The 69,428-nt window shown below is 33.0% G+C and overlaps 9 protein-coding genes and 1 pseudogene across 10 annotated transcripts; 1 reads left to right on the top strand and 9 right to left on the bottom strand.

Moving 5' to 3' along the window:
* Positions 1-5,207: 5,207 nt before the first annotated feature.
* On the bottom strand, positions 5,208-6,947 carry LOC105772354 (probable methyltransferase At1g29790; annotated as a pseudogene).
* Positions 6,948-7,581: 634 nt separating this feature from the next.
* On the bottom strand, positions 7,582-10,235 carry LOC105772356 (zinc finger CCCH domain-containing protein 6). Its single transcript, XM_012593640.2, has 4 exons — positions 9,824-10,235; positions 8,927-9,136; positions 8,636-8,760; positions 7,582-8,550 (listed from the first exon to the last, which is right to left on the bottom strand). Exons 1-4 carry the CDS (start codon positions 9,881-9,883, stop codon positions 7,806-7,808), a joined length of 1,140 nt encoding a protein of 379 aa, XP_012449094.1. The 5' UTR covers positions 9,884-10,235; the 3' UTR covers positions 7,582-7,805.
* A 591-nt stretch (positions 10,236-10,826) lies between these two features.
* Positions 10,827-14,357, bottom strand: LOC105772352 (protein IQ-DOMAIN 32). Its single transcript, XM_012593637.2, has 5 exons — positions 14,160-14,357; positions 13,030-13,395; positions 12,712-12,945; positions 11,325-12,612; positions 10,827-11,192 (listed from the first exon to the last, which is right to left on the bottom strand). The coding sequence occupies exons 1-5, from the start codon at positions 14,244-14,246 to the stop codon at positions 11,173-11,175; spliced, it is 1,995 nt and encodes a 664-aa protein (XP_012449091.1). The 5' UTR covers positions 14,247-14,357; the 3' UTR covers positions 10,827-11,172.
* Positions 14,358-16,986: 2,629 nt separating this feature from the next.
* Positions 16,987-21,892, bottom strand: LOC105772353 (uncharacterized). Its single transcript, XM_012593638.2, has 16 exons — positions 21,218-21,892; positions 21,043-21,104; positions 20,860-20,927; positions 20,656-20,777; positions 20,389-20,494; positions 20,244-20,295; positions 19,890-20,007; positions 19,729-19,759; positions 19,611-19,634; positions 19,342-19,466; positions 18,850-18,931; positions 18,322-18,444; positions 18,180-18,233; positions 18,013-18,082; positions 17,619-17,652; positions 16,987-17,507 (listed from the first exon to the last, which is right to left on the bottom strand). The coding sequence occupies exons 1-16, from the start codon at positions 21,405-21,407 to the stop codon at positions 17,173-17,175; spliced, it is 1,596 nt and encodes a 531-aa protein (XP_012449092.1). The 5' UTR covers positions 21,408-21,892; the 3' UTR covers positions 16,987-17,172.
* A 294-nt stretch (positions 21,893-22,186) lies between these two features.
* LOC105772355 (protein DECREASED SIZE EXCLUSION LIMIT 1) lies at positions 22,187-27,338 on the bottom strand. Its single transcript, XM_012593639.2, has 13 exons — positions 27,187-27,338; positions 27,031-27,093; positions 26,866-26,937; positions 26,724-26,780; positions 25,627-25,799; positions 24,978-25,060; positions 24,786-24,867; positions 24,208-24,274; positions 23,874-23,956; positions 23,671-23,762; positions 23,152-23,258; positions 22,882-22,945; positions 22,187-22,664 (listed from the first exon to the last, which is right to left on the bottom strand). Exons 1-13 carry the CDS (start codon positions 27,297-27,299, stop codon positions 22,566-22,568), a joined length of 1,155 nt encoding a protein of 384 aa, XP_012449093.1. The 5' UTR covers positions 27,300-27,338; the 3' UTR covers positions 22,187-22,565.
* A 1,034-nt stretch (positions 27,339-28,372) lies between these two features.
* On the top strand, positions 28,373-31,768 carry LOC105772357 (V-type proton ATPase subunit c2). The gene is made up of 3 exons (XM_052632512.1): positions 28,373-28,606; positions 28,689-28,974; positions 31,328-31,768. The coding sequence occupies exons 1-3, from the start codon at positions 28,528-28,530 to the stop codon at positions 31,458-31,460; spliced, it is 498 nt and encodes a 165-aa protein (XP_052488472.1). The 5' UTR covers positions 28,373-28,527; the 3' UTR covers positions 31,461-31,768.
* A 4,209-nt stretch (positions 31,769-35,977) lies between these two features.
* Positions 35,978-39,622, bottom strand: LOC105772351 (probable LRR receptor-like serine/threonine-protein kinase At4g36180). The gene has a single exon (XM_012593636.2). The coding sequence runs from the start codon at positions 39,455-39,457 to the stop codon at positions 36,101-36,103; it is 3,357 nt and encodes a 1,118-aa protein (XP_012449090.1). The 5' UTR covers positions 39,458-39,622; the 3' UTR covers positions 35,978-36,100.
* A 3,571-nt stretch (positions 39,623-43,193) lies between these two features.
* Positions 43,194-44,695, bottom strand: LOC105772358 (protein DECREASED SIZE EXCLUSION LIMIT 1). The gene is made up of 5 exons (XM_052632609.1): positions 44,670-44,695; positions 44,409-44,491; positions 44,206-44,297; positions 43,687-43,793; positions 43,194-43,479 (listed from the first exon to the last, which is right to left on the bottom strand). The coding sequence occupies exons 1-5, from the start codon at positions 44,693-44,695 to the stop codon at positions 43,410-43,412; spliced, it is 378 nt and encodes a 125-aa protein (XP_052488569.1). The 3' UTR covers positions 43,194-43,409.
* Positions 44,696-45,848: 1,153 nt separating this feature from the next.
* LOC105774764 (kinesin-like protein KIN-7F) lies at positions 45,849-51,915 on the bottom strand. The gene is made up of 14 exons (XM_012597342.2): positions 51,769-51,915; positions 51,483-51,573; positions 50,999-51,367; positions 50,772-50,861; positions 50,578-50,678; positions 50,383-50,496; positions 50,207-50,288; positions 50,043-50,110; positions 49,894-49,959; positions 49,680-49,804; positions 49,243-49,579; positions 47,918-49,135; positions 47,527-47,816; positions 45,849-46,460 (listed from the first exon to the last, which is right to left on the bottom strand). The coding sequence occupies exons 3-14, from the start codon at positions 51,171-51,173 to the stop codon at positions 46,139-46,141; spliced, it is 2,988 nt and encodes a 995-aa protein (XP_012452796.1). The 5' UTR covers positions 51,174-51,367; positions 51,483-51,573; positions 51,769-51,915; the 3' UTR covers positions 45,849-46,138.
* Positions 51,916-59,460: 7,545 nt separating this feature from the next.
* LOC105771644 (B-box zinc finger protein 21) lies at positions 59,461-61,146 on the bottom strand. 2 transcript variants are annotated; one of them, XM_052632210.1, is made up of 4 exons: positions 60,842-61,146; positions 60,644-60,761; positions 60,390-60,526; positions 59,461-59,775 (listed from the first exon to the last, which is right to left on the bottom strand). In XM_052632210.1, exons 1-4 carry the CDS (start codon positions 61,031-61,033, stop codon positions 59,587-59,589), a joined length of 636 nt encoding a protein of 211 aa, XP_052488170.1. In that variant the 5' UTR covers positions 61,034-61,146; the 3' UTR covers positions 59,461-59,586. The 2 variants fall into 2 exon arrangements, with proteins under 2 accessions (XP_052488170.1, XP_012448517.2); XM_012593063.2 differs by having other exon boundaries at positions 60,390-60,761; positions 60,842-61,142.
* Positions 61,147-69,428: the final 8,282 nt, after the last annotated feature.

Genomic DNA, 69,428 nt, shown 5'->3' on the forward strand with positions numbered 1-69,428 from the left:
GCAAGGCAAAGGGGCAAATAAGGGCCTTCGCTCTCACCAAAAGGTGAAATTATCATTTAATCCTTTCAAAATTTGTAAAAGTACAAGTTAGTAAAATGATAAAACTGCACTTTATCTCCCTACCCAGTACTCACCCCTACCCGCCCCAAATTTATAATTCAATGGTACCCCCTTTAAAACAATTTTCTAGCTTTGCCTTTGCTTATAATTTGATTCATGTGTTTTAAATATGCGATCCATATTGTATTTTGAGTTAAAATTTAAAGCCTGAGTTAATGACTAAGCTACAACAAAAGTAGCTTATTAATATGACACAAATACATTAAGGACTCAATTAAAACATTTTAAAGTTTGGGGGCCAGTTGATGGAATAAACCCTATAATATTTTTCAATTTTTTTTCAACCACTAAAGGAAGGATCTGTCTGGATATCAGTATTTGTTATCTTTGGAGCCGCCCAAAATATGTAATCCAGCTGCTGCAGTGCCAATCATACAAGTAGTACAATGGTGTGCCAAAGGGAATGTACTTTGGGTTTTTTTCAACCCTCAAAATCTGAAATCCACCATTAAAATGATTGACCAAACACAATACAGATGTCCTCCACTTCTTTCTCAATCAGCCTACGAAATAGATTTGGGTTAATATTACTTTTAGTCCCTAAATTTGACAATTAGGTCTACTTTGGTACCTATCCATTTTTTGCCCACTTTGACACTTAAACTTGGCAACTAAGTCCATTTTAGTCCTTGAGCTTGGATTACATCAAAATTTAACGATGTGACACTCTGAAAGTGGGTGATGACATGGTGTAATCTCACAGTACCATGTCATCGAACTTTTACATTTGCTAATTTTAGGGACCAAATTCGACTTGGTTGCTAAGTTTAGATACCAACACGGCTTTATTGTAAGGGAATAAAAATTGCATTAACCCTTTAGAATTTTACGTTAATCTGAAGTGCAAAGGTGCTAATTGGACTTGCTTGCCAACTTTAGGGGCTAAAATGAATTTAATTGTCAAGTTCAATGTAAAAATTATATTAACCCTTTAGATTTTTATTCAAATACGAAGTGCATCGCATAGGTGTACTCCATTAACAATGTGTGTCCGAGCTGGCTGGTCCTTTGCCCTAGAGTGGTGCAGCTCAAAATTTATTTAGGATCAAAGATGATTATATATATACCTCGGAGGTGTGTTTTTAAGCTTTAAGCAAAGCTATAAATGCCCAATTTTGCCCAGGCCCAACCAAAAAACCAAACAAAATAATAATAATAATAATAATAATAATAATAATAATAATAATAATAGTCCAAAGTCCAAATATTACAAGCCAATTTACAAGTTACAGCCCAAAACTAAAAAAATTCAAACCCAAATACAAGAGAGGCCCAGTGGGCAAAAACTTAAGTGCTTTCAGAAACCCTAGGGTTTCTATGCGCGCTGCACCCCCTCCCTCCTCGTGCCTCTGTAGTGCGCTCGGCACCCAAGGCCTGACACGTGTCTGCTGCGTTGCACCAAAATGGCGAAAGCCAGAGTCTCCATCATGCGTAGACCGAGCGTCACCTGCAAAAGAAAAGAGGAGGACAGAACAAGAAACAGAAACAAACAGCAAAAAACAATAGATAAACAGCGTAATGATTCGACTATAAAAGCCACAAATTCTATGTATTTTACACACGAAAATTGAATACAAAAAAACAGAGATTGAATATAATCGAAAGGTGATTCTTTTATGATTTTTATTTTTAATTTTTTAATATTTTTTTACTTGTAAAAGAAGATAGAATAAAAGAAAAGAAAAGAAAAAGAAACCTCACCTGACGCTCGGTCTTCCGCCCTTGTAGGCGAGGCCTCCGTCTCCAAGGGAGGGAAAACCGAGAGGTTTTCATTTCTTTTCTAAGGTTTCGGCTTTAGCTTTGGCATTTTTTACTCCAAAATCGGAGTTCCGCGTTGAAAACAAGTGAAAGAGGGTTTTTAGGTTTTTTCGGCAACCGTGGACGGCGGACTAAGAAAAGTTGAGGCAAATATTCATTATTTTGGAATAAGAAAAGTTGTGTTCGTAACTTATGGAATATGGCTTCTTTTTAAAACCGAGATAATCAAATATATTTTAAAAAATAAATTTTTTGGTGTTATTCTCGTTTTTGAGGATTTAATGCATTGTGTTCTAACTTACGGGACGTGATCTTTTTTCTCGAGTAACTTGAAATAAGCCCCTTTTCGTGAAAATTAATTTAGTCAAGTAATGTTTTGATAAAGGATCGTATTTTTAAAAGCTCTTCAAATTTTAAAATTTTGACATTAAGACATTAATTAATCAATTAGGTACCAATTTTGGACATTACGAGGGTGCTAATCTTTCCTCGTACGTAACCGACTCCCGAACCCGTTTATTGAATTTTGTAGACCAAAATCGTTGTTTTAGTAAATCAAACCGCTTATTAAAACGATTAAATTACGAGGTAATCCGATCACACCTCATAAAAAAGATTGGTGGCCACTTCCAATTTTTTATAAAAAAAATAAAAGTCAATTTAAAAAAAAAATAGTTTCGAGAAAAGCAATGTCGGATCCCCCATTGAAGTAGAGAGACCAATATCGTATGTTTGCAGGCTTTAGTTACAGCTTTCTCTTGACTCTGTCATTTTGGATGCTGACCCATGGCTCATTAATATGAATATATTTGACTAATACCATGTTTACGTTTCATATGATTCGTGAAAATAGCTTAAAATCTTTTCCATCTTTGAAGTTAAAGAAAAATTATTCATATTAATGAGCCTGTATGGCTGCATCTATACCGCTCTTGGGTTGAGCTAGTTTTGTATCTCAATATTTTGAGATTAAATCATTTTAGATTTGAGTCTTTTCAGTTTCGGATTGTTCATATTTCAATTATTTTGGTTGTGTCTATTCTAGTTATTTGTTCGGATTATTTTAGATCCTAATTGTTTCAAATTTGACACATTTTAGATTCAAGTCAAATAGGATTTTTCAATTGATTATTATTTGTTCAGTTCATTCTGAATTTAAATCATTTCACGTTCAAGTTGTTTCAAGTTTATATCAACTTAAGATTCAAATTAAATTGGATTCAAATATTTTAAGTTTGGATGGGTTTCAAATTCAAATTGAATAGACTCGCATTGTTAACTTGTTATGATTCAATAAGATTGCTCATGGTAAAGTTCAAAATTATCAAATCAAAATTTATCACTTGGTATATTCATTCTCGATAATTTTCATCGAAAATTAATAGGTAAATACTCTTTGTTTTACGGTATTTCCCGACCAGTTCTATGCATTGAAAAGAATTAAATAAGGTTAGATTTTAACAAAAAATTTCTTTTGTGGAATCATATAAATTTTAAAAATGACATGGGTTTTTTCATTTGTAATTCGATTCCAAATAAAAATTTCTTTTGCGAACTATATAAGCGTTAAAAATGTTAAACTCTGTAAAGTTGGACCAGTTTGATTCTATTCAATAACACATAGATTAAATTAATCTATTTAATTGTTGATACAGTGGTAAGGATTGACAATAAAAATTTTCAAAATTTTAAAATTAAATAGATTTTACTTTTTAAATATAACCATTCATATATGAGTTATATTTTTAAAAATAATGATTGTGGAAAAGTTGGACGAAGTTGGATTAAATAGTGCATGTGATGATACATTGTCAAAAGCTAGAGAATGGTTAGGATTACAAAGTAACCTTTTAAAGCTGAAAACATTAATTTCCTAAACCAAAATGTGGATAATTTTGTGTTGTCATATATATATAAATATAAAAGGGTAAACTATATTAATTGTCCTTAAATATTAATTAAAATTATATTTCAATCACCCAACTTTTAAAAGTTATGCAACTGCATAGCATCTTGATTAAAAAATTACAAGAAAAAAATTCAAAATTTTCTTTCCTAGTACAAGATGTTCTGGTCAAACAAACAAAAGAGAGAAGCTTTATAAAACAACATTCATCCCTTCATCTCCTGCCTTGTTCATCATCAAATTTCTCATTGTTCTTATACTCCCGCCCAAACCTCACAATCTAAAATAACATACCAAATTCATACTTAACTTTACCAGACCCAAGCTATATTATCACTTCGTCATCGAGCATTCACCATTAAACCCGCACTCAAAGTTTAATTTTTTTTTATATAGGCACACCCAATCTCAATTTTGCGTTTTCTTTTAATGAGAAAAAACTTATCAATGGAGTATCACTTAGCCTTATGCATTTGAATCCCTCAAAGCCTCTGCACTTTGCCACCGAAATGGAGCCAGAGATATTTCTATAAGTAAAGGCTTTCTGATTTGAATCCTTCAACCAACTAATTGATTATGGTGCTAGTTGAATTTGGTTGTGATTGAATCAAAGAATTAATTCAAATGACTCGTCTAGCTTGTGGGGTTTAAAAAGAAAAAGAAAAAGAAACAATGATTTAAAAAATTCAAGAGAAATTAAGAGTTAAATTTTGCTGAATCCCTAAAATTTTTTATTAAATTTCAAGAAATATTGATTTGGTTCCTCAATCAAATTCATATTTAAGCCTCTATGTAATTGATATATATTTAATACTTTACATTTTTATGTCATTTTATAATAAATTTTATATATTTTCAAGTTTTTTAAATCATAAAAATTTTGAATTTGGACTAAATTGACAAAATATATAAATATTGAGAGTTAAATTTGTTGAATTTTTAGAATTAGGAATAAACTCACAAAACGTGAAAGTGTTAAGAGCTAAATTTGTTATTATACCAATCAAAAGATTGCTATGTCAACATTTCATTTCGTGACCAATGCATTTTAATGGTGGAGTGACTAAAATTGACAATTAATCTAACGGGGTGACTAAATTAACAAATAAAAAATTTAGTTACCAAAATAGGAACACGTTAAAACTTGGGTGGCTATTCCCTTTAAATTTTTTAGAATTATTATTAAAAAAATTAAAAGTATCAAATTGATATTTTAATTATAATTCAAGGGCTAAATTAATTATTAACCCTTTAAATTAATGTTTCACGTCACCCTCTTAAAAGCAGTTAATGAATAAGTGACAAAATTATAACGTTTTGATAACATTAGCCACAATTATATAACTTTTAAAAGTTAAGTAATTAAAATATAATTTTAATCAAAAGTTAGGGATAATTGATGTAGTTTATCTTTTTTTAACTTTTCATCTCCAATCACTTCTAGGGATTAAGTCAATCCAATCATCCCAAAATATCTCAAGTTGTAGTTGTTTGAAGTTAGAGTTAATTTCAGTTTGACTAACTCAAGTTGATTGGATCGAGTTTTCGAGTTCAATTTAGAATCAAAAACTCTAAATAACATTCAAAAAAAGCCAAAATTCAAGTAAGAAAAATGAAAGCACCAAATCTCAAAAACCAACTTCTAGAATATACTATGAAGTATGAAACTCTCATTTCCTAATTCTTCTTTGTTCAAATAACCATCATCAAACTAAAATACAAAACTAGGAAAGTAAAGGGCACCAAAAAAAAAAAGGCTTTAGATTACATAAAAGGCAACAATTTCAGCCATTTTATTCCAATTTATAGAATAATTTTCATATATTTAAGACCAAAAAACAAAAAACCCCAAAAATTCTGTATGTGTATGTGTATGTATATATATATATTCTTACCTCTATTAGATTCTCACTGGCTTTTGTAAAACAGCAGAAAGATAAAGTTCATGTTTTCCAGACCCAACAGCACCATCCATTTTCTGTCCCACAACCCATTTCAGCTTCTTATACCCAAACTTTTCTATCAAACGAGTCAAAGTCCTCTTTTTTTCGTCATCACCACAATGAATATTGTCTAACCAAAACAACCCACCAACTCTCAAGATCCTGTCTGCATCAAACATCAAGAACTCCAGTTTCTCTGGTTTGGTTCCAACATCTAAACCACTTGTAACATGGACCAAATCAAACACATTGTCATAGAAAGGAAACCTATGGTCCAAACTCAAAAACAAAGGGAAAACACCTCTTGCAGCAATGAAATCACTATCTAGTGCATCAACATTGAGTGTATTGGTGATTATTGTCACATTTTTTTCAGCCATTAAAGCAGCAAAAGTGCCTGTTTTAGACCCTGTTCCAATATCAAAACCTATTCTAATCCCATTATTCCCCATAGCTAACACATCATCAATAAGGAAATCATTCTTGCTTGTAGCTTTAACATATTTTTGTCTATCAAAGGCAAAACCATTCGGTTTTTTATTCAAACAGTTGATGTTCTTACAACCAAAGCCAGACCAAGTTGAAAGGCCTACCTTTGAAACAGTCTTGGCAAAGCATCTTCTTCTTGGTAATGGTTCACACCCTCTTAAAATTAGCTTCTGTGCAAGACTCCAATCATCAGGACAAGGACCAGAAACCTTGTATGTCATGTATTGAGACAACAAACCAGCTGATTTCTCACATGAATGTCCTACTGAAGCCACCATTTCAGTTATCCCTGTCCTTGATTGAATCTTTCCCTAATGGAAGCTGGTGGTGTTGTAAGAACAATTTGAGTTCATTTGCAAGGTTGGGTCTTGAAACATTAAGTGTTTGGTAACCAAGGAGTTGGTTTTCAATTCGAGCAAGCTTTTTTTGAGATGAATCGATTTGTTTTATGATTAAAGAGACATGTTGGGAGATTAAAGTGATGTTCTTGTGGTGAAATGGGGTGATTGTGTGGTGTTTTGGTGAGTAAGTGAACGCGTATAAAGCGAAAAGATTGGTGGCGAGAACAGAAAAAAGCATGAGAATGTTGACAGCAGATGAACAGAGTGTTGAACGCTTGGATCTTGCTGTTCCATCTCCAAGTTTCAGTGAAACAGAACCCATGTTTGGTTTTGGCTTTGTTAGAGAGTGAAATTAGAAAGAAAGAGAATAAAAATTGGTGCTTTTTTGAGATTTAGATTTGTGAAGTGGAGCAAGTTGATATTTTCTTATTCTTTTGGGTTAAATTAACTCAAAGTCCCGTATTTTTTACGTTTTTAGAATTTAGTTTCTTTACTTTTATTTTCACGGACTTAATTTATCTACTTTGTAGATTTTTCAAAATTCAATTTCATTTTATTAACTCCAACTATTTTTTTTGGTTAAACTAGTCCTCTTTGGCACCTCTACCTTTTTTTATCCATTTTACCGTCTAAATTTGACAGTTAAACCCATTTTAATTCCTAAGATTCGCAAATGTAAAATTCATCAAATTTTAATGGAATCTAAGTTTGAAAACCAAAATGAATTGTCAAGTTCATGTAATAAAAAAAATACAAATACCAAAGTGGATAAAATTGCCAAATTTAGGACTAAAAGTTACATTAACCCAAAGTTATATACTTTAAGTGTGTGATTAATTAAATTAATTACTTTAGAGAAACAAAGAGCTTAAATTCACTTAAGAAGTACGCAAAAGTTTGTCGGTTGGGGTTATTCGAAAGAGGAAAGAGTTTTGACTTGTCACGGTTCCAAACATTTAAAGCTAGATCAACGGCTCCTATTTAAATCGTCCGTACACGTGGTAACATCAGAGTAGGCCCCATCTAGACTATCAATTCATCTCATTTTACCTCAAAACATGATATCAGGCAATAAGAACATTACAGATAGCGTTCTTACAGGACATCATTTTTCTTAATAAAATAAAATTAAAAATTTAAATACCATTTTTAAGAAAAAAACACAATAAAAGGTAATAAGGCTAAGCTTAGAAATAAAAGGTAAGCTTATTAATACATATAAATATATATATATATATATAATATTACCTAACTGCTTATCTCTCTATCCATTTTCATTCTCTTAGCATTCGGAGCATCCGAAACGTTATTCTGGGACAATGTATCATGTTGGAAAGCACAATTGACTCCATTCCTGCATCCTCTGGCAGTGTTGAAGTACAAACACGGCTTCATTATCCTTGTCTTCGAATCTCTCGATTTGGGGTTACTAGTTACTTCTAGGTTCGGTTTTAGCTGGTGATTGTATCGGCTATCGAAACTCTGTGTCGTTCCTGGTCTTTCTCCTCCATGCTGCTGAATTAAGTTCTTGTAATAGTTTTCATCTTTCTTCTGCGGAACTCCGACAGCAGGAATAGGACCTTGTTTATTTGAGGGTGCTACTCCGACCCCATTTGACCAAGCATAAAACGAACCATCAGAAGTAGCAGCGGAGGATGGGGTGGAAGATGGACCGGAAACGTTCACAGGTGGTGGCAGGTCAAAAGGAGGCCTGTAATCAGTAACTAATTTCTCTATCAATGTCGGGTTGCTGAGAATTTTGACGAGCAAGTTAGGATCAATCATGTTCCCACGTTCGTTGTTGTGGTCAATCGTTGGAAAGGCAGCAGATGCAGCAGCTGGTAAACCAGCTTGTGAACTAATGGGGGCACGGAATGGTGCTAAGACGCCCAACGGTGTTCCAATTGCTGCATCCTCGTCTTCGATAGGAGTGACAGGTATTTGAGGAGTTTGCTGTTCATCATAGTTACAGTCTTCTTCGTAAGTGGAAGGGCTGCAGAACGATAAGAAGATTTTAGGTTCATTGAAAAGTAAAATGTAAAGAGAATCAGCTTTTAGAAACATGAAGAGAATCAGACTTTGAGGGAATTGCAGATGGGCGCGGATAAACAGCTTCGAGCACTCTCACTTCTCTCTGATTTTGAATCTCGACCTCTTTACTTTCCTCTCCAGCAACTACTTGCCAATCCACGTCCAATACGAACTGTGACAACACAAATTCATCTTTCACAGCAATGCCAAGAACAATAGTTATAAATGAAGCTAAAAGTTGAAATATAACATTGACTAGACGTGCTGATAGCAAGAGCCTTGTGGTGCTGCGTACGACCTTTAAACTAAAATGGAAATGACCAGAAAGAAAATCTTACTCTCAGAGGAAACCTCCAACTAATGACGGGGACTTCCGACAAGTTAATCTGCAAATGATTTGTTGAAGAAGCTCCTTCAAAGCCAGGAGGCAGAAAGTCATCCACGGCTGCCCCATATAAATGGGATACCGAAAAGGTTTTTGCTTGGAGGTGATCTTGAGCACCCGACCCGACTTGTGAAGGTGATTCCTCTGATAAAAACAGCCTTATCTGTCGAAAAGCATTGCTCAATTAAAACAGAGTTGCAAAAGGCTCAATTATATATCATTTTCTCTTAAGAGTTATTACAAACTCTGACTTCTAAGAATCAGCTGAGACTAATAAAATTATCAAGGTGAATTTCAGATGCTTATCACGGTATTCGTCACCTAATACTGTTACGATTCTGCACCATCAAAGCTAGTATTAGTTACTAAACAAGGTTTAGTCCCTCCCAAATCCACCACAGCTCCGTCATTGGCATGCTCTGCCCTGACTTTCGCTCCGCCGAGGATATTAAAACTTGAATACCACTATACCTACATCGATGTTGGATGCATACATTATCGCGTTCGTTTCAAATCAGTTCAGCTTTCAGTTGATGATCTTAGGGTGACACAAAGAAGAACACTCTTTGGTACAGTGAAAACAGTTCCATAAAAGTAAAAACTAAATTACAAATGAACACCTTCAAAAGATTTCATATAACAATGCCATCAAGATAAACTGCACATCAAATGCAATTCGAAACACAGTGTAACAGAATAAAATTTTAAAAAAATTAAAAACATAGATTCATTTTCCAATGTTTTGGTACATTCAACTTAAAATTTTCCACTTTAAAATTTTTTTTTCTATCTCAGCTTGAAACGGAGCTCAAAATCTAGGGATTTCGAAAGTATAAATGCAACTTTTTACCTGAAAGAGGCTAAGATCCGGTGCCCAAGTAACTCTTTTGGATTTGCGTACGCCTCGCATATTTACGAATGGAATATATATATATAGATAGATAGATAGATATTAAGGTAAGTTTTTTTTTAAAGCCCCTCAGAAATGGTTCTTTGTCATATTCAATTCTCGGCAAAAACAAATGTTAGAGTTCGATCCCCCAAAAGAATCGAATTTAGGGTTCGATAGATTAAAACCCTCCATTGGGAAAACCCTAATTAAAAGATATTCCAGGCCCCTCCGCCCCCTCTCCGTAGGGTTATGTGATGCTGTTGAATGGAGGGCGCTGGCACATGCAGGTATTGACGCGTGGAGGTGAAGCGATGCGTTGTTTGGATTTGCAAATGCAAATGCGAAGGTACTGTAAATCAATTGTGTTTTGGGGTTGAAGATTTGACATTTGACACTGAGAGATATATATATTGACTACACTTTTTCTACTTTCTGTTTTCAATTTTGCTATTTTTAAAATCCAATCAATAGTTGTGTAGGTTAACGGTGGGTTTTAATGAGTCATTGGATACGATGCGGTATATTTAATTTACTTTTCCTCTTATCCTACATTACTGTTAACAGTTTTTAATTTCACTACCATCACTATTTTTACACTAACCACGGGTAAATACACCACATCACCCATTCAAACTCACCGCCACTAATAGTCAATTCAACTGGTCAAAATGTTTTAACTAAATAAATTATTAAAAAATCATTTTAATCTTATTTTTCAATTTTGAAAAATAAATCCTTTAAACATATTTCTTTTTTTGAAAATAATAAATGGAATTGTGATAAATAATATCATTTAATCTTTAAAAGAAATTTGTTTCTTTTCTTGTGAGGTTAATTTCACCCAAGTCCTCAAGTTTGAACCTAAATTCTAAATCAATCTCTAAATTTCAAAACCTTTTGATTAAATCTTCAAAATATTAATATTGTATCAATGAAGTCTTTTGTCAATCTACACATTAGCTTAAGTTAAATGCCAGCTAAAATCTTATTTGAAGTATATAAATCAAATTGTGAATACAAATATACTTACTGCATGAACGTTATTATAATAAAGACTTTATGACCAATACTCATAAAAGACATTCCAAAAACATGGTGCAGGAAAGCATAATATCACACAATACACTGTTGAACCAAACATACAAGCATACCATCCATGCAGAAAGTTTTACATGATAATATGTATATATATGTGTGTGTATATATATAAAACTAGATAGTAAAGACCAACAATCTGCACCGGTTTGTGATCCGAAATGTCGATTACCATGATAACATGTTAATAAGGTTGCTTCGCATAAAAGCCTTCACCTTTGCCATTTTCTATCTGAAAAGGAAAAGAAATTCTATCAACACCACCAGAACTGAAACCAAAAAAGGCTGGATCCGTTCTATCCTAATTGAAAATGTCATGATGGTATATCGGTTAACTATACAACAGTAAAGTTTCGAACCATACCATTTCCTTTTGCACCCGACGATGGTTGGATTCTTGGAGAATGCTGCTTCCCATTAGCACCGGGTAAGGAATGTCTCTTTTTGATATAAAGATCTCCATTTTGCACGTCGGGACTTGATCTCGGTGAGTTATTAGCATTAACTTTAGCTCTTGCAGATTCCGTGGCTTGCATGAAACGGGGAAGAGAATTGCTACTGTTACTATCTCTTGGTTCCTCATCGATGTTATCAGGTTTTGTTGAACCAAAAGAATTGTGTCTCTTCCCGCTTCTTTGATCTTTGGATGGTTGTTCCGTACTACTTTTTGCACCACTATTACGATCCGCAGTTGGAGAACCCTTAGCAGTAGAAAAAGACTTGCGCTTTTGACCACTCTTTTCAGTTTTCTTCTTTTTACTTTTTATAGATACTTGACTAGAGGGCGTTCCTTGGGATTCCGGAACCGTCATATGGCTCCTAGGAGAGGCTTCTGGGGATAATCTGCATGGTTCATGTTCTACTCGAGGGGAGTCAACAGCAACTAAATTCGCCAGTTCACCTTTAGTGTCATCAAGTTTATTGGGCTGGTTAGCAATGGATAGAGAAGAACCAGGCACCAGGATTGCAATTGTAGCATTTTCTTTGACATCCAAATCCTTGGCACCGTTAGAACTACAATTTTCTTGTTCGGAAACTTTGACTCCATTCTCATATTCTACGGTTCCAACTTCATATCTATCGGGTGAATCGAGGGTGGAAGTGACAGAAAGTTCGGTGCCACATTCCGAGCCATCGTGTTGACCCTTCCGATCATGTAGGACTGGATTTTCTGTGATGCTTGGCTCCTTTGACCTGCTTATTGTATCTGCCCCGGACAACACGGCATCCAAAGATTCAACTCCAACATCAAGACAATGAGCCTCTGTTTCAATTGTTTGATCCAGCGAGGTCTCTTTCAGGTCGGATGTACTCATGTTGTCAATCTGAGTTCGCTCCAAATCACCTGTTACTGAAGAAGTGGGCAGGCAAGCCTTGGACTTAGAGTCGGCAGCAACATATGTGATTAGATTCTCTTCACTCTCTGATGAAACCAATGTCTTGTTTACATCGTTCGACTCAGAAATAGCTTTAGATGGAACTGTAGCATCGAGTGGAGAGTCACGAGGTTGTTCGTTAGGTAACTCTGCCATTGATGTCTTTTCAGATGATGACGTGGACATCCACCTCTCCAGCCAGCTCCAACCCGGACTCGGTTTTGATGGATCACAATTGATGCGGATAGGTTTGGTCTTAGGCATTGAATCCAGCAGCTACAATCGAAGCAAATTCAAAGTAATGTTCGGGTAGACATGTTTGAGACACAGCTGTTAGAAAACAGTTAAAATGAACATGAAGCCATGTTCACATACCTGACGAGCAAACCTATTGCTAAGCAACTTCTCTATGGAAGTAGAAGCAGCATTCTTTTCGGAATAGGAACCTTCTTGAGACAAACGAGCATGACGGGCACGGACTAGCATTTGCATTTTGACAATGGCTTGAATGCACCGTAAGGTCCCCACAGCATGCCTTCGAACCAAGTGCCCCCGTAAAGCAGCTTGCAACTTTACTAAGTTCTTAAGCTTTCCTAGCTCTTTGCGTGCCTGCAAATGAAAAGCCGTAAGATTAAAACTATGAAAACCACCAAGTAGTAAAGTCTAAATTCGATTTACGAATGGAATTATCACCAAGAACCCTCTAATAGCAGTCTGGACGACTACAACAACGGATTCATCCACGTTAGAATCATCTTTAGCCTCATTCGTGGCAGCAACAACAGGTTCGGGCACTTTCAAATCCTCTTGGGTTGATAATTGAGATTTTTCTTCAACGTAATCTTTAGGTGCCACTGACTGAAGTTTCTCTTCGGTGTACTGAACGGTGGAGGTTTTCTCAGGAGCAACGGAGACATCAGACTGTTGAACATAACTAGCAGTTTCAGGACTTTCCTCCAGTCCAGTAGAAGCTTCTTGTACCACAGTGTTGCTAAGCACCCGATGCCGTTCAGATCTCTTCCGGAAACTCCATCCCTTTTTGTCACTCGATCTCTTGTCCTGCAATAAAATTTGAACAGCGTATAATTCAGCTTAAAGGGAGACAAATTCATTCGGCTTGTAGGCACCAAGTTGGAATATTCTTTTGTCTATGAGACAAAACATGGTTAACAGATTCTACACTGTTAAGTTTCCAAATTCAAAGATTGTCGGCCATTTCCGATCAATAACATCCGAATGAACTAAAAAATCTCGAATTTATATCACATTAAGATTTTCCATGTCTGAAAACTACAGTAGAACTTAGAACCAAAGTTAAAACCAGTCAAATTCTATAGAAGGTCCCTATACTATGCGGTTTAGACAGATTTAGTCCCTCTAATATAATTTGATTAAATTTCTAGTCCCTCTACTTTCCAGAATATGTATTTTCAATCCTAAATCCAACAAGACATAAACGTATGATATTCACTCAACTGTACAAAAAAATGTCAAACTATTCAACGAAATAGCCGAGAAATGATCAAATTATATTATAGGGACTAAATCCATAAAAATCACATAGTACAGAGACATTCTATACAATTTGACCTTAAAAAACTTGCTAGATTTGGAAACTGAAGCTGAAAATAAACAATTTCAATTCATAAACTGTGGAAGCAATCGGATCTCAAAATAATGAAAGATGTCAAGTTCTAAAGCATCGATTCCTCTGAAAACTTCAATTAAAGCAACTAAAAACATCAATTACAAAAAAAAAAAAAACATGAAATCTTAAATCCAACGAACAGCCGCCGTAAAGGCTAAAAGGATAACACATATACCTGAGGAACATCGATAACGTCGTCGTTTTTATCAGCTGAATCAGTGCCGCAAGTGATGATTTTGAAACAGGAAATGGATCTTCCCATGGTTTTTTTTTTGGTGCCTCTAGCTTTTACTATAACAGACTGAGAGACAAGACACGAGAGATAATATTTTTGTTGGAAATTGTAAAACAAAGAAAGAACAAAAGAGAAAGAAAAAACACAACACGGACTTCAAACTCACTCCTTAAATCTAGCTACTTATGAACGTTGGAATCCGCCAATTATAGACAAAAAAGAAAAATCAAAATTTGAAAATTTTTAATGGTAAAAACACCTCTTCCATCCCTCTTAATTATGATATTTGAGTAAATCGGTTCCTTTTGAAAAATTGGAGTAGTTTAATCTTTGTTAATTTCAAAGATGTGAAATTAATGATAATTATTCACGGAGTTAATGTTTTTCGTCAATTTTAAATAATTTGATTGGTATAATAATAAAATTAACCTTTGATGTTTATATATTTTGTATTAATTTTGACAAAATGTGTAAATTCTCTGAGCTAAATTTGTTAAATTATGACTAATTTGACAGAATGTGTAAATTTTTAAATCAATAACAATTTGATAGAATGTGTAAACTTTAAAGGCCAAATTTGTTATTATACTCATAAAAAGTGTACATTGACGAAAAACATTAATTCAAGGGCGAAAGCAGAAAGTTTTTTTAGGGGGTCGGAATTAAGTTGTATATTTTTACGATACTAAAAATACAATTTCATTATTTTAATGGTCTATATCTTTATGATTTTTAAATGATTAAATCAAATTTTTATAATTTTTGAGGGTCAAAGTGTAATTTTACCATTATTAATTTAAAGCTCTACCTATTTGCCCTTTGGCTCCACCATTGTCCGTAGTTGCTTACTTTCAAGATTGACAGAGTTAAAATTGATCTGTTTTTATGAGAATGACAAATTTATTCAATATCAAAATTAAGAAAGATCAAAAAGGTCTTCTTATCGTAATTTAATTTAATCTTCCAACTTCATCCCAAGTTTTTCGGGTTTTTTTTTTTTGTTGTTTTCTATACAATTATAATTGCAAATATGAACATAATACATGTCCAGATGTGTGAAAGATAAAATTTGTCAAATTAAAACAACGAAATTAAATTCCAGATTGTAATATAATAAAGGGGTTGAAATTGCAATTAGACCAAATAAGTAGATTAGGTGGGGACGTGGGTGACATACATGCTTGAAACTAATCATCATTTTCTCACGAAAATGATGGTATCGAATATGGTTCAAAATATTTGAATCCAAATTAATTAAATTTAGAATTAACAGAGAAATTAGATGAATGCTTACCGATGTGGGATCCCATTGCCCAACGATAGTCAAAGTGGAGAAGTGGGAACCCCACCAAGAAATATATGCTATTTTATGTACATGGTAAAAGTATTGTGGAGGTCTTTAAGAGTTAGATTATATTTTATTTTTTATTAAATAAATAAATAAATTAATCTTTATACGTTAGATTAAAGAGCAAACTGATTTTTCTAAAGGTATACGTGACACGTACAAATGGATGAAATTTTTAAAAAAAATGATAAATTTACTTTTTGATTTAACGTATATGAATTAATTTATTAAATTTTTTAAAAAAATTTAACTTTTCTTTTCCTAAACCAAGCTGTAAAAGTGTATATTCTTATATTTAGATGCTTTGCATTTGCACTTTTTAGATTTGTCTTTGTCTTCTATGTTTTCAATTGGAATGTTTCTTTGCATCCCATCATTATTTATACTAACAAAAATCCAATCCCAAATCATTGGTTGTGCTAAGAACCTAGGACCACATTGCCAAACAACTAAACAAATATCAGTTAATTGTGGTTTGAGTCCTTCTACTATACTAAAACTTGAAAATTAATTTCTCTACCTTTATTTGACATTATTTTCTTTTATTTTTATAATGTTATCAATAGATCTAAATTGATAACATTGTTAATTCTCTCCTTAAAGTGATAATATGGATTTTTTAAAACCAACAATTTTGTCCTTGGTTGACATATAAATTTATTATTGATTAAACATGATAAATTGAATTTCTACGGCCTTATGTGATAGAATAATAATAAAAAATAAACTTCACACTATCACTTGAACAACAATAACTAATTGTGGGAAAAATATCATGAGACAATTATACAAAGAATTGGATTGCATTTGCCTACCATATTCAAAATTTATGTAAAACTAAAAAGTCAATTGATCATTCTATCAATTATAGCAATTTTTATAGTAAAATGAACGAAATTTTAATAAAAAATTTACCTTTTGATTTAATATATAAAATTAATTTTCCTATTTTTTACCTATATTTTTAATAGAAAAGACGATATGCAATATAACACCTACTAAATTGATGGGCCTCTACAATATTTTTACATGTTATCAATTTGAACATACTAATATATAATAAAAATATAGAGACCAACTTATATCAAACTAAACCCGCAAATATCTCTCCCAAATAGGAACATTATTCACAAACAACCCAGCAAGCCAACAACCTTAAACCCACCAAACCCAAATTCAAAATGACTTAAATTGAAAATGACCCGAACAAATAACCCCAAAAGATTTAAACTCGAATGCCAAGCACCAATAACAAATCTTGAAATGCCCCAACCCAAAAAACCCAAATGGCCTGAACCCGGGCAATCCAAACCTGAAATGATTCAAACTCGAAAGAATCATAAAATTTTAAATCCAAATTAACTTGATTTAGATTGACCAACCTAAAACCAATGGACATAGTCTGGTGCAAGTTCATAGTAAAAGAAAACAATTGAAGTGCTACTTCATGTTTGTTTCATCAAGTATCATAGTTGGGATGAAAGGAACAAAATGAAAAACAAGTCTTGTTAAAAACTCCAAATACAGGGTGTCAATGTATGCAAGAAAAAAGTACACTTCTCTACAATGAGAGAACAAAATTTTCCCATACTGACCAGGAATATATCACACTTGCGACTTCCTTGGTCGTCCTCTCTTACCTGTTTTTCCTCCAGAGGACTGCGGAGTTTTGTTTGTAGAAGGACGACCTCGTCCAGTACCTTTTCCACCTGAAGTGGATTTCTTAGCACCCTTACCTCGGCCTTTGCCAGGAGCCTTACCATTTATGTATTCTCCACTGCTGTCACTCTCAACATCACTGTTCTCTTCTTCATCCTCTGAATCAGATGAATCTTTTGACTTCTTCCTCTTCGAGTTCTTCAAAGAATCGGAAGTATTCTTGGCACCCCTTTTGTTAGTTTGCTTGGGAAACGTAGCATTGGCATCAGGTACCTCAGTCCCTGCAGTAAGAGTAGTTGTGTCCGTGTTAGTTTGTAATGTAACAGCTGAAAAATGTGAAGAGAAGAGAAGAGAAGAGACGAGAAGAGAAGAGAAGAGACCGAGACACATACCTTCAGCAGTAGCTTTGCCGTCATAAACATCCAGCTGCGCAAAACATTAAACATTAGCCTTTGTATTTCAATATCTCTAACACTTAATAAAATCAGCAGCTAGTGCGTCACATTGAAACCAGATTGATGCCGTCAGCAGTGAGCAACAAAAAATCTAAAACCTCTCCATGGTTCAAACTTGAAATTGAAGGTTCAGTGAGATGAGCTACTAGTAGTCATCATCAAGAACTCAAAATACCCAATAATCTAATGAAGTTTATAAATTTGAAGCAGAGGGAAGAGGCGAAAAGTAGAGAAATTCCAAGACCGACACTAAAACCATACAGGGCCGAAAAAAGAGCATGATCTCTAATAAAAGGATAAGTGAAAAGCTTTTAGAAAATTATGAATTTACCTGATCAAGACGGTCGCCGACATTTTCTCTATCAACAATGACCATCGAGTGGCCCATACCACATGCAACACTATACAAAGATAAACAGAACTTGTGAATACATTCTTGTCCAGAGATAATTCAAAGTATTACTATTGGTGCATGAATTTACTGCAAGTTATATCCACCTGATAACATGCATGCCCTCCAAAATGTCTACTTTTTTCGGAACTGCTGAAGACCTAAAAAGAAGACCACACTATGAAGTAAATATATCATTGGAAGGACTTATAATGCTGTTATGATAGGTAACAACTATCAGACACGTACTTCTGTCCCATGGGACCATATCCCAACTCTCCGTACTGAGCTTGGCCCCAACTTATGCAAGAGGCATCTGCACCAACAAAATGGTGCATATTGCCTGAATCCATACAACGTAAGTTCCAGCCACTGGGAAAAAGGGGGTAATTAAACGTGTCTTAGACATGTCCACAAAAACTAGAGCGTGAAGTTTAGTACTCCAACCCCCTAAAAATATCATAAAACTTCACATAAAGCATATAAGCAAAATAAACAGAAAAACAATAGAACAGTCAAAAGATGTCAATAACATCAAATTAATGATTTCTTCCATTCTCTTGGAAATAACAAACCAAGGCGATGCAGCATGCTTAAAAAGCATAAAATGAAATGCAACAAGAGAACAGAAGCTTCCAAGCTAAGTTAAACAGTAGATTATATTAATAAAACTTCATGCAAAGCTTGATGATCATGAAAAGAGCAGTAACCGAGACAGAACAATGCTGATACTGAAACCATAAGCAAAATCAACCAATCATCATGGCACAGTCAAACCTTAAATCCATGAGTGGTTTAGGATACATCCAGTCATCACCAGCATTCTTTATTTTTCCCCACATATACAACTGCCCACCACCTGGACAACAAGCAAAACACAATAATGAAACTGAACGGTGACTGTAAAACAACTACCAAGAAGTACGGAAAGCATTTCTTAAAATCTTAAGAGGGTTGCAGCAGTTCAGGGGCAGAGTTGCAATTTTGAGTAATTGCACACCTTATAAACCTAATTAATTTTACATAGATCAAGGAGTTTCCATGAGACTAGCCTGATTCCTTCAAACCCAAGGTGGTCTACCTGGGTATTCATGCATACCTATGGGGTTATTGTGATTCCACTAGTTCTACCAAACTTTACTCACCTTGAAATCTAAAAACAGCGACCACCCTTTCATCTTTCTTTTCAACTATCATTTCACCCTTCATAATAGAGTTTTAGCTACCATTCTATTAACTTTGAGCCACAAACTACAGAACAAACAATACCTGCAGTACATGCTGAATTTACAGAACCAGCTGAAACAACCGCATTAGGAGGAAGAACATTGTGTTTTTGGAATACATCAACACGGCGAGGAGCCCACTCATCCTTCTGTTCTCTGTGCCCAAGCCTGTATATCAGTGATGAAGGAATTACATGCATGGTTTAAAAGAGGAAAAACAAACAAGTAGGAATAAAGGATTTAAGCCTTGTAGAAACACATCAAATACTGGAGTGATGAGAAGCCAAAAGTAGCGTGAATCTTGCTACAAACCTTCCATAGCCGCCAAAGCCCCACCTAGATATTCACACAAAAAATGTTAATTGTTCATGGACAAGGATAATAAAAGGGAAATAACAAACCTTTCCGCAATAATCAACAGTGAACTTACGTGTAAACATAGCCATTCTTATCGACAGCAACTGGATGCAAAAATAAAGATAAAAAATGAGGATCATGTTTAAGTAAAAGATGAAGAGGGGAGGAAGGGTTAGAGGGGGTAACACTCAATGAAAGAGCAGTAAACATCAAATAGAGAAGCATATCATGAACCTGTATGGTTTGTCCCACATGCAACTTTTACAATGGTTTCCCCAGAAAGAGTAGCTATAGCTCTAGGGCGTGGTTGGGGTTCATAAACAAGCTTCACTGAGCTATCCTTAGAATTGTACTGTAAGAAAGAAAATAAGTATCACATAAACATTCATGGAAAAAGGAAGTCAATATAAATATATCAGTTACAAAAGGCCATAGATAGATTCAAAACATGTAACATTAAAATATTATCTAAAAGCATTATCAGACGGGACCCTTGACTACAATTACTCAAGAATTTTCATCCAAAGTATAAATTCAACAAGAGTCTGGGTAAACATGCCAGAAAGACAAATTGCTTCTCCTACATACCTCATTGTCCGTTCCATGGCCAAGCTGACCATACTGTGGAAGCCCTGCTGTTCTGCAAACCAAAAAACAAGCATGCAAATCAGTAATGAAGTACAAAAACAGGCATGCAAGCGAAGAAACAACACTAACAGACCACAAACCATACAATATAGAACTTCCTTCAACCGATGACAACCACACAGTGAAGTCTGCTCCACAGGCAGTATGTGTAACTTGAGAAACAAGACAACGGACGGGAGATGACTCAATTTCTACAAAAAAAAAGGATAAACCAGCACATAAATAAAGCAGAAGTTCAGAGACGAATGCTGAAGCAGGCATACATGGCATTCTACGAGAACCAATAGTAAACCAAGAAAACTAAATACCTAGAGTAATAGTACTAGAAATAATCAAAATCATCGAAACCTACCATTTCGTGTAGAACCTGAACCAAGCTGTCCATGCTTATTCCAGCCAAAGGCCAAGGAATTACCATCTTCCGTAACTACGACGGTATGGTTCCTTCCCGATCCCGCTTTGATTATCTTATACCTTCAACAAAGATACAATATAATTAAAAAAAAAAAGGAACATAGTGGACTAATGTTAAGAACAAGATAAAATAAGTGCTTACTTCGAGAGTTCAGAAACTATAGTTGGCCTATCACGCTGGATTGTATCTCCGTGACCCAGTTGCCCTTTCTATACATAAAAAGCGAAAGCTCTATCAACAAATATTAACCAAATTAAAGCAACATTATCCACAAATATAGGTTTTTCCTAAAAATAAAAAATAAAAAAACTGAGCTTTCCATACCTCATTGCGACCCCAAGTGTAGCACCGCCCTTCAACATCCAATGCAACACAATGACACGATACTACAATAAAAAGGGAATGCTATGCTTTTTAAAAAAAAAGTTTTAAATTTAAATTAAATGAGCAAGTGTAAGATAAAAAAAAAAAAGCAAAATGAAAAAAAAATTGAACTCACAGCAACCGGAGGCAACGAACCGGATGTCAACACCGACTAAAGGACGGAGGCGAGTAGGTGAGACCAAGTTGCCTTCAACAGCACCTTTACGCCGACCAATGACATCCCAACACGTGGAACCACAAAACAACAGCTCTCCTCCTTTCTTCTCTTCCTCCTCCACCTTCTTCTCCATTTCAGTCCCCGACATTCCCGGGCAATACAAAGTCAAAGCTTTGACCGAGTGAGAGCAGATCTAATCTAACGGTTCGAATTCGAAAAAAGGGAAGAAATCAACGGCCCTAAAGAAAGGTCAAAGTTGGCGGGAAAGTGGGAACAACGGGTATTAAGCGGGGGATTAGGGGCGATTGGGGGTTTAAGCAAGAAGGTGAAAACGGAACCCTAATTCAAAGGAATTGAGAAGTGAATTTATGGTGTTTTTTTCAAGGAGGAAAAAAAGGGGATTTGATTGCTTGTCGAGGGTTCCCAAGAATAGGGATACCTTTTTCTAATTAAATTTAATAAAAGGGGAAATGAATTATGGAGAGAGAAAGAGTGTAATTGATTAGATTTTGTTTCTCTTTTCTTTTTTTTCAAGTTTTGAACTTTGAAAATGAGAGTGGTTGTCCTTAGGGTTTTTCTTTTTTTGCTTTACGAGGAATCAGAAGGGTTCCTATGACTGCAAGTGCAAATCTAACGTTCCATTTTATTATTTATTATCCTTTTTAATCAATTTTCCGCCAGCCGAGACCCACTGAAGGTGAGCCTGGATTGGGCGTCCCCAATTTAATTTTAATATGCTGCTGTCTGTTATTTACATTACCCAAAAGCTTTCTTCACTCTCTTCTACAATTTTCTTTTTCAATCTCCAATACTATCGATTGAATTGATTTGTATCTAAATCTGTTTTTCTACTCATTAATGGATGTCAATTCATCGTACTAATTGTTAAATCATTAGTTTGAGTTTGCTAGCAAACTTAAGAAAACCTTAATGAAAAATCCAACCGGATTTGCTCTAAAACTTGATTTAAGAGGGAAAAAAAACTGCTCTACAACAGGAGAAAACATCCGATCAGTTCGACTAGCTCGGTTATAGAAAAACCAGTATAATCAATCGATCCCATACATTAGCTGACCGACTTAAATCTTAATCAACCTAACGGAATTAACTTAACATTGGTTGGTTCAACACCAAGTTCAATTATCGCAGTAACTTCTCTTTAACATACCAAGACCCTGTGTCACAGGCCTAGACACCTTTGGATGGCTTTGCTCACAAGCATACCGTGACACCTGCACCTGCCTGAGACGGCACAAAACAATATGAACATATTGATATATATATATATATATCATCCAGTTCAGTTTCAAGTTTGAGGAGGATATAATTCCCATAGTGCAACAGTCGTGTCTTCCGATGTGGAGGCCATTAGCTTGCAGTTGGTCGAATACGACACAGAGTTACACTGCAAGGGTAGATAATTTCATTTTCGACTTTAGTACAACATGATACAATAACATGGAATAATTAATGCGAGTGAAGAATAGCATGATACATGCGGAGTTATAAATACGGGAGTTATAGCCCGTCAGATCATGAACACATTGAATGAGGTCACAGCAGATGGATTAAAAGAACAAATAAAATGTCCGAATTTTAGCCTCGTAAATCTTTCATCATACCGTAGCGTGGTGATATTTCAGAATTGCCAGAGGATTTCCTTTGCGATAATTGTATATTCGAACTCTGCAGCCATGAGTGAAGTTAAAAAAGCAACTTAATAGCAACCCTTGCAGATAATCTGAGATTGAACTACATGGTTTCCGCTAGAGCAACTAAAATTGCAAATTAAATCGAGTAATCGAGATTCACTTTGAGGATGAACGCCTGAAGAGCATCTGAAATATAGATGATTCAGGAATTTAAAAAGAGGATGCAAGGTGGATACAAACCTATGGTCCCAGCCAGCAGTTGCAGCAATTTTAGAATCAGGCCGAATTGCAGTGCTCGATATGCCTGGCCTTTCCAGACTAATTTCTTTCTTAACAAAGCAAGAACCCTACATGAAGAATAACATGATAAGACGCATAAGAGAAAATAGCGTGATTTATGCTTTATGCTCTGTGAAGCCAGAACTATGGTTAAGCAAAGGACTCTACCGGCCCTTTTATCGTATTAAAGGATTCAAAGGAATCCACTTTTTGTTTGCCTCTATCATGATGGAGACTAAGATTAATGCGAAAAAACATGCTCGCAAAGCTAGTACTATGGTTCATCCAATGTCACTCTTTGACATTACTGGTTCCGCAAAAGCATTCAAATGCAAATAATCGTAAATAAACACCATAGGATCAATTTGGCTAACGATTTTGAACAAAAATGCATTGGTCATAACTAAAAGAAGGCTGCTAGAGGGGTTGCGATATATCTTGTTAGCAACCAGTTCATAGGGGGGTTTCAACGAGAATTACCGTGGGATAATCTAAATTGTAAAGTACAATCTTGTCATCTGCTGCCCCGGAGATACCTCCATTGCATGATCCATCAATGCATAAACTTAGAACTGTGTAGAGAATAAGAATAAAACATATTTTATGAAGAAAAAGAAATTAGTGAAGGAAGAATAAGATGAAGCCTAATACATGAGGAGTCTCCCATATTCTGGGTGGCACACCTGGCTCTGAATGGAACTTCACAGAAGTTAGAGGAACCCCAGGGTACCGGATATCCCACCAAAGAATTGAACCATCTTCATAACTAGCAAATAAATCAAGTAAATCCCTAAGTGAGAATATCTTAGATAACTATTCCAAAAGTCGGCACCATATCAAAAGTCAAAACCTCTAACTCAACCCTTTTTTGGAACACTAATTCCACAATTTGAAGAGCATGAATCTAAAAACAATAATTCTTTTATTTTATTTTTTGAGAATGATCAGAGAAGAGAAACACGGAAATTGCTGGAAACAACTCCAGGGCAACAGATGGAAATAGCAGGAGACACCTACCCTGCCAAGACATTAAGAAAGCCCTCTGTTCCGGGTAGCAAAAATGATTGAACTGCCATGCACATTCCTGCCAAAAAACCAGTTATAGTTTTAATTTTAAACACCTCAAGGATCAACAACAAGCACAATGGTACCGATAAAAAAGGACATTGAAAAACACATAACTTCCCATAGACCATTGTTATCAAATACAGATACACCAATATGTGACTAAATAGAAAAGGGATAAAGCAACATTTAGTCCCTGCCCTTGGCAACTTTTCTCAGCTTAGCCCCTAAACATTTTTTTGGTCCACATTGGCCCTGGAAATTAACAAACTTTCCCAGTATTGGCTCATGCAGTGACATGGCACAACTTCAGAGTGCCACATCATCACATGGATTAAAACTGGGAAAGGTTGCCAAGTTCAAGGACTAAATGTCGCCTTATCCCAAGAAAAACAACCAGAACCAATTCCATCACAAGAAATTTCAATCAAGACAGTGAAAATTTAGCCAAATGTTTGGTATCCTAGAGCTAATTTATCAATGCAAAAATTACAACGTCTGGAGCCAAAAGTAATGTATCAGAAATCAACCTCTCTGCTTAATAGAACCAACAAAGTTGTCTTGAGGTAGCCGTACAGACCTTTCACCTGTATTGAGATCCCAAAGCTCAATCTTAACATATAAAGATATGGTAACCAATCAGTAATAGGATACCCCAAATAAGCAGAAAGAAAACAAGAGTAAATTGAATAGAAAAATAAATTCAAAGGAAGCATGTTGACCTCAGAAGATTGTTCGCCTGCCATAGCCACATACTTAAGTCCTTCAACAGATGTTTCTTCTATTAATCCACCTTGCAGATGATCTAGTAGGACATGCCAATGATTTTTTAGCAAAATTAACAAGCAATCAAGGATTCAAGATGCAAGTATGCTGGAAAACATAATGAAAAGAGCAGCGGCAAGAGAAATATAGTGTAGGATTTCGCCACTTAAAAACTACTAGGCCTGGACAATACTTCAAATGTAGGACGGTCTAGAACATACAAAGGTGTCTCTAGAACCAAACTTGCTATACCTTTAACAAAGAAAACCAAAAGAATTATCCCAGAATATGCTGTAGTAGAAGAAGTGGCTGCTTCAGAATTGCAAGTAGGATTGTTTGAACAACAATAAGAGAAATATTACTACAACCATTCCATTCCCCATTTCCATATCCACATATGAAGTTTCTAACATTTGTTTTCTACGTTCTAAGAGAGCACGTTCATTGTCATATAAGCTCAGTCCTGATTAAGTATTAGTTGATAAAAAGTTGTCGCTTGAGTCTATTTCTGAAACTAGAAACTCATCGAGAATCTAAAACTATAGAGAAAGGACTATCTTGTTACAACATTTATGTCTACAAGCAGCCTGAACCTCATAGACTAACCTTCAAAGGAGTTGGAACCCTCTTCTTGATTTTTTGCTATCTCTCCTCTACTATCATTGGAAAGTTCTATATCAATAGTTCCATCCCCTTGCTTTGAATTAGCAACAGGTTTCTTCACTAAAGAAAGCTTGCAAAAATGGTAAGAATTTGTCCTGATTGTAAGTGAAGGTGTCCTGTCAAGAACCAAAATAGTAGCAAGGTGAAATTCCAACTCATAAACAGATATTACTGGTGGATCGCATCAGAATCAAAATGATGAATCGTGAAGGATTTCTGTCAGATACTTTGCATGCACCGCAAAGCTCGGTTAACCAAAAAAAAATTGAAAACTTAATAACAAAATAGTGCCTCAAATTTGACAAAAGGTGTGTGGGGCAGCAGCTAGAAGGAGAACTTCTACTTGAAATAATATAATAGATAGGGAAATTTAATCACTTACAACACCAACAGAACAACAGATTGATTCCATTCTCTATATTTTCAACTGTCAACAATTATTTACAAACTAACAAAACATGATAAACTTTAAAAAGACTTTGGTCATTTAGTCTCTAAATTATTGTTGCCATTGTTAGAGAATACATGCAGAAATCCTTAAATAACATCATGGATAAAATTCATCGAATAGCATTAAAATTTAGGCCTTTTATCAATAAATGGTCGGTGAACCGTGTTTTTCTATAAAAGTACCATAGAATCCCCTATACTAGGAGTTAGATTGCATTTTGCCCCCTCTACTCAAAAAATGGGTAAGTTAAACAATGTCCATTAGATTAAGAGCAAATTGATCCTTTTGTTAAGACTTTCATCTATTTCTACTATTAAAAATTGATCTCTTTACGTCAAAGCGAGGTGCATGTGGCATGCAACGTGTCATTGTCTAGTTATTCCTTCAGACACACTAGTTTTTAACAGAAAGGATCAATTTCCTATTTGATCTAACATAAAAGGACTAATTTGCATATTCTTTTCGCATAAAGAGCAAAATGCAATCCAATTCCTAATACAAAGGCTTCCATGTGCTTTTAATTTTTTAATAGTCCACAAACCTTGGTACCATTTTCAATGAAAGAACAATTATAAAGCAAATTCATTACCTTGAGAGACCTCCTTCTTCTATATCCCAACACTTAACAGTTCCATCCCTACCCTGACTACACATATCAAAGAAAGCATTAAAAAAAAAGACCCATTTAGCTTATAATCCCGGAAACCCTTAAAAAAAGAAAAGAAAAACACCTGATAATTTTATTGGTCTCCAACAAAGAACTACAAGCAACAGCTATAATCCCATGAGCAGCACTATGCGCCCTATAAAGAAACAGCAACAGTCAAATTAATCGACCCAGCAAAAGAAAAAAAAATCGATTTTGTCGATAAAACAAAGAAGTAATAACAACAAACCATGAAGATGATACCGTCCGATGCTGAATTGTATCCCAAATCCGTAACTCACCATCTGATGAACTGAAAAAAAAAAAAAAAGAATAGTCCCCATTTTTTTTTGTGTGTGTTGATGAATAAAAAAATGAACTTAAAGAAGTGAATTTTGGGATTTACCCAGTGAATAAAATGGGTCTCGAAGGATGGAAACAAGCATCGGCGACGGAAGCACGGTGGCCTCGCAGCACAGCCACCGGGCCAGGCGGTGGTCTTTTGCTCTTAGAGCTCATTTGCTTGCTTGAGTTTCGAGTGTTTTAGTGGAGGACCAATTGTACTGCTATACAATTTATTTCAGTAAAAAAATAAAGGGATTAATACTCAATTTATCTCAAACTATAACCATTTTAGCATTTTAGTACTTTTCTTTGGTCCCCCAAACTAGGGTGGAAATGAGCTGAGCCAAGTCCGAATAATAGCAAATTTGCAATTTGACTCTTAATTCGAGCTCGATAGAATATTAATTTTTCTTGTGACTATCATGTTTTACATGGTTTAAGATAATGATTCGATTTAGAGAATAATTTGTGTTTTTTTATCATGTTTACATTATGTCTTACTTAGTGTTTTATTTTATATAGATTTTGATAATAAAAATATCATATAAGTCCTTATATCAGGTCTTAGATTGCATTTTATCTCCTCTATTCAAAGAATGAATAAATTAGTCCTTGTATGTTAGATCAACTAGCAAATTGATCCTTTTGTTAAAAATTTCATCAAATTCTGTTATTAAAAACTAGTATGGATGACAAAATAACCAAAAGTGACACGTGGTGTGCCACATGTACTTTATGATAACGTATAAGAATCAATTTTTAACAAAAGAACCAATTTACTCTTTCATCTAATAAAGAAGGACTAATTTGCTCTTTTTTTAATATATGGGGTAAAATGCAAACTGACTTCTAGTATAAGAGCCTTCATGATACTTTTAACTCAAGTAATTCTTTTGTATCATTTTCAATTTGTGATATTATTTTGGTGTTATATTTTTTCTTTTTTGTAATTTTAAAAAATTATATAAAATTTAAAAATACAAAAAGTATTTTAAAATTGATTTGGCATAACTTCAGTGTCACATATTATCACACTTTAACATAATCCAAATTTAGGGACTAAATTAGAAAAATCTGTCAAAATTTGAGACTAATGTTGACAAAAAAGTTTATGAACCAAAATTGAAAAATATTACCAAGTCCAGGGACTTAAATGTTATAAAGTTACCCAAATAGAGATGAGTTCAGCCCAATAGAAAAATGAGCCTTGTTAAAGGAAATGCTCTATGATCTCTCCACTTATTTCAGTGATTTGAGGTTGTCCTTGTTTCGCTACAATTTTTTTTTTTTATTTTCCACCTTCAATTATAGCTCTCTCCGGATTAGAATTTGTACAAAAAAAAAAAAAAGCTTAACATTTTCAGATCCAACTCATTACTCTCTTCAAAGGACCAAAAAGAAGATGGCTTCAACATTCAGCGGCGATGAAACTGCTCCTTTCTTCGGCTTCTTGGGTGCTGCTGCTGCCCTCGTTTTCTCTTGTAAGCAAAAAAAAAAAAAAAGAATAATCAAATGACCTTTCTATGATTTTGGGAGTTTGGGTTTTGATCCAATGTTTCACAGGTATGGGAGCAGCTTATGGTACAGCGAAAAGTGGTGTTGGTGTAGCATCAATGGGTGTAATGAGACCGGAGCTGGTGATGAAATCGATCGTCCCGGTGGTAATGGCTGGTGTGCTGGGTATTTATGGTTTAATCATCGCTGTTATAATCAGTACTGGGATTAACCCAAAGGCTAAATCGTATTACCTTTTCGATGGGTATGCTCATTTATCTTCTGGTTTAGCTTGTGGACTTGCTGGTCTTTCTGCTGGTATGGCTATTGGAATTGTAGGTGATGCTGGTGTTAGGTACTTGCTTTTTTTGAATCTTTGATTAAATGATTCAGTTTATGTTTTAGTTGGTTTATGGTTTATGGTCGTATCAGTTTTGTTGCATTATTTTTATGTAGAATGTTGGTATTATTATATCTAGGGCCTTGATGTTTTTGTGTGGATGATCATAAGTTGAGCTTTTTTGTATTTATATTACCTTCGTTAACCCCCTAAATTGAAGTAGGGTCTGGTTTAGGCCTTGAACTCAATTTATCCCCTTAAATTAGTGCTATATGTTTTTTTTAGGGAGAGGGGGGGGTTCAAATTATGGTTTTGGTCTCTCTACCATTCTCAAAGTTGTGATTTAGTCCTTGTATGTTAATTTTGGCATAACTTGATACCTCTATTTTTATAACGTCATTAGTTACTCAAAAAATTTATTTACCATGGATGATCACAAGTAGAGCTTTTTCTATTTATATTACCTTTGTTAACCCTGCAAATTAATTGGTTTTTGCTTAGATGCAGCTTTGGAGAAATTGAAGTGGGGTCTGGTTTAGGCCTTGAACTGAATTTATCCCCTTAAAACTAGTGCTGTGTTATTTTTTTTGGTCAAATTATGGTTTTGGTGCATCTACCATGCTCAAATTTGGGATTTATCCTTGTTGGTTAATTTTGGCATACCTTGATCCCTCTATTTTTATAATTAGTTAGTCAAAATTAAAAACAGTAACTATTTTCAATTAAAATATTGACTAGGTTTTTTCTCAAAAAGCCCTTTTCTAATTCATCATTTTGACACTATTTCTTTCATGTGTCAGCAATTTAATTATTTGGACTAAATAATGGCATTATAAAAGTAAAGAGACCAAATTATGTGAAATAAAGTACATGTGCTAAATCTGATATTTGAGTAGAGGGACCAAACCCATAATTTGATCCTTATTTTTCGTTTTGTTTAAGTTGAATTGATTAGTACCGTTGTTGATGATTTTTTTATTTTTTATTTTGCATTATTTTTGCAAGTATTATCACTCTTGAACTCTTGTCTTATTGTGTAATTTGTAAAGCTAATGCAGAAATTGAGATGCTGTAATGGTCCTTATGATTGTTGAGAAAGAAAAATGAAGCGTAATTTAATCATTATTCTCGTTATATATCCCTTAAGCTAGTGCTATATGTTATTTTTCATTTTGTTTAAGTTGATATTCATTAGTTCTGGTATTGAGGATTTGTTGCTTATTTTTGCAAGTAGTGTTACTTTGAAACTAATCTTTATGACTGTTGTTGATGATGATATTCGTTAAACTAGTGCTATATTTCATTTTGTTTCATATCCCTTAAACTAATCTATACTTTTGTTTTGTAATACCTTAAACTGGTGCTATATTTCATTTGTTTAAGATGATATTCATTATGACCGTTGTTGATTATTTGTTGCTTTATTGTTGCAAATAGTATAACTTTGAAACTCATCTTATCATGGAATTGGATTTTGTAGAGCTAATGCACAAATTGAGTTGCTGTTAGGGTACTTAAGAATTACTATTTGTTTAGGACTAAAAGATGAATGTATTTTAAGAATTATTATTGTTTTCTATCCCTTAAACTAGTACTATATCACTCTTGGGTTTGTATGCTAATAGTCATTTCGTTTAAGTTTATATTCATTACCACTATCGTTGCTTTACTTTTGTAATCGATATCATTTTGAAACTCCTATCTTATCGTGTAATTGGGTTTTGAAGAGCTAATGCACATTGAGTTGCTGTTAGGGTACTTATGAATTATGATTGTTCGAGAAGGAAAGATGAACGTATTATAAGAATTTTTATCTTATCTATCTGTTAAACAAGTGCTATAATTCATTTTGTTTAAGATGATATTCGTTATGACCGTTGTTGATGATTTGTTGCTTTACTGTTGCAAATAGTATAACTTTGAAACTCGTCCTATCGTGTAATTGGATTTTGTAGAGCTAATGCACAAATTGAAATGCTGTTAGGGTACTCGTGAATTATGATTGTTTGAGAAGGAGCAATGTGTAGTTTAAGAATTATTATTGCTTTCTATCCCTTAAACTAGTGCTATATCACTGTCGGGTTTGCATGCTAATAGTCATTTTCTTTAAGTCGATATTCATTACTACTATCGTTGCTTTACTTTTGCAATCTGTATTAACTTCGAAACTCCTATCATATTGTGTAATTGGATTTTTTTTGGAGAAGGAAAGATGAATTTATTTTAAAATTTATTATTGTTTCATATCCCTTAAACCAGTGCTATATCACCGTCGGGTTTGTATGCTACTATTCATATTGTTGTTTGTTAATTGTTACTACTACCATACTTTGAAACTCGTCTTATTATTTAAAATTGGATTTTGCAGAGCTAACGCACAACAGCCAAAGCTTTTTGTTGGGATGATCCTCATTCTTATCTTTGCCGAGGCATTGGCACTATATGGCTTGATCGTCGGCATTATTCTCTCATCCAGAGCTGGTCAGTCACGAGCCGAGTGATAGAGAAGGCCTAATTACTCAGTGTGACTCTCATATCACTGGCCGTGGTTTACCGAAAGAATTTGTTCCATATATTATTTTGTTTTGCTGGTTAGAAGTATATAATATAAGTTTTGCTCATAAAAGTATTTGTCTACAGCCTTTGAGATTTTCTGCAGATTGAAAAAATTCAAAGGGGCTGATGATTATAGATTAGAGATATATAAATTAGATGGTCCAATAAAAATTGTAGTTTTGTTTTTATTAAATTATGTACTTGGGGATCCAATTTGGAACCTTGTAGACTTGGTGCTTGCATTAGTTCTTCATTTGCTGGTGTTATCTTTTCATTGTTTCTTAGATGCTGGAGTTTGGATTGTATATTAAATCTTGGTTGGTAAAGTTGTTTATCTACTTAATTCTTAATCGGTTCATTTCAATTCGATTACTTGTCTAACTTGAGCTTTTAAACTAGTCGACTTAGATTTTTAAGAAATAACTTGGGGCTCCACTATGGTGTTGGGTTACTGTTTTGTGGTGACTCCGCCATAGTTGACTCCTCCGACAATGTGAAAGGGGGTGGTGGTTCGAACATTGAGAAGCCTCTCTATGCTGGTCGTTGGCTTCTTCTTGCCGGGCACCACTCTCTGTATATGCTTTTTATGCTTTTTATGTTTTTCTTTGGTTGTATATGCTTTTGGTATGGTCTTGAAGGGGCTGGTGGCTAAGTGCTGTTTTGGGATGAAGCCAGAATATTACTTTAGGGAGTTAAAAATTAATTATAAATTATTGGGAGGTCAATTTATATTAATACGTAATTTCATAAAAATTTAAAAGAATTAAATGACAAATCTACTATCTGGGGAAGCCCAAGTCCACTGATTGCTGACCCCTATGCCTTCGTCCCTGTGCTGTCAATGGCTTCTCATTGTTGGGGTTGATTGTGTTAGTACCCCTTTCGGCTTTTGGTATGCTACTTGAGTTGTTTTGGCGACCCTTCATGCTTTTGTCACAAGTTTCGGTTCCAATCTTCAAACAACAGCAAGGAAGGATCGACGTATTAAGGGGAACCATGTTCAAACTAATGGCTGACGCCCACTCGGGCTTTGATCTATCCCATGCTGTCATGGCTGAAACCGAAAGCCTGTTGACAAAAACCTCTTTCAGCCCTTGGGGCTACACTGTTTATGAACTCGTATTTCATTTAATAAGAAATTCGATATCCCTTAATCAAAATTTTGTTCCCAATTTAAGAATCCTGAGTATTACCACAAATCTGATTATATATAACACATAATCAAAACGGTTTCATTGTTAGAGAAGCCTCATTGGGTAAATACAACTGCCATTGCCTTTTCTAACTTTATTATCACATTGAATGTTGGGTAGTGGGTAAAAGGTAAAAAAGTGTGTACATGATATGTTATAGGGCCACCTTTTGACAGTGACAATTCAACCAAGAGAACAAGTAAAAATTAAAAAAGTGAGTAAAAAGTAAGTCACAGAGGTGCAGAGTACAGCAGGCTACACACTGCACATGCTAGTTAATAGCTTATCCTTCTTGTATTATTGATTGAGTTCTTGGGACTTGATTGAAGGGGACCTACTATCTTATTTACAACACCCATTTTCACTCTCTTGGTAATTTTATTTTGGTCAACTTCTGCTATAAATTTATGTATTTGTACTTTTGGTTTGATTATTTTTAGTTTTGTATGTTTTTATTTTAAAATTTTAGTGGTTAAATTCATGAATTAATCATTTTTAAATTTCAATTATTGAAAAATCTTATTAATTTAAATTTCAAATTAATCTAATTAGATTGTTAAAACAAACAGGTAAAAATATTATGAAAGGTTTTATTCTTAGAATGAGAATCAAATTTTATTATTTGTACATTATATTAAAAAGCTGTTAAAATTTTCATCCAATTTTATTATTAAAATGAGGTACACATTCTATCAACCAATTTAGTTTTTAACAGTAAAATTGATGGTTTAATGTATAAGAATTAATTTACTCATTTTTTGAGTAAAAAAAGACAATATGCAATTTGACTCTTAATACAAAAGCTTCCACGATACTTTTACTGCAATTTAAACTATCAAATTTAAACTTGAACTCGAAAATGATATGTTGATACTTTTTTTATGAGCCTAGATGCAAATAAATATAAATAGTTCAGATTAATGAGCAAGCTAGCCAAAATAAGAGAAATATATCGAAGGCTTAGTAACTTATACACATAATGGGATAAACCTCAAAAGTCTCGTAAGGGACTTTCGTATTTTCTCAAAGTTTTTACGAGTTTTTTTTTTCAGCTCAAGTAATTAATATAAAATGAATAAAGAATCCAACAACTCTAATTTTTCGAAGAGATGCTTATGCTCAAAAGTCAAAATTAAGTATATACCTAAATAACACCGAGTAAGAAACATAAAATTTTTTAATCTAACGTATAAAAATTTAAACTCAAATAAACAACTCGAAATAATATGAAGTTGAGGTAAAACTTAAATGATTCGAACAACTTGAGTGGATTAAAATTTTGAGAATGACTACTAAGGTAAGGTTAGAAGAAGGGAAAGTGTTAGAAGTGATGAGGGATTTGAATGGTGGGGTTAGTTTGGTACCATAACTCTCGAACTCCCAACCTGTAAGTCTATTACACAATTGTTCCCGTCGGGTTTTTTACCTAATTAGGATAGAAAAAGAAAATTTATTGAAATAGTATGTCAGAAAAAAAATTTACCAAAATAGGTTACTTTTTCATTGGAGTCTATTTGGTAGGCGTCAATGAATAAAATAATAATATTTTTTTTGATTAAAATATAATTTATACTTTTCCGGGTTAGTATATAACCCGTATAATACATAGTATTGGCGCATATCTGGAAGGCGCCAATGGTGGTGCCTATTTAGGAGGCGCCAATGGTGGTGCCTATTTGGGAGGCGCCAATGGTGAACAAAATATTGTGAATTTTTCCCAAATTACTAACAAATTAATTATAAAATAATTACAATATTCATACAAAAATTACAATATTACAATATATCCCACATTATAATATTCATACAAAATTACAATATTACAATATTCATACAAAAAATTGCAATATTCATACAAAATTATAATATTACAATATTCATACAACATTACAATATTCATAAAAAATTATAATATTCATACAAAATTACAATATTACAATATTCATACAAAAAATTACAATATTCATACAAAATTACAAAATTACAATATTCATACAAAATTATAATATTACAATATTCATTCAAAAAAATAATATTCATACAAAATTACAAAATTACAATATTCATACAAAAAATTGCAATATTCATACAAAACTATAATATTACAATATTCATACAAAAATTTATAATATTCATACAAAATTACAATATTCATACAAAAATTACTAATCCAAAACTATAAATACAAATTTAATTATAAAATAATTACAATATTCATACAACATTACAATATTTATAAAAAATTATAATATTCATACAAAAATTTAAAATATTCATACAAAATTCTAATCTAAACTATAAACACTAAATATAGATAATTTATAATTAATAATTAATAATTAATAAAAAATTCACAATATTTTCTAAAATATATCCTAAAAATTCACAAACTATAAACCTTTTAAATTATAAACAAAATTATTTATTAAAAAATACATTACCATTGGCGCTCTCCATCAGGCTCCTTCATTGGCGCCTACTTGAGAGGCGCCACCCGACCGACCCGTATTTTGACCGTATTTTTTCAAAAAATATTAAAAAATATAAAATTATATTTTATAAAAAAATTTTATTATTATTTTATTCATTGGCGCCTACCAAATAGACTCCAATGAAAAAGTAACCTATTTTGGTAATTTTTTTTCTGACATCCTATTTCAGTATTTTTTTTTTTCTATCCTATTTGGGTAAAAAACCCTGTTCCCGTCATTACAGTACAATTTACACTGTTCCGGTGGGACCCAATACGTCATCAGAAGTTGCCCACGTGCCAGTCAAACAGAACAATAAGAATCCGACGTGGCATTAAAAATCTAAAACTATTTTGAGCGAAATAATTTTGTCTGAAAAACGTCAAAATTCCGACAATTTCAGGCAACTTATTCTGTCCTGACGCCAACTTCGCCTTTTCCCAATAACTCATTTAACGGCTACTTTCTCCTCTCCTCTCCCATCCCTTTTTCTTTTTTCTTTGCCTTGCCACGTGGCCTTTTCAGGTTAGACGTTATATACTTTTGGCGGGAGGTTACCTGCTGGGTCCTCAAACGGCGCCGTTTCGTCACCTTTACTTAATTGCCAACTTATATTAAAAATGTGTATTCAATCGACAAAATAAACACATTATTTTCAAATAAATCGATTAAAATTTGTAACTTTAAATTACATTTGATGATCCGGGTCCAGGTATTTATTGTCTTAAATATGGTCCAAATTTAAGTTACACTAGTCTTGTTATTTTTAAAACTTTATTTTCTTGTAATTCACGAAAATTGAAAAAAAAGGGAAATTCAACTAATCTAACCAGAAATTCTCCAATTTAATACAACACAATGATGAAGAATGACTTTTTTTAGCCAAGTCATTCTATTGTTAAAAAGCTAAAAATAAAAATTTCAAGCTGGTGAGTGTAGAGAGGTCGGATCAGCTGAAGATGGAACTTCTGCTCCAACCCTACACCCTTCCAACATAAAAACAATATCAGCCATGGCTGGTCTATCAAGTGGTTCAGGTGCAGTACAAAGGAGTCCAACTTTAACGCCTAACAAGAACTCTTCCCACTCACTTGATTCAGGGTCCAACTCCAGCAACCCTGGCTCCAGCAACTCTGAGATTTGTCCTTTTTCCAATTGTTTTTTCACCCATTTCACAATATCTTCTTCATCTTGGCTAAACATCACTGGTTTTCTTCCCGTGAGTATTTCGAGCAATACGATCCCAAAGCTATAAACATCGGCTTCTTTAGATGGTCGTCCCGTTAGAGCTGCTTCCGGTGCTACGTAGCCTAAAGAACCAACCGCGGTTGATGATGTTGAAGCTTCCGTTGGGGTTGCCATTATGAGTTTCTCGAGTCCAAACTCGGATAAATGAGCTTCGAAATCGGCGTCAAAGAGGACGTTTTGCGGCTTAATGTCACCGTGAAGTATCGACAACGAGTGCAAAAACGATAGGCCACGAGCGATGCCGAGGGCAATAAGATGAAGCATTGGCCAATTCAACATATGTCCATCTTGGTGAGATGCTTCTTGGAGGAGTGTAGCTAAGTTTCCATTAGGCATGTAGTCATAAACAAGGAGTCGTAAATCAGGCGGTCCGGCATAGTATCCTCGGAGAACCGTTATGTTCCGATGCTTTACCTTACCTAACATTTCAGCTTCCTTTTTAAAATTAGCTTCATCGATCGTTCCATCAACAAGACGACGGATCGATAACACCATCCCGTCTTGAAACGTAGCCTTGAAAACAAGTCCGTATCGTCCCCTACTCAACACATTTTCCTCATCGAATTGCCTCGTCGCTTCTAACGTTTCCGCTAATGTTATCTTGTTATTGAACATAACTAGTTTCGGACCACCATTTTCACCACTTCCACGACTTCGATCTGCTCCCGAACTAGCACTACCCGTACTCCGCTTCTTCTCTCCGGTCATCCACCTCTTCCACCACCGTAGAAGACTGTAAATGTAACCGCAACAAAACATGACAAATAGCCCAATACCACCAACGACCATAGCAATCAACAAAATCAGCTTCCTCTGTTTCTTTTTTCTCACATTTTTACAGCCATTATTCAATGGCTTACCACATAAATTTTCATTCATTGAAAATATAGAACTATCATTGAATAAAGAACCTAATCCACTTGGAATCTCACCTTCAAGATTATTTCTAGATAAATTCAAGTACTTCAAATTAGACATGTTTGAAAATGAATCTGGTATGTTACCTGTAAGACGATTTCCATCTAAAAGTAAAGTAATCATCAAAGAACAATTGGATATTTCTTCTGGGATTTCACCATTTAACTTGTTAGAACCCAAATCAAGCTCTTTTAAACGAGACAACCGAGAGAAATCCGCCGTTACATTGCCGATCAATCGATTCGAACGAAGCTGAATCACTTGAAGCTGAGAACAATTACCAAGCTCCGACGGGACCAAACCGGAAATTCGATTATACGACAGTGAAAGCACCATTAATGAATGAAGAAATCCAAAAGTTTCTGGAATTTGACCTGTGAACACATTACAGCTGAGATTCAAGTATTGCAAACCAACCAAGCTGCTAAAACCTTCGGGGATATCACCGGATAATTTGTTTTCGTTTAAAGCAACGATCTGCAAATTTGGTAACCCGAAAAGCTCAATAGGTAATTCACCGGAAAGTTGCTGCTTACTTAAATCAAGGGATGTTAATTTCATTAAAGACCCAATATTCCCAGGAATTTTCCCGGAAAATCCACAAGCACTTAAGTTTAAAACCACCAAGCTTGATAAATCGGAAACCCCATTCGGAATTTGGCCAGAAAATTTGTTGTGACTAAGGTTTAAAATGGATAAATTACCCAACCGGAGTATATCTTCCGGTACAGTTCCGGTCAAGTTATTTCCACTCAAGTTCAACGTTCCGAGTCCTGAAATGTTACCAAACCCGACAGGAATTGAACCTGAGAACAAATTTCCGGCCAAAGATAGGCTTTTTAACGTCTTTATTTGGGTTAAAAAGACCGGTAAGTTGCCGGAGAACCGGTTTCCTTCAAAATCAACGACCTTTAACGAACGGCATTGTAGGAGTTGACTCGGAACTGAACCGCTTAGCGAGTTGTTGGCTACTCTAAGCTCTTGTAAGTTTAAAAGGTTGCCAATTTCGACCGGTAATGAACCGGTGAAGAAGTTTCCAGAAATATCTAATATTTTTAACGTGGTCAAACTGGTCAACCAAGATGGAAAACCGCCATGGATGTGATTCTCGTGAAGGTCCAAAACCTCCATAGCCGGCGCCGCAAAGCAACTTCCATTATTTCGTGGCTTAATGACTCCAGTGAACTCATTGAATCCAAGCTCCACGATCTTCAACGACACCGTTTTATTCCCCGACGGTTTACAGAAAACGGTTTCCGGTACCGGACCGGAAAGTCCGTTACGAGATAGAGCAAGCACTTGAAGATTCGGAACGGCGACGATGCTTCCCGGAAGTAGCCCTTTAAGCATATTGTCTTCAACGCTTAAATGTATCAACGAATAACAGTTCGCTATAGCCGACGGTAAAGTTCCGTACAACTGATTCGAGTCGAGCCAGAGGTATTGTAAATGTTGGAAGTTACCAATACTCGCCGGAACTTCACCGGAAAAGCGGTTGTATGAGAAGTTGATGAGTCGTAGTTGAGAATCAGCCGAGAAATTCGACGGCATTTCACCGGAGAAATCGTTTGAAGATAAATCGACGTAGCGGAGAGACGGTTGAATAACGGCGGCGATCTTACCGGAGAGATAATTATGAGCCACATTAAGGATTTGTAAATTCGTGAGGTTAAAAACAGAAGCGGGGAGGTTACCGGTGAACGAGTTGTACTGGAAGTAAACGGCGCGTAAAAGAGTGCACTGAGAGAGCGCGTCGGGGATAGAGCCGTTAAAGTTGTTAGAATGAAGACTGAGTTTCCTTAGCTCACGTAACTCGCATAACCGATCAGTAAGTCGACCACCGAGTTGAAGTCGAGGTAAGCGTAGCTCGAAGACACGGCGGTTGTAACAAACAACACCTCGCCAGTCACAGGGAGCCGACGGCGTGGACTCATCCCAACCATCGAGAACGCCGAAAGGGTCACTGAAAACGCTCCGTTTGAATGACGTCAGGGCTTGGATCTCTGATAAAGTGACGGTGCTGTGATGCTGAGCGGAACAAAATGGGATGACGAGGTTGAAGGTGAAGAGGGTAAGGAAGAAGAAGATGATTGCATTAGCCGTTATTTCCATAGAGAAACAAAAAAGAAAAAGAAACAGAGTTTGGGTATGGGATTATGGGGAAGTGGGAGAGCTTTAGAAAGGTGGGAATGGTGGAAGTACAGAGGGAGCGTGTGCTACCACTCAGTGACTGTAAAGATTGGAACTTGATGGAAACGACGCCATACGTTGCACAACAAAGGTGACTTCTTTCTTTTTATTTATTTTCCATTTTTCCACACTTTTTTAAAACCCACTGCTTACATCCATTTAATTATTATTTAATTTTATTTTTTATTATTAATTACCTACAGTAAAAAATTAAAGCACCCAAAATCGCACCAATGGTTAAACAAATCAAATTATCGTTTTTAATTTGATTGGTTGGTTGATTTAATTAAATAAAAGCATAAAAACTTAAAAATAAAAATAATCGATTTAACCGATTCAAGCAATTCATAAATCAATCAATCTAACCATTCACTTTAAATTAATATTTCGATTTATTCTCGATTTAACTAGTTCAATCCATCGCTTCAATTTAATTATAGACTTTTCTTTAAAGGCACTAATTTCTAATTCTTTATATTCCTAAAAGAGGAGGCAAAATGAAAAGGGCTTCTTTTAGCATTTAAAACACTTTTAATTGCTATAAACATAAATTATATACTTAGAAGAAAAAAAGTCAAAAGTTGATTTTAGTCCATATTGTACTGCATTTGAAGGTTTGGATTAAGGTATAATATTAGAAATAAATGAATAATAAAAGAGTAAATTATTTATAAATTTTATTTTGAATCACTTAATTATGAAATATTACAATATGATCACTTAACTATTTAACTATTTCTTTTTTTGGTCACCGATCGTTAAATTATTAATAAAAATTAACTGGGCAACTTTTTAAGTTGGTATAATAATAACTTTGACCCTTAACATTTATATATTGTGTCAATTGAGTCTTAGTTCTAAACAAAATTTAACCCTTAATATTTACACATTGTATAATTTGGTATTTTTGCAATCTTGTTTTTTTCTTTTGTGACGTTGAGGTTAATTTTAAAAATGGTAAAAGAATGAGAAAAACTAAGAATTATTATCTTGAATTTTGGGGTGTTTTCATTTTAGTATATTTTGATAAAATTTAGCCGATAAAATTGTTTTTTAGCTTTTTAGGTAAAAGGGTTACAAAGAAAATAAAGCGCAAAGAAGACCAAATCACACAATGTATAAATGTTGATGGTTAAAGTTGCTATTATATCAATTTCAAAGTTATCATTGTCATCAATCATTTAACAATTGGTGACAAAAAAATCAAAATCAAATAGTTGAGTGACCATTTTATAATTTTTATAGTTAAAAATCAAAAAATTACCAATAGTTGGGTAACTACCAATTTATCATAATAAAATTGTTCTCGATTATGGTACATAAAACTAAAATATCAAATTGAATATAGGTATGAAACAAAAACTACTACACGAACATTGAAACGTGCTAGATTTATATTTTCAAATATTTTTTATCGGTGATTTTCAATATCTGAAAGATATAATGATCTCAATTAAATATAAAGTCGAATTGGAGTAATACTTCATATAGAAAATAAACTCTTTCAATATTATTATTATTTTCATTGAAATCCCAAACTAATTAAAAAATCAAACTCCTCATCCCTCCACACAACAAAATTGATTTGTTTTAAAATTAATTTGCTTTTGGTCCCTGTTTTCAGGTCCCTGGGTCTTAAAATCTGCAAAAATCAAAGTTTGACAATGCAGAAAACACGCAGCCAATCATTATCATAAAGAATATTATTAATGCATGTTTTAAGATAAGATGCTTCCTTCATTCATTGTTAATTTATCAAAAAGAACCATTTAATTAAGGGTAAATTAAAAAAAATAGTCATACGTTTTAATCACTTACGTTATCGTTTTGTTACGAAGTGGTCACTCTATCGTTAAACTCCGTTACCTCCCTAACGGCAGTCCTACGTGGCGGTCTAAATCGGTTTTAAATGCCAACTTAGATGTCTAATTTGTTGGGATGAAAATATGTTTTTAATTAAATAAATATAAATTGGGCTGTCACGTAGGACATCCAAGTTGGCATTTAAAACCCATTTGGACTGCCACGTAAGACTGCCGTTAGGGAGGTAACGGAGTTTAACGATAGAGTGACCACTTCGTAACAAAACCATAACGTAAGTGGCTAAAATGTAATATTTCAAATATAAATGACTAAAATATAATCCGAGACAAACAAAAGTGACTATTTTTATAGTTTACCCTTTAATTAATAATTAGCTAACTTAAGTTGATTTCCGAACTTCAAAAATGTTTTAATCGTGTTCTTAAAGTGTCAATCAAGTTATTCCGCTTTTAGTAATTAATTTAGAAGTTAAATATTAACTCAAATCTAATATGGAGTATAAATATGTACTGACCGTAAGAATAGTTTAGATTTGACATATTAAAAAATAATTTTCTTAACACGTTAGATTCAAGTTATGCATATAATAAACACAAATGTTTCTAAAATTTGACCTATATTTGTAAAAAATAGCAAACACAAAGACACAAATTAAATATATGTATATATTATTTCTCAAAAAAAAGTACATATATTCAATAATGGCAGACTGCATTATTGGCCTGTGTTGTGAAAGAAATTGTGATAATTTGAATTGAGCCCAACTCTATCTTTTTAATTTATAATTTTTTATAAAATTAAACATTTTAAAATAATAAAAATACCTTAAAATTTTTATACATTTCTTTTTCAAAAATTAAAACACAAAATTAATGTACAAGATTTTGAAAATTTATAAAATAATGTAAAAAATTAAATTATCATATTTTAAAAAAAATCGAACCCAACCGAATTATGGGATAAATTGGGATGAAAAATGTGTGACTACCCATATGCTTTTTCCGAGGGCTTTCCGTTGGGAGATGACCCACTTCTTTGCTTCAAAGGTGCCCACCTTTCTTCCAAACGTGGCTCGGCCTGAGGGCCCATTTTTAGAATTTGTTTTTTTTCTTAAACCACCTTTTTCTTTTATATATTTCAGTAATATTTTAATCTCGAATCATTTTGAGTTTAGATTATTTTTGGCTTTTAAGATAGTCCGAGTATTTTTTTAGTGAAGAGAAATAAAAACAGTTTGATTACATTAAATCAAGCCAGACAAAAGCATTATCTATTTTATTAAAATATAAAACCGTTGAATTGGTTTGTATCTAAATCTATTTTTCTACTCGTTAATGGATGTCAATTCATCGTACTAATTGTTAAACCATTGGTTTGAGTTTGCTAGCGAACTCAAGAAAACCTTAATGAAAAATCCAACCTGATTTGCTCTAAAACTTGATTTAAGAGGGGAAAAAAACTGCTCTACAACAGGAGAAAACATCCGATCAGTTTGACTAGCTCGGTTATAAAAAAACCAGTATAATCAATCGACCCCATACATTAGCTGACCGATTGGTTGGTTCGACACCAAGTTCAATTATTGCAGTAACTTCTCTTTAACATACCAAGACCCTGTGTCACAGGCCTAGACACCTTTGGATGGCTTGCTCACAAGCATACCGTGACACCTGCACCTGCCTGAGACGGCATAAAACAATATGAACATATTGATACATATATATATCATCCAGTTCAGTTTCAAGTTTGAGGAGGATATAATTCCCATAGTGCAACAGTCGTGTCTTCCGATGTGGAGGCCATTAGCTTGCGGTTGGTCGAATACGACACAGAGTTACACAGCAAGGGTAGATAATTTCATTTTCGACTTTAGTACAACATGATACAATAACATGGAATAATTAATGCGAGTGAAGAATAGCATGATACATGCGGAGTTATAAATACGGGAGTTATAGCCCGTCAGATCATGAACACATTGAATGAGGTCACAGCAGATGGATTAAAAGAACAAATAAAATGTCCGAATTTTAGCCTCGTAAATCTTTCATCATACCCTAGCGTGGTGATATTTCAGAATTGCCAGAGGATTTCCTTTGCGATAATTGTATATTCGAACTCTGCAGCCATGAGTGAAGTTAAAAAAGCAAGTTAATAGCAACCCTTTGCAGATAATCTGAGATCGAACTACATGGTTTCCCCTAGAGCAACTAAAATTGCAAATTAAATCGAGTAATCGAGATTCACTTTGAGGATGAACGCCTGAAGAGCATCCGAAATATAGATGATTCAGGAATTTAAAAAGAGGATGCAAGGTGGATACAAACCTATGGTCCCAGCCAGCAGTTGCAGCAATTTTAGAATCAGGCCGAGTTGCAGTGCTCGATATGCCTGGCCTTTCCAGACTAATTTCTTTCTTAACAACGCAAGAACCCTACATGAAGAATAACATGATAAGACGCATAAGAGAAAATAGCGTGATTTATGCTTTATGCTCTGTGAAGCCAGAACTATGGTTAAGCAAAGGACTCTACCGGCCCTTTTATCGTATTAAAGGATTCAAAGGAATCCACTTTTTGTTTGCCTCTATCATGATGGAGACTAAGATTAATGCGAAAAAACATGCTCGCAAAGCTAGCACTATGGTTCATCCAATGTCACTCTTTGACATTACTGGATCCGCAAAAGCATTCAAATGCAAATAATCGTAAATAAACACCATAGGATCAATTTGGCTAACGATTTTGAACAAAAATGCATTGGTCATAACTAAAAGAAGGCTGCTAGAGGGGTTGCGATATATCTTGTTAGCAACCAGTTCATAGGGGGGTTTCAACGAGAATTACCGTGGGATAATCTAAATTGTAAAGTACAATCTTGTCATCTGCTGCCCCGGAGATACCTCCATTGCATGATCCATCAATGCATAAACTTAGAACTGTGTAGAGAATAAGAATAAAACATATTTTATGAAGAAAAAGAAATTAGTGAAGGAAGAATAAGATGAAGCCTAATACATGAGGAGTCTCCCATATTCTGGGTGGCACACCTGGCTCTGAATGGAACTTCACAGAAGTTAGAGGAACCCCAGGATACAGTATATCCCACCAAAGAATCGAACCATCTTCATAACTAGCAAATAAATCAAGTAAATCCCTAAGTGAGAATATCTTAGATAACTACTCCAAAAGTCGCCACCATATCAAAAGTCAAAACCTCTAACTCAACCCTTTTTTGGAACACTAATTCCACAATTTGAAGAGCATGAATCTAAAAACAATAATTCTTTTATTTTATTTAAAAAACTTACAAACATGTCTCTTTATCGGAAGTCATTTTAACTAGTCAATCAGCAAATTGATTGAAAATCCGAGATAAAACATAGGAGAAAACTTAGTGGAAAACATTTCCAATCAGTAGACCACCCAGTTAGGTGGGTAGTTTCATCTCCTAGTATAAATGGCTATCCTATCAATTAGTTTATTTTCATTTCTACTGATAAAAGAACAGGAAAGAAAATGACCTGGATTGAGAAAATTTCGAATAAAATCTCAGGCATCAACTATGGCACCATTTGAATCACGGCACACCATCACAATACCTGCCATGGGATTATCCCAGAGATGCATCACAATTAATTTTAATGATTCTCTCTTCGGCTCTTTTTGTCAACTATTAGCGTTGCTTATTCATCAACTACTCGGATTTAAATCATTCGTTGCTTTAGTAAGATTATTATCATTTGTGTTTAACACTCGGATTCATGTAGTTTTTAGTTCAATGATTTTTAATTACGTTTTATTTATGTTCAAGTTTGAAAAGTTCAAGTTAATGAATCATATAGAGTTGGATATAGGTTTAGATTAATCAAAGTAAAATTTTGAATTCGGATCAAAATTAATAGATGACCGAAATGACACAGTGATGGAGAATCAATATAATCATATAATAATATTCACCAACTCTTGATTTATATAATGTTTAATTCACTATCCAAATTTATTATTTTATTCATTACAATATAAAAAAGATAATTTAAGTACCAAAAGAAATTTAACTACGATTTTAAATAAGTCTTAGCAATCACTTGTAGAAATTTTCAAAAGAAATTTTGATTAAAGCACCGGTCTTTATATGAAAAAAAAAGAATTTATGAGATTATTTAATATTAAATTTTATTAGTAAAAATCGTATATCTTAATGAATTAAATTATAATAGATTTTTCACAACAATTGAATTTATAAAATGGAAGCGTCACATTGGCATAGATTATAATATCTCTTCCCCACACTGATTTCTATTTTAAGATTCAAACCCTGCCAATAGGATATGGTTGATAATTTTTTGGTACATGATCAAACGTCACGTACCTCTGTTCTAACTCAACATCAACACTAATTTATTAAGTAAATTCAACTATCTCAAGATTTTAAAATTACCTCAATAGAATTAAGCATGTTGTGATTAATCAAATAAAAACTCCATTCCATTATTACATTCTTTGGCAATTCACACATAAAATACAACAATAAGAATTTATAGTAAAAAATAAAATACAACAAATTGAATCTATTACTAAAAAGTCTGGTCAATGTGCAGCTCCCAATTTAGAAATTGAGATGATTTCATTTCACCACCACCCTGCAAAGTATATATATATATATCAATCTATATAGTGTATGTGTCACAATCCGCCCATGAGCAAGGTCTCGTTAAGCCTGCAGGTGACCGGAGCTAAAGTTTTATCCGTAATATGTTGTGCTGCTCTCTACCTTCTTCTATAACAGAGGAGGAATGACATTTTTCCAGCTGCTGGATCTTCGGGTTACGGATCGGGGCAAGATACTGAGTCCAACTACTTCCTTGGGTGCTTGACTTGGTTCCACAAGACCCAATAACTTGGCTACCAGAGCTGCACTTTCCTTCACATGTCCCATGTCTTGTGTGTTTGTCCATAAACGGCGGGCTAACTGTGAGCTCCTCTGCTTTGTGTTCAACCCAATTCCCCACTTCTTGTATAGTTCCTCTCTCTGTTTTTTCGAGAACTTCTTCTGTATTTGCTTGTATAACATTCTTCTCTCACGCATCAAATCCTTTGCACTGTCACCATTAAACCAATTACTTTATATTCAATCAGGTCTAAAAGGTTGTTTCCATATTTCAAGTCAGAATTTTTTTAGGAATTGAAATTAATTATATACTTTTACGAGAGCTAAAATGTAATTTTACCCTATATTGACTTATATCTTTATGGTTTTCAAAAGGACTAAATTAAAATTCTAGCATTTTTAGGAGAGAAAACTATAATTTTATCATAACTTAATATTTTATAAATTTAAGGGTTTAAAGAAGCAATTTCTCATTAGGGTGCCCCGGACCCTGCAGCACCCCTCCCTTGGCCCCTAGTGCATAATCTAGACATATGAATTGGGTATGGTTTGTTCTAAGTTAAAGTTGTTTTCGGTTGGAATTTGATGTTATTATTTTTAGTTAGGTAATTATAGGTTCTCTTTATTTTGAATTTGAGTTATTTAAGATATTTGTTTAAATTATTTTGAGCTTAGATATTATTTTAATATATTTTATGTCCATTTTATGGTCTAAGTTATGAAGTTTAGTTATCTGTTTTAACAATGTTGTTTTCAAGGTTTGACACGGTTTTATTTTTGGAGTGCAATATACATTATAATTGCAGCTAACACTTTTTGGTTAAGTTTGAATTAATTTGAATTTGAGCTGACTGATTCAAATCATTGAATTCAATTAAATCAAGTCGATCGAATTTGAATTTGAGTTAATAAAGACGAATTTCAGATTCATACAAGAGTTTGACAAGTTTAAATAAGGCTAAATGTGCATTGTTATGTTCAACTAAGAGAATCGTAAATTATAAATGTCAAGTTGACTTTTTAAAATTAGATAAATTTGAGTTCGTGTTGATTAGGATGAATTTTTAAGTTCGAACAAGTGTATGATAAATATGGCCAAATGTGCGGGGTTATGTTCAATTAAGGGAATCTTAAATCATAATTTATGATTCAACTAAACTAAATAGAATTTGAGTAGGAATTAATTCAATTGAATTTTTTGAGTTAGAGTTTTTGGTTTAAGTAGAGATAAATGTGCATTACACTACTTGTATGTAAGAGAATCTTAGAAATTTTACCTTGAAGCAGCTGTGTCAATTGGACTATCTTTCCAACCATTTCTTCCCAATGAAGACATTGAGTTCTTCAAAAAAGACAATCTTCTGAGCTCTACCTCCATATACACAGAATCAGAAGGATCACCTTTGAAAAGCAAGATGAAATAGGTTCTGTGGATTAATGGTACGTTGCATTTATCCCAAAGCTCGATTATCGTTCTCTGCAGATTCTCGAATTCTTCAGGCCAACTCGAGTGCAGTTTCGTAGAATGGTTAGTTTCCTGTGAGTTCTCAGTCTTGGTTTCAGGTACCTACCATCAAACATATGTTAGTAGCTAAACAACAAAGCATTGCAGCATGTATTCATTTTGAAGTAGAAAAAAATGGAGAAAAGGAAGGAAATATTCATCACCAAATTCTTATCAATTTGCTTTTCTTGACATGTTTTTGTGTCACTACCACCTTCGGAAAAATCAATGGAGAAGGAAGTTCTTCTCTTGGAACCACTAGCAAATGATTTCCATGGTCGAGGAGGAAAATTGACTTCACTACAGGTTTCTTCCACATCAATATCTTTTACACTTTGTTCTTCAGTGGAACCACTAGTAATAGAAGCTTGAGAGTTACATCTAGACATCTTTGCATTTCTGTTATCGTCTTTCGAGTTAGAAAGCTTTTGAGAAAGGGTTTTAGCTCTTTCGATGAAGTCCTTTTCAGCTTCTGTGAAAGTGGGTACGGTTTCATTCTGTTGTGATTTCTCGAACCTAGGTGAAGATGGCATTGTCGTGACGATCGCCTTACAGCTTCTGCTCCTACTCATGCTACTAGCGGAGCTAGCTGCATCTAATAAAGCAGGTGAATCCCCCATAATGTGATACCTAACAAGGAACTTAATGGTCTTTTGTAGTTCCTGTACTTTTTGTTTCAATGCCTCACAAGTTTCATCTTTATTAACATGACTTGATCGTAAATCTTCTACATTTTCCTTTGGATTACTGGACAAGTCATCACCTTCCTGCTTTTCGATACTCGGTTCTGTCTCGGTTAGGGATACTTTTCCTTGCTCTTCCTCAGGATCAGCTGATAAATTATCAGCTTCGATTTCCTTGATAACAGCATCCTTCGTGGCCGGTTTTCTATCTTCCACATGATCGGTCCATAACTCATTGGTTTCAACGGTTGGTTTCCCTTCATTGTTCTCAGGATTCAAAGAGGCAACTTTTTCTTTTTCATTCATCTCAATACTCGAATCTTCGAATTCAATGCATCGAACTTCCTTGCAGTTATCTTCGAACTTTTCATCTATTTTTTGAGCAACCTTGTCCCAACCCTTGCTTGGATCAGGCTCAACGAACTTCGTAGTGATGCCATCGAGATGACATTCCTCTTCAGAGTTCTCTGGATGCCCATCATATTGGTTGTTGTTGTTGGTTATAGGCACACTAGGTGTAACAATATCCTTATGATTGCTGTAATCAACCGTACATGGAACATTGGTCACTTCTGACGAATTCGATGAATATTCTCCACTCTTTAGCATTTGAACTTCTCTAACCGACAGAAGCAAATTCTCAACTCGAGATTGAGCTAGATCACGTTGTCGAGTCAATTCTTCAATCTCTTTGGCCATCTGTAGATTCTCAAACAGAGAAAAAGCAAGGTTTAACATGTGTAAATCGTGTATGTTATGACATGTTCTTATTTTCCTGCGTTGAACATACAAGTTCCTGCAATCACCTGCTCAATGAGTAGCTCTTTTTCTCTTAGCAAGCTAGCAGTATCACGTTTGACTGGAGCTGATCCCAAGCTCTTCATTTCATTCTCCAGTTTAGCCAATTCTCTTTGCAATTGCTTTACTAATGCCTTATCTGACATAACTAAATTGACCTGTGCATTAGTTGTTACCTCTTTAGCACAACTCGCAAATGAGAGAGTGTTTCTCGATTGCTCGACATGACTGCGGTCGGGACTCATAGTGCAAATGATGGCTGTTCTGGCATTGCCTCCTAAGGCATTCTGGAGTATGCGTGTTAGCTTAGAGTCTCTGTAAGGTACATGGCTATTTCTTCCCTTGCTGCAAAATATAGTGCCTTGTAAAATGGTCATAAACAATATTATGCTGTGTATATGAGTTAAAGATGCCAAAATTGAAGAAAAAAAGAAAGCTGTTCAACCTTAGTTTGCGAATCACAGTTCCGAGAGTTAATAAACTCCGATTTATGTGGCAGCCTTCTTTCAATCTTGTACCAGCAGATAAGGTCTGAGAGGCACGCTCACTTCCAGCTAAATCAACAAAGTTCTGTATAAGAAACCCCAAGTTAAATTTCATTACTTATTCAACTTACAACACAACTGCCTTAGTGTTTTAAGAAGGTAATTGTATTATACCACGGAAGCTGAAAGAATGCTTGAATTTTCGGCTCCGGCATATTCACGAGCTGAGCTTTCAATCGTCTGCAAATAACATCATTAAATGTAGCTGTAAGGCTAGCACAACATTGATAAAGAAGGTTTATAGTCAAGTACAGGATGCCTACCAGCCGTAAAATCTGATGCGATCTCGAGCTAGTTTCGTTCAAAGCGGTCTCTCCTATCTGCCTTTGAGCTGTGCAAACATGTATGCCAAAATGCATATAAAAATGCCATCCAGTGAAACAAAAGAAAATGAGACAAGATCAATGGTGTTTTAGAAACACTTCACCTTCACATATAGAAAGGAGCTCCTCAAGATGGTCCTTGTCTCTTAGAGTCTCCTCGGCTAGTCTCTCCACAACGGTTCCCCTCTGTGAATGGAAAAAAACGGTATCAGTATTGGTAAGGTAATGCTCATGCGGAAAGGCGACCGGAAAGGTTAAAGAAGGGAAAAAGAAATTTGACCTCTGGATCATCTAGGAGTCTGAGTGGGGTACTATCCAAGCTAAGGAGATCTCTCACAGCTTCATTATAAATCTCCATGGCAGAGAATTTCACCACAAATTCTCTTTCTTTATGCTAAGATATTGATCAGAACAAAAATGTTATTTTCCTACATTATAGTAAGAAAAAAAGTGATCCCAAAGTTTATCATTTTACCTTTTCAATGTAATCATATATATCTGCTACTGCATATTCAGTGATTCCCCTCATTGTATATGTCTTTCCACTACTTGTTTGCCCATATGCAAATATGCTTGCTGAAGGTAAAAAAAAGAAAAAACCCATCACTAAAAACATCCATTTTATTAAATAGTTATACATACCATGAAATAGAAACAAAGATTACTTACAATTGATGCCATTTAGTACTGAAAGTGCAATGTGTTTAGCTCCTTCATCATATACTTGTTTCGTAGGGCAGTCACAGTCATATACTCTGTCTATTCACAATAAAATTGAGAAGATTACCATGATTAGAAGACAATCTCAATTCCAAATATTGTTTCACAATGAAAAGACAAGCAAATTATGTTTACTATGTTAACAAAATGGATAAAAAAACAGGGGAAATGCGTACCAAATGTGTAAGCGGCAGGGAACATAGAGCGTTCAGGCAAGCTATTCTTGAAAATAATGGTGTCATTGTTAATGCATTCCCAATCAGATTTTCTCTCTTTATCGTTCAATGGCCTTATTCTAACAGAAACGAAAATTTTCTCTCCTGGCCCTTGAAATTCTGAATCTTCAATCATTGTTCCCAGTTTCTCTCTTATCCTAACCCTTTTTTTTTTGTTCTTTTTCACAAAAATATAATCAAATTTTCAATGCCATCTAAACCTGCCTAAAAAGATCCTTCAAACGCACTGTATCCTCGAAGCCTTTTTCGCTGTAGTTTAAAAAATGGAATCTCGAGACGAATTACAAATACTTGTATGTTCCATTCAACCTACCAAATTAAAAAAAAAAAAAAGAGAAAACGTAAGAATTAATGTTAAATGAGAAACAATTTCAAAATTCGAACATCAAAAAAGAAATTAATGCGATTTAAACAATCCTCTTACCTTGGAGCTTCTTCAATTCAAGCAACAAAAAGCGAGGAGAAATCACCCCAGAACCAGAATTCGCGTTGTTTCCTCTTCTTCTAAGCCTTTGCTGTACTTCAAAACATGAAATCTCGAGTCAAATTTCAAATACTTGTATGTTCCATTGATCTACGTAAGAATTATACATTTACGTTAATTCGAAATGAGAAACAATTTCAAAAATTCGAAACAAAATTAATGCGATTCAAACAATCCTCACACCTTCTAGCTTCTATTCAAGCATACAAAAGCAAAGAGAAATCACCTTAGAACCAGAAATCGCGTCGTTTCCTCTGCTTCGAAGCCTTCTTTTTCGGGCCTTCTAGCTTCTATTCAAGCATACAAAAGCAAAGAGAAATCATCTTAGAACCAGAAATCGCATCGTTTCCTCTGCTTCGAAGCCTTATTTTTCTCGGGGCTGCACTTCAGAAACATGAAATCTCGAGTCAAATTTTCAAATACTTGTATATTCCATTGGTCCTACCAATTTCCAAATCAAAACGTATAAATTATACATCTACATTAATGCCGAACGAGAAACAATATCAAAAGTTCAAATATAAAATAAATAAATAAAACGAAGAAATCAATGCAATTCAAACAAATCCTCTCAACTTCAAGCTTCAATTCAAACGAAGCGCTTCGAACTTTCAATTCATCAAACTGAAAAAATGAAAATAGAAATCACCTTAGAACAAGAAATCGCGTTGTTTCCTCTGCTTCGAAGCCTTCTTTTTCGCGGGGCTGCATTCCAGAAGCATGAAATCTCAAGTCAAAATTTCAATTACTTACATGTTCTCCATTGATGCTTCCAATTTCCAAATCAAAACGTAAGAACTATACATCTACATTAATGCTAAACGAGAAACCATTTCAAAAATTCAAACATAATCAAACAGATCCTCTCACCTTCGAGCTTCAATTCAAACGAAGCGCTTCGAGCTTTCAATTCAGAAAAATGAAAAAAACTGAAAAGAGAATGAGACTTCAATTAAAAAGAAGAAAACATTTGTAGTGAGTAAAAATGATCCAAGAAAACAAACGTAGCGAGAAACCGCTAAAAATGGATGAATCAAAAGCGAAAAAAAGAAACAAAATTAACTAAACTTTATCTCTATGTGACTCTAACAGTGCGTTACGAAGAAGAAGAGAAAGAGAGTTGAAGAAGAAGAAGAAGGCGGCAATGGCAAATGCCAAGGCAAATTTGCAATGGCCGTTGGTTTCTTCGCTTCGGCCTCTCTTTCTGACTTGGAACCGTACCGACCTTTCAAATATAACCGCTAAACTCTTAACTAAAATAGGAACATTGGCGAAATTACCTTTTTGACCCGCATAGTCTTTGTTTTGAACACTGTCGCCATCATCCCATTTTTATCTCATTGTCGATCTAATCCGTAGTTTTATTTAGGTAAAAGGAACCGTTATTTTTAGAACCGGAATAATGGTCGAATTGGTTAAATCACTGATTCGATAAAAAAAATATTAAAACTTTAATATTTTCTTTTTAAAATTTGATTTAACTGTTTTTTAAGTTGATTCAATTGGTGTATACTAGTTCATGATCCAACTAGTTCAATACTATCTCCAGCCAAGACGAGTATCCTAGCCGATTCTTGGTCTATCTAGTCGACCCAGTTCAAACATCATTGAAAAAAACCTCAATACTCTCTATTAATTTTGATATTGAGTAAATTGGTCTCTCTAAAAAAATTAGAGCAATTTAATCTCTTTTAATTTCAAAAATAAGTAACTAAGGATAATTAATTACAACCGTTAATGTTTTTTGTCAACTATACATATTTTTCATTGGCATAATAATAAATTTAGCTCTCCAACTCTATGTATTTTGTCAATTGGACTTGATTTAACAAATTTAATTTGCAACATTTACACATTCTGTCAGTTTTGTTCCGATTTACCAAATTTAGCCCACAAGTGAGGGTAAATTTATTATTATACCAATCAAAATTACATGCTATTGATGGAAAACATTGACGTGGTGGTTAATTGTCCTTATTTGCTCACTCTTGAAATTGATAGATATTTAATTGCTTCAAGTTTTTTTAGAGTGACCAGTTTGCTCGATATCGAAATTGAGAAGGACCAAAGAAGTGTTTTTACCTTTTATTTTTTTGTTAAAATATGTTTTAGGTCCCTGTACTCTTTGTACATTTGAAAATTCTACTTTTATTTTCAAGAATTTAATCCATTTACTTTTTAAATTTTAAAGTTTATTCTATTCAGGTTTGTTGTTGTAACATTTTGAAATTAAAATTTAGTAACCATGTAACAAAAAATAGCGTTCTTATGATCTTGAATTTAACGATTAACAATTGGGCTTACATTTTAAATTCAAAAGGTAGAGGACTAAATTCCTTGAAAAAAAGTAGGACTAAATTTCAAATGTAAAAAGAGTATTGGACTTAGAACATATTTTAACCTGTTATTTTTATTGGTTTAATTGTGATTTTCTTCTATTATTTTAAATTTTGATATTTTAATGATGTCTCTATTTTTATAATAACATTAGTGAGTTCACATTGATGACACTACTAATTTTTGTTATTAAAATAAAAATATATATTTTAAATGTTCTTAATCGTAAATTTAAATTTATTCTTTATTAAATGTAATCAATGTGATTTCTACAAAAACCTAAGTGCGTGATTGATTAATTTAACAGTAGCAACTAGCTGAATTTGCTAATAACAACTACAAAATCATTAAAAGGTAACTTAAGTTGTCCCATATCAACATTAATGGAGTTAGTATGTGATACATTAAGTAAATCATGACAAAAAAAAAAGTGAATGTTGTCCAAAAAAAAATGTTCACCTTATGACTTGGCTATTATAGATCATAATTTGAACTCAAAAACTTGAGTCTTTATTGAGAAGATAATTGTTGGATTATAAATTTGATAGAGCTTTTTAAGGGTTGTGATGATTGCAATCAGCAATTGAATCGATAATTGAAATATATTTACATAAGTTCAAACATAGAAAGATATTTTAAATCAAAACAAATTTAAAGACAACCTACACATGCTTGGGAGGAAGAAACTTGACTTTGAGTATTGGCAATGGAATATTAAGTTTTGAGTGAATTTAGACATAGTAATATTCTCTTCCAATGAATATTGTTTGTCAAAGCTGTAAAGATTAGAGTAGACCTTGAAAATCAAGTACAACTTTGGATGATTAAGGATGATGAAAGTTGTAATGGTTTATAGTTATTGTAAAGAGAAAGTTATAGAGAAAATTTAAGAATGTTTAAGTTACAATGAAAGGGGATTACAAAATAAGTAGGAGTGAACATACTGAAAGTAATAAGTAGTGGAAACGAGGGAAATTATGTAAACACGTTAGTGAATAATGGGGGGAGAGAGAGAAGATACAAAGATGGTGGACATGGTGGAGATTACTCGGAAGTTACACTCACCAAACATTTTGATAACTAGAGAGCTACTTGCACGGCATTGTTTGTTCAACCAAAAGGGTAAGCATTTGTGTGTTTCAAAAAAAATGTGAAGAAGCGGACTCCTTAACAATGTTTGAATTTGGATCTAGAAGTTATGCTCTTCAAGATATCCTTACTATTGAACAATAATAATCTTATCAACTTTCCAAGGTTATCTCTACAATCTTAAAGCGCTGATTTTTGGTGCAAAAACACTAATTAATAACTAAAAATGATAAGTTAATGACATGTCATAAAAAATTTATAACTAAATTTATTTTATTTTTAAAATTATAATTAACAATGGCATATAAAAGTTATGACAAAATGGTAAAAGAAAATTCTTTAGTTCCTCTCAATTTCAATATTGAATAAATTGGTTCCTTTAAAAAAATCAAAACAATTTAATCCTTATCAATTTGAAAGTTAGCAACTAAGAACAATTAATTACAGCATAGATGTTTGTCGTCAATTGTACACATTTTAATGGTATAATAACAAATTTAGCCCTAAAAGTTTACTCATTCTATCAATTTGATATTGATTTAACAAATTTAGCGAGCAACATTTATACATGAGGTCAACGTTGACGTAGAATATATAAACACCAAGGGATAAATTTATTATTATACCAATCGCAATTATATACAATTGAGAGAAAATATTAATGTCATGATTAATTGTCCTCAAATTTTCAATTTTAAAATTGATGGAAATTAAATTGCTCTAATTTTTTAATAGATCAATTTACTCGATATCAAAATTGAGACATCAAGTGTTTTTACCTAACAAAATATTAACTTGCAATATTTAGCACATGCAAAAACGATGACTACAATCATCTATTGGGCATGATAAGAGGGAAAATCAATATAACTCGAGCATTGCTATTGTTTCCTCTGAGGCTGACACGATACAAACTCTTAACTTCCACAAATTATATACATACGGGTTAAATTAATATTTAGGACCTACACTTGACAACTTTTTCTACATTAGGGCTTGAACTTTTTTATGATCTAAGTTAGACCCTAAACTTGATAATTGTTCCTACATTAAGGCTTGAACTAGGCAATTGTTCTCACATTAGGCGTGAACTTTTTTTTTATCCACTCTGAACTTGGCATTTGTTCCAATATTGGGGGAAAAACTTGGCAATTGTTCTCAAGTTGGAGTCTAAACTCTAGGTCTTTCAAGGACTAACTTGGACAAAAAAATTTCAAGCCCCAATATAGGAATAATTGTCAAGTTCAAGGCCTAACTTAAATAAAAAAAAGTTTAATCCCCAATGTGAAAACAATTATCAAGTTAAGGGCCTTTAAACAAAAAAAGCTCAGACCCTAATATGGGAAAATTTGTCAAATTTCGACCCTAAAAAGTGATTTAACCCTATACATGTATATACACATTACCATTGAAATGAAAAATATGACATACATTTTAAAAAGGATATTGAACTCTTATTAGATGAAATCAAAGGTTGCAATTCATAAGGGCCAAAGCAAGACATAAGATAAGCATGTCTAGGTTAAGTGAGAGGTCAGTGATGCATATCTTTATTGTGACAATGATGGTTATTATAATGACATCGATGATCACCATAATAGCAACTGATGAATCATCGCCATTGTCACCATCTTCATCAGCAACATCTATTTCCTTCAATGAGATCAAAAACAAGGAGTTGCAAGGGAAAGCAGGTGTAGAGGAATATGAAAAACCTAATTATTTTGTTGAGGATTATGGTGTTTGGAACCCTACACCTAGATCAGGTGGTGCATATGCATCTCCAGTTCCCCATGCTGCTTAATTTTCAGGTTTCTGCATCATATTTCTCCTTCATATATACAGATGTATTATTGTAATTCTTTATACGTCTACTGTCTTCCACAAATTGCATAATAATCAATGTCGTATATGTGATAAAAGGTTTTTTCTATGTGTATGCAACGTTTAATATGGATTGCCTTACCTTTATCTTGAATATATACGCACTTAAATGTTGGAATTTGTGTTGATAGAACTTGAATCACAAGTTCAAACTTTTCAAAAATGTTTGGAGCCCCAAATTCATAATTGTTTCTGCATTAGGATTTGAATTTTTTTTTGTTTTGTTTAAGTCAATCTTTGAATTTGGCAATTGTTCTTACAATAGGGCATTAATTAGACAATTATTCCTGCATTAGGACTCAACGCAGGAACGTAGGAACAACTGCTAAATTCATAGGCTAATTTAGGTAAAACAATAGTTTAAATCTTAATGTAGGAACAATTACTAAGTTCAAATCTCAAATAATGCATTAACACTTAAGTTTTTCACATCATTGAATGCTATTTTTTTTAATACATATGTCCAATATAGATATCAAATAATAATAAAATAGTATATTTATATTATTACTTTACTGATTGAATTGGTGTCACATTGTGATTTTCATAAAATCTATTAGATAATAAGAAATTATGAATGGATGAAAGAGTTCTAAAATTAAAACAAAAGAAAATAATTTCCTCTTAAATTTGTAATGGGTTAAATTATTTTTTGGACTTAAACTTGACAATTATTCTTATATTGAGGTCTGAATTTATTTTTGCTCTTAAGTTAGACTCTAAACTTGCCAATTGCTCCTACATTGGGGCTTGAACTATTTTTTTGGTATAAGTTAGGCCTTGAAATTAGCAACTGTTATCATATTGGAGCCTAATTTTTTCCAAGTTAGTCCTTGATATTCCCTTAAAACCCTAAAGTTTAGGCCTCAATGAAGGAATAATTGCCAAGTTCAGACCTCAATGTGAGAACAATTGCTAAGTTCAGGTCCCAATATAAGAACAATTACCAAGTTCAAATATTAACTTGGACAAAAAAGGAGTTCAAGCTCTAATGTGAGAACAATTATCGTATTCAATGGCTAATTTGAAAAAAAAAATTCAAGCCCCAATTAAGAATTGTTGTCAAATTCAGTCCTAAATAATGATTTAACCCATTCATAATTTAGTCCTTCAATAAAAGTTGTAATCCACAGAAAATAGAAGTGTAATGGTCCTCAATAAGTCCAAAACTAGCTTTGGCCCAATCCATCGTTAGACCTAACTATACAGCCTGCTGGGGTATGTGCAGAGCAGAGATGGTGGCACATATGACAGGGATCTGCTTTAAATTAGCTAAGGTAGGTTATGATGTGGGTGGTCGGCACAAAGATGAAACCTTTTGGCCCGATATTGACCAACAACAACAACTTTTGTCGTTTTACTAGCACGTTCAAAACGATGGAATCAAGAGGACTATAATTAATGTAAAGATGGACATAAACGTTGTGCCATGAAAAGCAAAGCACATATAACATCGAATTGATATAAGAAACGGTAAATTATATTAATGGTCACTTAATTATTATTATTTTTTTAGTCACTAAATTATGAAAAATTATAAAATGGTTATTTAATTTTTTAATTTTATCTTTTTAGTCATTAACAGGCTACCGGTGGTAGTTTTTAACCCTCAATATCAACACATTGTGAAATTTGATATTTTACTTTTGTTTTGTGATATTGAGGATTAATTTTAAAAGAATGAGAAAAGATAAAAATTATTATAGTGGATTTTGGGTGTTTCCAGTTTTTGGAAATTTTCAATCAAATATAATTGATTTTTTAGCTTTTTAGGTAAAAGGTCACCAAAAAAAGTAAAATTGCAAAAAGACCAAATTACAAGATAAATTTAACAAAGTAAATTTAACAGTGTTAATAGTTGGACCTAAATTTTCAAATATGAAAAGCAAAACGATTAAATTCCTAAAAATAAAAGCACATTGACTAAATTCCAAATTTGTGAGGCGTATAAAGACTTATAGCATATTTTAACCTATATATTCATAGGTTAATCATAAAAGTTTCGTTTAATTCATCTATTAAAAGATTTCAAGTTGATTAATATTAATAACAAAAACAAGGTAAAAGCATCATAAAGGTACTTATACTAAGAGTTAAATTGCATTTTACCGTTTTTACTAAAAAAAATGACAAATTAGTTTCTATAAGTTAGATAAAAAAATGGTCATTTGTTAAAACTCTATCCATTTTTTTGTTAAAAGTTGGTTCCTATACGTAAGCATAAGGCACACATGGCACGCTACGTGTAATTGTTTAGTTATTGAGTCAGCCAGGCCAATTCTTAGTTGTAGAAATTAATAAAGAGACAAATGTAATATAACTTCTAATACAGCGACTTCTAATCCATTTTTTTAGTCTTTAGGGGGTATGCTTGTACCCACCATGACCCTGCAATTTGGTTCAAGACAAAAAACCAGACCATCCCTTTTTGTATACCCCTCCTTTCTTTATCTTGATCACAATCATGGTCACCTTTCCTCTTCTTTTGTTGTACCCTCTTACAAAGGTTAGTCTCTCCCGACCAAAAGGGCTTTTGATTGATTGTTCCTTTGATTGTCCTGTTGGCACTTCAACAGTTTTTCAGACAATGATAAATCATCAACTAAGATTAAGCAAAAACAAAACAAAAGGAGAATTTTTTTCATTGATATTTACAAAGTAGTGAGAAGAATACAAAATGAAAAACATCAAAGCAAGGAAAATTACAAGCAAAAATAAGAACTTGAAGTTCCTTTTAAAAAGGCCTAGATCTCTTAGTTACAACGGTAGGAGGAGGATTGATTTGTGGGACTGTAAAAGCATCATTTGTCCATCTCTTGTTACCTTTCATGGTTGTTTCTTTTAACCCAATTGGTCCTTCCATTTGAGGAAGATGATAAAGAGATTGTGAAGGATCAGAAAATGGCAACATTCCATCATCATTCTATCAAAAAGAACGAAAGAAAAATAGTAAAGTAACCCAAGTCATAAACTATCAATAAGTTACGTTTCGATAACTTAATTTCAAAAAGTTACAAAATAATTATTAAATTATTCAAAATATTTCAGCTAAATCATGCTGAATTGTTAAAATTGCTACTATATAACCTTTTCTATTTCACCACTTGTATCAATCGGAAGCTCCCCTTCCTTTTTTCTTTTACAATTTGTTTTTTTATAAAATAATTTTCAACGTAATGACTTTATGAATTAAAATATAAACAACTTTCTTCTTTAATCTCGACATTGCTATCAGATCAACTTAAATTTAAGATATATTCTTTTACTCATCGATAAATGTTAATTTACCGGACAAATCGTTAAATCATCGCTTGTAGCTTGTTAGTCAAATTATTGACAACCCAGTAACATAAAATTCTTTTTTTAATTTTTTAATAATTATTTTATAACTTTTAAAATTAAATCACCAAAAATTTAACTGAATAAAAATTAATCACTTTGTGGTGTAGTTTACACCAAAGAAAATAAACCCATTGTTCAGATCCCAATAAAAATAAATCAATCAAAAAGATCAAACGGTGGAGAATGAATGCAAACCTTACAGAAACCAATGGGAGATAGAGATGGAGATGAATCAAGTAAATCTTCAACATGCCAACCAGGGAGCATCTCAATTAAGTACTCAGATATACTACTTGTTGAACCATCAACTTCATTTGACGATGGATTGAAATCTGGTGGTGAAATGGAGGAGATGGGGTTGTTAACTTTGAATTCAGGGACTGAATCACCACCGTTGGATGATGATGATGTTGTATTATAAGTAGCTGATCTTGATGAAAGTTTAACACCTGTAAGAAGGAACCTGTTATGTCTTTGTGTATGTTCATTAGCTGAGTGAATAGGGACATCGCAATCCCTACATAAGATCGCCCTGTCTTGTTGACAAAACAAGAAAGCTCGTTTCTCCTAAAAAAAAACCCAACAATAGAAACATTAAATTCTAACACGAAATTTTCAAGACAGTGATGAAATTGTTTAAAAATCACCTGACAGATATCACAAAGAGGGACTTGTTTAGAAGAAGAACAAGGATGGAGAAGGGTAAAACGTTGGTGTTTAGAAGCAAGCTTGTTGGCATGGTGGACACGATGGTCACAGGCGTCACAAAGGGCGGCTTCGTCGGCGGTGCAGAAGACAGTGGCCTCCTCTTTGTAACACACGTCGCACTGAATCTTCATTTTTTTGGGGTGCTGATACAAGAGGGGGTTATAAGGTTACATATTCAGAGAGTACTTAAAAATGGGGTGACTTTGATATAGTTGGTTTGGGGGGGGGGGGTATTTGGGAATTGGGGTTCGATGTTCGGATTGAGAGAGACACGGAAATATGGGTAGGTTTGCCTTCATCTTGAATGGTGATTTTCGTTTTGTTTTTTTAATTTTTGGGTTAATTGCATTAAAGGTCTCCGAAACTCAAATTTTAAAGGGTAACTATACCTAAGGTCACTAGACGATTAGTAAGTTTATTTTTTGGTCATCGAACTTCAAAAAGTTACACAATGGTCATTAAATTATTTGAAAGTTTTCATATAAGTCATTGAACTATTTGTTTTTAATAAAATGTCCAACTAGTGAGCTCCAAACGACAATTCAATGATCGATATGGTGGATTAGTACTTATCGACGAGTAGAAGAACATACCTTAGATCCAATGCGATTTGACAGTTAGTGTCAGAGATTAGGAGAAAAAAACTATTAGGATTTTAGTTCGTAAATTCGTGGCATTTAAAGTTATTTCATGAAAAAAAACTGAACTGTAAAAAAAAAAGATGAATGAGAGCTTTTGATTAATGCAAGCGGTATGAACAGAGAATACCATACAACAACGATTTTAACAGCCTAGAGACTTAATGAAAACTTACAAGTAGTTCATTGACCATGTTTTAACGTTTTAAAGTTCAATAACTAAAACGTTAACTTACTGATAGTTTAGTGATCTTGGGTGTAATTTATGCAATTTTAAATTTGTCTCTAAACTTCAAACGTTTTAATTGAATCATCAAAAGATTAGTATCAATTTGGTTCTTCCGTCAGTCTAGTCGTTAATTTAGGAGTTAAATGCAATATTGTTGGAACTAGACTAGATTGGCCAGTTGCACTAAGAACCGATTGGTTAGATTGGTCTAGACAAAGAGATTACACTTACCTTCGAACAACTTGCTAAGAACCTTTAAAAAAAAAATTGGAACAAAAAATTGATAGTTGAACTAGTTTATAATTTTTTTTTTTTAAAAATTTTTATTTGTTTATTTGATTATGGTTAGGTTGACGGTCAAACCGGTTAAACCAATAATTTGTGGCATTATAAGTTCAACCCATGCTAATTTAGAACTAACATGGAGCACATCTAAAATGCATGGATTAAATTGTAAACACTTGTATACTTATTATATATACATCTTGGAATAAATGTGTTAAAAAGAACTAACAATGTCAACAAACTTTATAAAGGCTTTTTCTTTTCTTTTTTCATGTCGTAGTTAAACTATCCATATGGTGGATATGTGTGTACTTATAATTTAATTCACGCATGCTCAACACTAAATCTGAGTTGACATTTAACACCCAAACTAATGATTAACTTGATAGACGAACTTAATTGCCTAAATTCCATAATGTATGAATAACAGTCCGTTCAATTCAACGAATGGAGTTGATTTTTTCGTTTTTCCTTTACTAAAAAAGACTGCAGCAATAGAATTAGACAGTATGTAATGATTATCTTATGGGATCTCATCAGCAATTTTAATAGGGAACAACACAGGTTCTAAGCGGAAATTCTTTCATTAGACCCGTCAAAATGTGGGGAGAAAAATTCGCTTTTCTTAAAATCTGTTTAATGATCATTCGCCATTTCAATCCTAATATTTTGGATATGGTTCATTCTAATTTTAAATTTATTTTTCATTTCAATTTAGGGTGAAATTAGATTAGATCATTTTAAATTATTTCATCGTATCATTTTGAGTACAAATAATTTTGAATCATGGCAATTTCGAGTTTAGTGTATGTATATGCAAGTTTAAATGAATTCGGATAGTTGAGTTTTATAATTAAATCAATTTGAATTTAAATTAATCTCATTGAATTTTCAAATTCAAATAAAATTAACAACTCTAATGGTCCAAGATAAAATAAATCTATTTCTAATGGTAAAAAATTACTATGAATTCTCATCAAATCTTACACTACATTATATTCTTAGAGAAAATTCGAGCTCCAATTTGAGGCAGGGGCAAATATAAAGGATGCTCTAGCCTCCTAAAAATAGATAATTGCAGTTTTACTCCCTTATAAATTATTAAATTATAAATTTATGAACCTTTAAAAAATGAAAAAAATTGTTTAGTCCTTTTAAAAATGTTGGATGAAACCATATTTGAACTTTTAAAAAATTCATAATTCAATTTTCATCCTCTTAAATTTTTTCTAAACTTACTTTTATTTAAAGATAATATTATTAAGAATACTAAAAAAAATAATTTTGATTGCAGAAAATAGACGAAAGAAGAGTCTGGATTGTTCATGTGATCAGTTGGCCTCCTCATGAAGAAATTGTCAGCTAATGGGCTGCCACTCCACTCCAGCGAGTAGTTGCTCTTTGCAATTTTTTTAATCAATACACAATTATATTGTTTGTATATTAAATATAATAACAATCGATAATTTATTTTTTATTTTAATATATAAAATATATCAGTTAGAAATTATTATTATTATTATTATTATTATTATTATTATTATGACTTTAAAGGGTAAATATTGGAGTATTCATCAAGAATATCTTTTATTACTTTGCATAAATTATAAGTTTAGTCAGAATATCTTTTTAGTTTTAAAATTTTAGCGATGACTCAAATTGCAACAATTAAATTCATTTGGTAAAATCCTGCAATTAGTTGTGTACTATGCATAAAATTGTAAATTTAGCCTATGTTTTTAATATAATCATTCTTAGTCTTTATATTTTTGAATTCGACACAAAGCGATAACTAAATCCATTAATTGACTTTTCAATAAGTAGTATGTAGAAATAACAAGTCGATACGACATTACACTTATGATAATATATTTCTTTGCATAAGATTTTGAAAATAATGGAACTTAATGAATTTAATAATCAACACTTAATCGAACTAAAATTTCAAAATTGAAAAAAATACATAAATTAAAATGATCAAATTAAAGTATAAAAATTAAATCTATAATTTACGAAAAATAAAATAAAATCTAACCATTTATTTACATTAGAGAAGATATTTTCTCTACCTCTCTCTTTGAAAAAGGGATAAATAAGCAAACCTCCCACGTGCCTCCATTATTGGAAATGGTTTCAACTTTTCACATTCTCATTAATTTTATTATTTTGAAAGACCAAAATCGTTATAAAAATATTTTAAATTACATTTTGTTTCCTGTATTAAAATGGATAAAATAATATATGTACATTAAATTAAAGAGCAATTTAGTTATTTTTATAAAAAAATTATTCATTTCCACTATTAAAATTTGATATGACTGGCAGAATAACTAAATAATGACACGTGACGTACCACACGTGTCACATTTTGACTTACAAAGACCCATTTTTAGTTGTAAAATATTTTTAACAGAACAATCAATTTACTCTTTAATCTAATATATAAAAATTAATTTATTCATTTTTTAAATCGAAGAGACAAAACACAATTAAACTCTTAATGTTTTTATCACCAAAAATCATTGTCTACTTCTAACATCAATCTCAAATTCAATATCCAAAACTACTATTTAGATTGAATGTTGGAGATTCTGAAATTATACTATATTTCTTAAATTAATTTTGCTATAGGTAGAGGGAGGATAGGTACAAAACTTTCAAAAATAAGGTATATGGGGGTTGATGATGCCATGCCTCAAACATGCTCAAATTTTAAAGTCATATTTATCAAAAGCTTAAACAAGTTTTAGTATTAAGGATATAAGGGTTGAGTTGTAGCATGTAGGATAACATGCAATATATATGTATATCAATAAATAATTATGAGCTTGACAATTCAACATAAATAATTATGCATGATTTTTGTAATGGTATAAGTTATATGGTATTTTATTGGTTTAAATTTTTTCTATAACTCATTTTTATATGTAGGGATGAAGCTAAATTTTCTTTTTAAATTTTATTATTCTTTGTTTAAAAAATATTATATATTCTTTTCAATTATATATTATTCTTTAAAGTATTATTAGATGAAGTAATTTTTTTATATGTTTATTTTATGATTCATGTTCAAAGTTTATATTTATTCCTCTCAATAATATCATCTCAGGTTTGAACATATATTCTCTTTTTAGGATCGTGTAATGTGTCTTATCATTACACTCAACCACTTGTTGGTAGATGAAGTAAAAGTGTTCGTCGAGAGACCCCAAAATAATCAGTCTTATAAGATATTTATCTAAGCATATTTGGGTCAAGTTCGAGTTTTGGAATCATCATTGTTGGAAAGGTTTTACTTAAATATCATTTTCAGTTCGAAGAGGACTAATCTCAGATCGTAAAATGAATGAAAACACTCATGATTATACTAAAAAAAGGAAGAATATTCTAAAAATTAGTTAAATAAAATAATGGGATAGGAGTGTGCATATGTATGGGGAACAAAGGATCTTTGGTAGCAGTAAAGACTCACAGGTGTGTGATCCTCAATTATTTGTTTCAAGGTTAATAATGAACATACTAATACATAGGATGCGTTAGATAAGGGATTTACTACCCATTTGCCCCCCATAAATGATGGGTTTTCTACCGATAATGGGGTTCCCCACTACACACCCATTTGTGTCTTCCAAGAGCTTTTTTGGTTATAAATTAGCAAAATAGCAAGTTTAGTCCATAATATTTACTTATTTTGTTAATTTAGTCCTAATTTTTTGAATTCACTTTGGTTTTCAGCTTTCAAATTTTAAACAAATTGCTTTGTTTTGGATGGGCTGTTAAAATTTTAATAGTACTGACTTAGCAGTCCGTGTGATATTTTATATGTACTTTATTATTGGCATGAATAATTTTATTATTATTATTTTAATTTTATGAAGAAAATATGGATTGCTATATAAGTTTCGTGTTAATGCCATTAAAAGTTTCATAGTCCAATCAAAATTTTCATTTAAAAAAACCGACTTATATTTTGAAGGTTGAGGATCAAAGTGATAAAAAATTAGGATCAAACTAGCAAAAGATTAAATATTTGAGGCTAAATTTATCATTATGTCTCGTAAATTTAACATCTTTAAGTGCAATCGTTCCTTTTTTCAATAGAAATATAATTAAATTTCTCAATTCTTCTATATACATAATCAACATTAATTTTAAGAATCAATAACAATCGGGAGCAATGATGGTAGGTATATTACGTTTTCACGGAGAGGATTAAAATTCAAACTTTAAAATTGACATTATTGAGAAGTTTAACCACGAGCCCCAAATTAAATAATTTTCATTAAACTCCATTTTTTTAAAAAATTTCATCAAATCCCCTCAAAACTTAATATCACACTCTGCGACAGTGAAAAAACTTAAAGAAAACAAAGACTGAATTAAATAATTGAGCAGCTAAAATGTCTAAATTACATCTTTAAAAGACATTGCCAACATTCTTGTTGCATCTAATGTAGAATCACAATAAAGCTTTGGAAAAGTCCAAATCTCTAAGCCAGAAGTGTGTAAATATGGGTTAGGTAAGCTTTTATTGCATCGATGAAGCTAAGCTTGAGGGTGTTTTAAGTTGGCACAGTGAGTAGAGATCCCACGCCAGATCTAAGCCAAACCCACTTTTTGATGATGATGGTGAAGTGTTGGACCACTCACACAACCTTCAAAAAAGTTTAACCATAAATGATGATTGTGACTGAAAAAAGATTTGGAAAAGAATGTTATATGTATTCTAAATCGTAAATTCTAAACTTTAAAAGCACGTATATATATGAGAATGATATGATTTAGTCAACTACCTCTTTCCTTCAAGCAAATGCTTGAAGATGACAATTTTCGAGGGATGTTGATCCACTATTTGAAATGGTTTCATAGTGTGGGATAGGGGTTGACATATTTTTTTATTAGAGGCTTTCAAAGGGTATAGGGCAGATGGAGTTGGTTTTGAATTGGATTAATATGGTTCAGAATTTCTTTTAGGGTAAATTACATTTAAGGTCATCAAATTATCAGTAAGTTTACGTTGGAGATACTTAACTTCAAAAAATTACAAAATAGTTATTGAACTATTCGAAAATTTTCATTTAAGTCACTGAATTATTTGAAATTTTTTATTTAAATCATTGGGTTGTTAATTTTTTTAACAAAAAGCCTAACTAGTGAGTTTCAAGCAATGATGTAGTTGATCAATACTATTGACGAGTAGAATAATGTATCTTAGATCCAAGTCGATTTGATGGTCAATATCGGATATCAGAGAAGAAAGTTGTTTAGATTTTGGTTTGTAGATTCATGACCCACAAAGTTGTTTTATGAAAAAAAAAACTAAATTGTAGAAGAGAAGGGGAAGGAGAGCTTTTGTTTGGTGCAGGCGGTATGACCAAAGAAGGCTATACATAAGTGGTTTTAACAACCCAGTGAATTAAATGAAAACTTTCGAATAGTTCAATGACCATTTTGTAACCTTTTGAAGTTAAATAACTAAAACGTAAACTTACTAATAATTTAATGATTTTGGCTGTAGTTTACCCTTTAGTATTATTATTTTGGTTTAGGTCAAATTTTAGTTATGGATCAAGCAAAGAATTTTACGTTGAGGGTCAAAATAAATTTTAAAAAATTGAGTGGCCAAAGTTCAAAAATTTGAGTTAAAATGGTTCAAAAATTTTACCCAAGCCTTGGCCCATATAAAAAGCAGATATTAAATTTTACCCAAAATCTATTTTTTAAGCAAATCTTCGAACCTAAATGAGTGACCCGAAGTATGAGCAGGTCTATAATAGAGCTCAAATATCCAATCCAACTTTAATCTATACTCTAGACACTGTAAATGTTGGGCTAAAAACTAAAGTTGAATTTGAAGAAACAAAAGAACTCCTTGCTGGCCAATATGATGGCCCAATTATCAGATATATATAGCATTAACATTATGCAGTCAGACTTCATTACTGATGAATATTGTACTAATATATTATAGTTGAATCTTTAGTACGCTGGTAGTGTATTTTTTAATTTCACAAGTAGTGTTACAAAGCATCCGTCTCTTTTTATAAATATATATATATATATTTAATGATTTACTATAATATCTTTATAAGACACTTATCAACCTCTTGATCCTGGAGTTTAAAAACTCCAGTGACAATATACCAAACATTTTCTCGTATATTTTGACAACTAAGACTTATTTAAGTTGAGCGTTAAGTATGGTCACTAACTTCCATGATCATTGATCTACATGTATTCGAATTTTATCCCTTCTCACCCTTCTCCCCTTTAAAAAAAATCATTGCCTCGTAAATATAAGCAATGTTAATTTAATAAACCTGTTTGTTTCGTAGAGTGTACTTATATCTAAAAAAGAAAGAATAAAAGTTTACAAAAAAAATTGAAAGTTATCTCCACTAATTACTTGCATATTTCTCCAATTCTCAATCCTATAAAAATTTGAGCGTAATTGAGGTACTCTAATTATATTTAATTTTATGCAAACATTATTATAATAGTTACCGAGCATATCACATATATATAATTACAAATAATTACACCCAAATTTAAAACCGATTTTTTAACGCTCTAAATAAATAATTTATTCAATGTTTTGAACCTTAAGTAACAAGTTGGTCATTATCGACTTTTCCTTTTCAATAACTTTAAAATTTAAATAACTCAACTTTAAAATTTAGGGATAAATATTAAAACTATAAAAGAATTTTGATTCAATAAAATTGAAATATCATACAGGAACTTTAATTTTTATGATTTTATACATGAAATTTTGATTTGATTCGGTTTTCACGAATCACTAACAATATTATTGAATTAACACCATTTTATGTTGATATTTTGCATGTACAAGCAATTACATTAACCCAATATGAAAATAAGCGTATATATTCAATTCTTTAAATGTGTACAATTGAATCAAAATCAAAGTTTCATATATACATATGAACCACAATTCAAGTTTCATGTGTATAATTGCACCAAAACAAAGTTTATGTATCAAATTGCACATTGGGCCAAAGTTAATGTATAAATTTGATATTATCCCTAAAATTTATCGAACACTTAAAAAAAGTGTTTCCTAATCCCTTCTTTTTTGGTAAACTACACCAGCGTCATTTTAAAATAGAATTTATTCTATTCTGGTAACTTTAATTTTTTTTCTCAATGTAATCACTCTAGTTAAGATAATTGTTTGAACTAGTCACTGCCATTAAAAATTCCGTTAATCCAGTAACTGATTGTCGACGTGACACTTTAGCCAATTAAATAACGGCATGTAACACCTTTTTTTTTTTTTTACTTTTGACTAAAGCTTGGAGACCTCTCTGTAGCTATTCCAAAATACCATTTTTTCTCTTCTTTTTGTACCTA

This window comes from Gossypium raimondii, chromosome 6 (genome assembly GCF_025698545.1).
Source record: "Gossypium raimondii isolate GPD5lz chromosome 6, ASM2569854v1, whole genome shotgun sequence".
Classification (NCBI taxonomy): domain Eukaryota; kingdom Viridiplantae; phylum Streptophyta; class Magnoliopsida; order Malvales; family Malvaceae; genus Gossypium; species Gossypium raimondii.

Coding starts and splice junctions, on each gene's coding strand:
- LOC105772356 (XM_012593640.2), bottom strand. CDS start 9,883: ATGCGAGGCGTACGCAAATCCAAAAGAGTTACTTGGGCACCGGATCTT. Junction 9,137..9,823: donor CGGATCTTAGCCTCTTTCAG/GTAAAAAGTTGC, acceptor GCTTTTCGACAG/ATAAGGCTGTTTTTATCAGA. Junction 8,551..8,635: donor CCATCTGCAATTCCCTCAAA/GTCTGATTCTCT, acceptor ATCGTTCTGCAG/CCCTTCCACTTACGAAGAAG.
- LOC105772352 (XM_012593637.2), bottom strand. CDS start 14,246: ATGGGAAGATCCATTTCCTGTTTCAAAATCATCACTTGCGGCACTGAT. Junction 12,946..13,029: donor CTGCTATTAGAGGGTTCTTG/GTGATAATTCCA, acceptor TTTCATTTGCAG/GCACGCAAAGAGCTAGGAAA. Junction 12,613..12,711: donor GCAATAGGTTTGCTCGTCAG/GTATGTGAACAT, acceptor CTTCGATTGTAG/CTGCTGGATTCAATGCCTAA.
- LOC105772353 (XM_012593638.2), bottom strand. CDS start 21,407: ATGTCGGGGACTGAAATGGAGAAGAAGGTGGAGGAGGAAGAGAAGAAA. Junction 20,495..20,655: donor TTCAGGTTCTACACGAAATG/GTAGGTTTCGAT, acceptor TTTTTTTTGTAG/AAATTGAGTCATCTCCCGTC. Junction 20,296..20,388: donor GTTGAAGGAAGTTCTATATT/GTATGGTTTGTG, acceptor TTTGGTTTGCAG/AACAGCAGGGCTTCCACAGT.
- LOC105772355 (XM_012593639.2), bottom strand. CDS start 27,299: ATGAGCTCTAAGAGCAAAAGACCACCGCCTGGCCCGGTGGCTGTGCTG. Junction 24,868..24,977: donor CAGGCGAACAATCTTCTGAG/GTCAACATGCTT, acceptor TTATATGTTAAG/ATTGAGCTTTGGGATCTCAA. Junction 23,763..23,873: donor GAAGTTCCATTCAGAGCCAG/GTGTGCCACCCA, acceptor TTCTCTACACAG/TTCTAAGTTTATGCATTGAT.
- LOC105772357 (XM_052632512.1), top strand. CDS start 28,528: ATGGCTTCAACATTCAGCGGCGATGAAACTGCTCCTTTCTTCGGCTTC. Junction 28,607..28,688: donor TGCTGCCCTCGTTTTCTCTT/GTAAGCAAAAAA, acceptor AATGTTTCACAG/GTATGGGAGCAGCTTATGGT. Junction 28,975..31,327: donor GTAGGTGATGCTGGTGTTAG/GTACTTGCTTTT, acceptor TGGATTTTGCAG/AGCTAACGCACAACAGCCAA.
- LOC105772351 (XM_012593636.2), bottom strand. CDS start 39,457: ATGGAAATAACGGCTAATGCAATCATCTTCTTCTTCCTTACCCTCTTC.
- LOC105772358 (XM_052632609.1), bottom strand. CDS start 44,695: ATGACTTCCGATAAAGAGACATGTTT. Junction 44,298..44,408: donor GAAGTTCCATTCAGAGCCAG/GTGTGCCACCCA, acceptor TTCTCTACACAG/TTCTAAGTTTATGCATTGAT. Junction 43,794..44,205: donor ACAATTTAGATTATCCCACG/GTAATTCTCGTT, acceptor TTCTTCATGTAG/GGTTCTTGCGTTGTTAAGAA.
- LOC105774764 (XM_012597342.2), bottom strand. CDS start 51,173: ATGATTGAAGATTCAGAATTTCAAGGGCCAGGAGAGAAAATTTTCGTT. Junction 50,497..50,577: donor TATATGATTACATTGAAAAG/GTAAAATGATAA, acceptor TCAATATCTTAG/CATAAAGAAAGAGAATTTGT. Junction 46,461..47,526: donor ATTGACACAGCTGCTTCAAG/GTAAAATTTCTA, acceptor TAATGGTGACAG/TGCAAAGGATTTGATGCGTG.
- LOC105771644 (XM_012593063.2), bottom strand. CDS start 61,033: ATGAAGATTCAGTGCGACGTGTGTTACAAAGAGGAGGCCACTGTCTTC. Junction 60,762..60,841: donor CTCTTTGTGATATCTGTCAG/GTGATTTTTAAA, acceptor GTTTTTTTTTAG/GAGAAACGAGCTTTCTTGTT. Junction 59,776..60,389: donor CTCCCATTGGTTTCTGTAAG/GTTTGCATTCAT, acceptor TCTTTTTGATAG/AATGATGATGGAATGTTGCC.